The 72,089-nt window shown below is 41.8% G+C and overlaps 1 protein-coding gene across 1 annotated transcript; it reads right to left on the bottom strand.

Moving 5' to 3' along the window:
* Positions 1-18,820: 18,820 nt before the first annotated feature.
* Positions 18,821-61,632, bottom strand: pnpt1 (polyribonucleotide nucleotidyltransferase 1). The gene is made up of 28 exons (XM_033025177.1): positions 61,412-61,632; positions 57,146-57,206; positions 55,349-55,423; positions 55,140-55,245; positions 54,455-54,504; positions 51,813-51,876; positions 49,146-49,193; positions 44,964-45,077; positions 43,070-43,256; positions 41,139-41,190; positions 40,991-41,048; positions 40,095-40,191; positions 36,974-37,076; positions 35,639-35,709; positions 34,011-34,047; positions 28,531-28,597; positions 27,978-28,067; positions 26,708-26,761; positions 26,347-26,456; positions 26,173-26,244; positions 24,693-24,756; positions 24,524-24,607; positions 23,677-23,760; positions 22,510-22,616; positions 22,354-22,409; positions 21,131-21,209; positions 20,915-20,962; positions 18,821-19,271 (listed from the first exon to the last, which is right to left on the bottom strand). Exons 1-28 carry the CDS (start codon positions 61,603-61,605, stop codon positions 19,116-19,118), a joined length of 2,388 nt encoding a protein of 795 aa, XP_032881068.1. The 5' UTR covers positions 61,606-61,632; the 3' UTR covers positions 18,821-19,115.
* Positions 61,633-72,089: the final 10,457 nt, after the last annotated feature.

Raw genomic sequence — 72,089 nt, 5'->3', positions numbered from 1 at the left:
AAACTCAGCGGGTGCAGCAGCATCTATGGAGCTAAGGAGATAGGCAACGTTTCGGGCCGAAACACTGAATGATGTCAGATTAGGAAAAGGGGAGGTGCAACAAGACGTGGGTGTGCTTGTACAGTACATCAGTCACTGAGAGTAACCATGCAGGTACAGCAGGCAGTGAAGAAAGCTAATGGCATGTTTTATTTTATTTATTTATTTAACCTTTATTTAACCAGGAGAAGTCTCATTGAGATTAAAAATCTCTTTTACAAGAGAGTCCTGGCCAAGACAGGCAGCAGCACAGTTCCACAGTTACAGACAATAATTTAAAAACAACAGAGAACATATAAATAGAGTCACAGTCAGAACATCATCAAACAAAGCATGTACAGACAGAAGAGCCCGCTTCAACATCATTAAGAAGGGATTTAAATCTGTTTATAGAAACCAGCTCCTTAAGTTTCAGTTCATTCTGCAGCTGGTTCCATGCGAAGGGGGCAGCAAAACTAAATGCCCTTTTCCCCAGTTCAGTACGGACTTTAGGTACAGTTAGTAAGAACAAGTCCTCAGAGCGGAGCTGATAAGTTCCTGTGCTTTTTCGAATTACATACTTCTGCAGGTATGAAGGAAGAACACCGAGGATAGTCTTATAAATAAGGATATGCCAATGATGGAGTCTGCGGGTGGACAGGGCAAACCATCCAACTTGAGCATACAAAGAGCAGTGGTGCGTGAGGGTTTTAAAATTAGTAACAAATCTCAGTGCTCCGTGGTAGACCGTGTCCAAAGACTGTAGGCATTTTGAAGATGCATTCATATATAAAACATCACCATAGTCCAACACAGACATAAACGTTGCAGCAACAAGTCTTTTTTTGGCTTCAAAAGAAAAACAAGATTTGTTTCTAAAGTAAAAACCTAATTTTATCTTTAGTTTTTTCACAAGTTGTTGGATATGAGGTTTAAAAGAGAATCGTCAATTATAATTCCCAGATATTTATATTGAGACACAGATTCAATCACAGAGCCCTGCAAAGTGGTGATAGGAGGGAGGTCCGAGGGCTTTGATTTAGCTTTAGTGAACAGCATGAGCTTTGTCTTTTCAGCATTTAAACAAGTTTTAAATCACACAGGTTACGTTGCACAGTGTTAAAAGCAGTTTGGAGCTGACAGAGAGCCTGATTTGGGGTAGACGCAGAGCAATATATCACTGTGTCGTCAGCATAAAAGTGAAAATTTGCGTTCTGAGCTTTATGATCTAGACTATTAATATAAATAGTAAATAATAAAGGTCCTAGAACCGATCCCTGTGGCACACCCTTGGATACATTAAGAGAGCTAGAAGTAATACCTTCTGCTCGCACACACTGGGATCTGCCTGATAGATAGTTTTTAAACCAACAGACAGCTTGATCAGACAAACCGATGCTGCATAGTCTTTGTAACAATAAGGCATGATCCACAGTATCGAAAGCCTTTGATAGGTCAACGAAAAGGGCTGCACAGTGTTGCTTATTGTCTAAAAATTCAATAAAATCATTTACTACTTTTAAAGCAGCTGTTGACGTACTATATTTTTTCCTAAAACCAGATTGAAATTCAGATAAAATACTGTTTGTTGATAAAAAAGTCCTTCAGTTGTTGGTTTACAATGGATTCCAGCACCTTAATTAAAACAGACAGTTTGGAGATGGGCCTATAGTTGTTTAGCACAGTGGGGTCCCCCCCTTTTAACAGTGGGAGAACAAAGGCAGATTTCCAAATAAGGGGAATTTCGTTTGTCTCCAGGGATAGATTAAAAAGATAAGTCAGAGGCAATGCAATAAAATCAGTGGTTAACTTTAGGAAGTAAGGCTCAAGGTTGTCTGGACCTGCCGATTTTTTTTTGTCTAAACATCTCAGGGCCTTATGCACCTCTGAAAGTGTAACAGCGTCAAAAGTAAAGGCTTGTCCCTCAAAAAAACAACTACTATCAGAGCAAGCAGAGGAGCCTTGAGCTGTGTTTTGAGAGTTGAAAAGTGAACCAGAGGCAATGAAATGCTCATTAAAACAACCAAGCATGTCAGCCTTTTCATAAATTTGGGTAGAGTCTTTGACAATGCATGGAGGTAGCTCAATAACATTTTAATTTCCAGTTATTGATTTAATGGTATTCCAGAATTTCAACGGATTGTTTAGGTTATTTGAAGTTTCAGTAAGGAAATGATCAGCTTTGGCTTTTCTAATTGCAACTGTGCTTGCATTTCGCAGCTGCCTAAAGAGCAACCAGTCTGATCCAAGACCAGTACTCCTGGCTTTAGACCATGCCACATTGCGCTCATGGAGTAAAATGGATAACTCTGACGTGAACCATGCATTATCCCTGCCCCTTATTCTATACTTCCTAAAAGGAGCGTGCTTGTTAACAATTACAATAAAACCATCATAAAAGAATTTCCAGGCATTTTCAACATAAGGAATTACATTAATTTTCTCCCAGCCAAAGAGAAACAGGTCATGAAAAAATGCTTGCTCCACAAAATGTTTCATGTCCCGCTTTATGATGACACGCGGTTTGGTTTTAGGAACTTTTGTATTTCTTACTGTTGCAATGACACAGTGGTCACTGATGTCATTGGCAAAAACAGAAGCAGCAGAATATTTATGAGGAACATTAGTTAAGATAAGATCAATTAAAGAAGATTTTTCCGGACATTTCAGATTAGGTCTAGTAGGACTGTCAACAATCTGAAAGAAATTAAACGAATCACAAAATGCTTTAAAATCATCTGATGCTGGTAACAGCCAGTTTCAGTTTAGGTCACCAATAAGGACAATTTTATTAAAGTTCAACCCGGATAAAAGCTCCATTAAAGATGGTAAGGTGCAGCTGATAGCTGAAGGTGGCCTATAGCAACCGACGACAGTGATGTGGAGAGTTTTTGAGATTTCCATGTCAAGAGCCAGAAGTTCAAATTGCTTACTCACTGATGTAGAGAGACGGATCTTTACATGAAACTTAGATTTGACATAGACTGCGACCCCTCCGCCCTTCTTGGGTCGGTCAGTCCTATACACATTGTAGCCGTCAATGTTGATATCCTTGTTTAAAACTGCTTTGTTTAGCCAAGTTTCAGATATGACAATAACATCAGCATCAGTTGAATGAGCCCAGATACGAATCATATCCATTTTAGCAATCATACTGCACACATTCAAATGGATGAAACCAAGTCCAGACCTTGATTCAAATTCAGCAGGGGTGTTAAAATTAACAGCAGACTCAGCAGAGCCTGGGCCTGGGTTAGGTTGAACATTCCCTGAAATCAGCAGCAACAGAACAATTATACACCTATAATCAGACCTTATAGATTTGCTTGAATGATCTTTTTTAATCTTTAAAAATATAAAAATGTCACGAAGGCAACTTGAAGGAATAATAAAGTTGTCTTGTAAGGCCATCAAGCTGACCAGATGGGCCAAGTCCATAGATGCGGGGGGCAGAAGAGTCATGGGTGACAAACTAATGCCCAGCAGACTGCCAGAAGCGCACGTCCCCCGGCATGGTAAAACCGGTGTAGAGTTGACTGGACAGGAGTTTTCAGTCCCGTGGGGGCTTCCCCCAGTGCCGCTCCAAATTAATAGGAAAACAGCAGCCACGAGCAGCGACATTTTACGTTGAGATCCCGAAAATCGAGGAGAAAAGCAGCCAGACTATTTCGCCTCAACCAACGACGCCACACATTAGTGCAGGGAGAGTCCTATAAGAAATCCGTTCCGTGGTTTCCCGACGGAGATGACTTACAGAAAAATCACTCAGTCACTCAGTTAGAGACAGTTAGAGACAGGAGGAGACGTGTGCTGCCATCTTGGATCGATGGTTCGGGCCTTGCGTTGGGTTGACCAGCCTCGGGCCGGATTTCACGGGCTGTTACTCACGGCCTTGTGGAGCTGCAGCAAAGTCAGGGTCCCTCTCACACAGCACAGCACACACCCGACTCTCTCTCTCACATAGCGATGGCTGGGCTGGGCTGTGCTGGGCAGCACTGGCTTCGCATCTGTTTCTCACTGGGAACGGGGACCCGCCCGCAGTGTCGGGAGTTCGCACGACTCCGGGTCTCAAGGTCTCGGTGTCTCTGGTCCCGGTCTCCAACGTCTCTCTCTCCCTCGGGTCCCGACCCGATCTCCCGTTCATGTGAGGTCGGCGATGGGGACCGCTATAAACGTAAGTTACGGTGCGATATTTCCATCTCCCCACACGGCCGTGTCTCTGTCGGAGAATTTTCCGCCGATGTCTCCCTGTCTCCGTCTGCTGTTAGCCTTCTGCTGTTAGCCTTCATCGCGAGAGGATTAGAGTTTAGGAGCAAGGAGGTCCTACCGCAGTTGTACAGGGCCCTGGTGAGATCGCACCTGGAATATTGTGTGCAAATTTGGTCTAATTTGAGGAAGGACATTATTGCTATTGAGGGAGTGCAGGGTAGGTTCAGCAGGTTAATTCCCGGGATAGCGGAACTGACATATGATGAAAGAATCGGTCGACTGGGCTTGTATTCACTGGAATATAGAAGGATGAGAGGGCGTCTCAAGTTCAAGTTCAAGTTCAAGTGAGTTTATTGTCATGTGTCCCTGTATAGGACAATGAAATTCTTGCTTTGCTTAAGCACACAGAAAATAGTAGGCATTTACTACAAAACATAAATGTGTCCATATACCATGATATAAATATATACACACATGAATAAATAAACTGATAAAGTACAAATAGCAGAAAGTGGTTATTAATAATCAGAGTTTTGTCCGAGCCAGGTTTAATAGCCTGATGGCTGTGGGGAAGTAGCTATTCCTGAACCTGGTTGTTGCAGTCTTCAGGCTCCTGTACCTTCTACCTGAAGGTAGCAGGGAGATGAGTGTGTGGCCAGGATGGTGTGGGTCTTTGATGATACTGCCAGCCTTTTTGAGGCAGCGACTGCGATAAATCCCCTCGATGGAAGGAAGGTCAGAGCCGATGATGGACTGGGCAGTGTTTACTACTTTTTGTAATCTTTTCCTCTCCAAGGCGCTCAAATTGCCGAACCAAGCCACGATGCAACCGGTCAGCATGCTCTCTACTGTTCACCTGTAGAAGTTAGAGAGAGTCTTCCTTGACAAACCGACTCTCCGTAATCTTCTCAGGAAGTAGAGGCGCTGATGAGCTTTTTTGATAATTGCGTTAGTGTTCTCGGACCAGGAAAGATCTTCAGAGATGTGCACCCCCAGGAATTTGAAGTTCTTGACCCTTTCAACCATCGACCCGTTGATATAAATGGGGCTGTGGGTCCTCCTCCTACTCCTTCCAAAGTCCACAATCAGTTCCTTGGTTTTGCTGGTATTGAGGGCCAGGTTATTGCGCTGGCACCATATGAACAGTTGCTCGATCTCCCTTCTATATTCTGACTCATCCCCATCAGTGATACATCCCACAACAGTGGTGTCATCAGCGAACTTGATGATGGAGTTCGCACTGTGGTTGGCTACGCAGTCATGGGTATAGAGTGAGTACAGCAGGGGGCTGAGCACGCAGCCTTGAGGTGCTCCCGTGCTGATTGTTATCGAGGCTGACACATTTCCACCAATACGAACAGACTGGTCTGTGGATGAGGAAGTCGAGGATCCAGTTGCAGAGGGATGCGCAGAGACCCAGTTCTGCGAGTTTGGTAACCAGTTTGGAGGGGATGATTGTGTTGAATGCCGAGCTGTAATCGATGAATAACAGCCTGACATATGAGTTTTTGTTGTCTAAGTGGTCCAGTGCGGAGTGGAGGGCCAGCGAGATCGCATCCACCGTTGATCTGTTGTGGCGGTAAGCGAACTGCAGTGGGTCCAGGTTTTTGTCGAGGTAGGAGTTGATTTGCTCCATGATCAGCCTCTCAAGGCACTTCATCACCACCGGTGTTAGTGCCACTGGTCGATAGTCATTGAGGCACGTCACCTTACTCTTCTTGGGCACCGGTATAATTGATGCCCTTTTAAAGCAGGTGGGGACCTCAGAAGTGAGAGGTTGAAAATGTCCGTAAAAACTCCCGCCAGTTGGTCCGCACAGATTTTTAGAACACGACCGGGTATACCATCAGGACCAGGTGCTTTTCGGCGGTTCACCCCTCTGAAGGATTTCCTGACGTCGGCCTCTGTGACTGAGACTGAAATGCCATCACAGCGAATGGGAGATCGGGAAGGCACATCAGTATTCTCCCTGTCAAAGCGTGCGTAAAACGCATTGAGCTCGTCAGGGAGTGATGTTTCACCGACATTCGAGCTGCCTCCTGGTTTCGCCTTGTAGGAGATGATTGCATTCAGGCCCCGCCACAGCTGCCGAACATCTGTCTCATCCTCCAGTTTGGGGCAGAAGTCCCTTTTGGCCTTTTTGATGGCCTTACCAAGGTCGTATCTGGACCATGTAGGCCACTGTATCATCGGACATGAATGCCCTGTGTCTGGACTTTAGAAGAGTGCGGATCTCAAAGTTCATCCAAGGTTCTTATAGAAACATATAAAATTCTTAAAGGATTGTACAGGCTAGATGCAGGAAAAATGTTCCCAATGTTGGGGGGCTCCAGAACCAGGGGTCACAGTTTAAGAATAAGGGCCATTTAGGACTGGGATAAGGAAAAACGTTTTCACCCAGAGAGTTATGAATCTGTGGAATTCTCTGCCACAAAAGGTAATGGAGGCCAATTCACAGGATGTTTTCAAGGGAGAGTTAGATTTAGTTCTTAGGCTAAAGGAATCAAGGGATATGGGGAATGCTGAGTTATTCTAGCATTTTGTGTCTCTGTCCCTTCATATCTCTAGTCTCATAAGGTCATGTCATCAATGATAGGAGTGGAATTAGGCCATTCGGTCAATCAAGTCCACTCCGTCATTCAGTCATAGCTGATCAATCTCTCTCTCCTAACCCCATTCTCCGCCTCCTCCCCATAACCTCTGACACCTGTACTAATCAAGAATTTATCTATCTCTACCTTCAAAATATCCACTGACTTGGCCTTCACAGCCTTCCGTGGCAAAGAATTCCACAGATTCAACTAAAACATTTTCTCCTCATCTCCTTCCTGAAAGTACCTCCTTTCACTCTGAGGCTATAACCTCCAGTCCTCGACTCTCCCACTAGTGGAAACATCCTCTCCACATCCACTATCCAAGCCTTTCACTATTCTGTATGTTTCAATGAGGGTCCCCCCTCATTTTTCTAAACTCCAGCGAGTACATAGAAACATAGAAAATAGGTGCAGGAGTAGGCCATTCAGCTCTTAGATATGATCATGGCTGATCATCCAACTCAGTATCCTGTACCTGCCTCCTCTCCATACCCCCTGACCCCTTTAGCCACAAGGGCCACATCTAAATATAGCCAATGAACTGGCCTCAACTACCTTCTGTGGCAGAGAATTCCACAGATTCACCACTCTGTGTAAAAAATTATCTTCTCATCTCAGTCCTAAAAGACTTCCCCCTTATCCTTAAACTGTGACCCCTTGTTCTGGAGTACAGGGCCTGTGCCGACAAACACTCATCATAGGTTAACCTACTCATTCCTGGGATCATTCTTGTAAACCTCCTCTGGACATTTTCCAGAGCCAGCACATCCTTCCTCAGATATGGTGCCCAAAATTGCTCGCACTATTCGAAATGCGGTCTTACCAGCGCTTTATAAAGCCTCAGCATTACATCCCTATTTTTGTATACAAGCCCTCTTGAAATAAATGCTGGCATTGAGTTTGCTTTCTTTACTACCAATTCGACTTGCAAATTAACCTTTTGTGAATCCTGCATCAGCACTCCCAAGTCCCTTTGCACCTCCGATTTCTGGATTTTCTCTCCATTTAGAAAATAGTCTACGCCTTTATTTCTACTACCAAAATGCATCACTCCACACTTTGCTGCACTATATTCTATCTGCCACTTCTCTGCCCACTAGCCCAACCTGTTCATGTCCTTCTGTAGAGTCCCTGCTTTCTCTACACTATCTGCCCTTCCACATACAATATTTTTGTATCTTCCGCAAACTTTGCCACAAAGCCCTCGTCCAAATCATTAATATACAACGTGAAGAGCAGCGGCCCCAGCACTGACCCCTGCACAACTCCACTAGTCACTGGCAGCCAACCAGAAAAAGCCCCCTTTATTGCCACTCTTTGTCTTCTGCCATCCAGCCAACCTGCTATCCATGCTAGTATCTGCCCTTTGATACCGTGGGCTCTCATCTTCCTTAGCAGCCACACGTGTGGCACCTTATCAAAGGCTTTCTGAAAATCTAAGTAAACAACATCTACTGACTCTTCTTCGTCCGTCCTGCTATTTACTTCTTCAAAGAATTCCAGCAAACTGGTCAAGCAAGACCTCCCCTTCACAAAGCCATGCTGACTTCGGCCTATATTATTGTGAACAGATGAGGTTACGGAATTAGTATTCCGTAACCTCATCCTCTATAGTGGACTCTAAAATCTTACCAACCACCGAAGTCAGGCTAACCGGCCTATAGTTCCCACTATTCTGCTTTTCTCCCTTCTTGTGCAGAGGGGGGTAATATTGGCAATTTTCCAATCATCTGGGACCTCTCCTGCCTCCAGTGATTTTTGAAATATCATTGTCAATGTCTCCACAATCTCTAAAGCCACCTCTTTCAGAACACTGTGGTGCAGTCCATCCGTTCCAGGAGACTTATCCACCTTCAGCCCTTTCTGCTTCTGAAGCACCTTCTCCCTAGTAATAGCCATTCCACTAACTTCCACCCCGACTCTCTTGAATTTCAGGCACGTTGCTGGTGTCTTCCACTGTGAAGACTGTGCATAAAAGTTATTCAACTCCTCTGACATATCTTTATTCCCCATTATCACTTCTCCTGCATCATTCTCCAGCGGTCCAACTTCCACTCATGCCTCTTTCTTACTCTTTATATATCTGAAAAACTCTTGCTATCCTCTTTTATATTATTGGCTAGCTTACCGTCGTATTTCATCTTTTTTCCCCATATTGCCATTTTAGTTACCTTCTGTTGTTCCTTAAAAGCTTCCCAATCCTCTGGCTTCCCACTAATCTTTGCTGTTATACGCCTTCTCTTTTAGTTTTATACTGTCCTTGACCTCCCTTGTCAGCCATGGTCGCCTCTTTCTCCCCCTAGAATCTTCCTCTTTGGAATCTAAAGGTCCTGCATCTTCTGGATTATTTCCAGAAATTCCTGCCACTCTCACCTCTCCCATGACTCTGAAGAAGGGTCTCGACCCGAAATGTTACCCATTCCTTCTCTCCAGAGATGCCGAATGTCCCACTGAGTTATTCCAGCATTTTGTGTCTATTTCCAGTTCCCTCAAATAGCCTATGTCTGAGCTATACATATTTATGACTTTATGTAAATTCCAGAAGGCAGTCACTTGTCAAAAACTGTGTGCGTGTGTGTGTGTGTGTGTGTGTGGGGGGGTCACCTAGTGTTAAGAATGGCAGATGGTGCCTGAATCCTACAGGACAATGCCATTCACATATTCAAAGATCTTCTTTGTGTCCTAAAGTTAAGAGACCAATCAGAGTGGTGGCCTAAAAAGCTTTGTTTAAAAAAGATTCAACATAGCAAGGTAGACAAAAAATGCTGGAGAATTTTCCAGCATCTGCAGTTCCTTCTTCAACATAGCAAGTTGTGCCCACTTCTGAATACAGTGAATTAATATGCATTACTTGCCACTCTCTCAAAGGTTCTGTCAATTTCAAGGATTTATCAACATACACATGCAGGACTCCTTTCTTGCAAACTCTTCTAAATCATTTATTCTACATTGTCTCTTTTTCTTTCTGCCCATGTACAACTTCACAAACCTCTGTATTTAATTTCACCTACCACTTTTCTGCCCACTCAGTGAAACTGTCTTTAAGTCTATTATAATGAATGAGGAACATAATATTTCCAAACTTTGCATCTGCAAATTTGGGATTTTACCTTTCACACTAATATTCAAATCTTAAATTTGTATCAGACGATGCAGTGTGCCAAGCAATACCCTTGGGAAAACAGCCCTATGCAACTGCCAGCCCAAATAATGTTTTTCACCACTACTCAATTTCCAAACTGTGCTATTACAGCGGCACCTAGTGGTGGGGCTGGGAAGTCAGAACCCTCGTCATTGGTTGGCAGTCACGTGACCGCGGGGGTTCGATTGCGGGCTTTTAGTTATTGGCGCTCCTCCCTATCGACAGGAGCTGTGTCCGTTAGCTAGACTAGGTTCGCGGTTTCACGAGTTTCTGTTCATTTTTTGAATAAAAACCATTTCGCTCAACCTGCCTGGTCCCACCAGAATAGAATAGTTTCTTTATTGTCATTGTATCATGAACCATGTACAACGAAATTTAAAAATGTCAGCCAGTCAGTGCACCATTCAAACATTTCTAAAAGCTAACGATACATACAAGGTAAAATATTAAAAAAAGATAAACAACTAAAATAAATATCATGAAAATAGCACGCATAAACACCCAACCCTACATCCTTCTGTCGATTTCACAGTGTACCAGTCCCTTAGTATGTATCGCCCCTGCGTTCCTTGGCGGCTACATTTAGTGCCTTTATAGCAGTGGGGTAAATACTGTTTTTAAGTCTGTTTGTCCTTGTCCTTGTAGATCTGTACCGTCTACCTGACGGCAACAGTTCAAACAGGGAGTGTCCGGGGTGGGAAATGTCCTTTATAATACTCTGGGATTTTTTGATGCAGCGGGAACTGTGTAAGTCCTACAGTGGTGACCCCGACGATCCAAAAGATTTTCGGGTCTGAAAATGAACGCCGCTGAAAACCACAAAGCCAACCCACCCAGCTGAACACGGTTTCCCTTAAACTGCCCGTTTTCTGGGCGGTCCAGCCTCATGCGTGGTTTCAACAAATCAAGACCCAATTCCAATTCCGCCAGATCGTCGTGGATTCCACCCAGTATTTCTACGTGGTTGGCGCTTAATCAGGAAACCGCCACCCATTTGTTCCCTTACCTCCAGAATCCGCCCACCGACAACAAATAAGGGGCCTCAAGACTCTGCTGCTGCGTACTTTCGGGCTCAGCCGCCGCAATCGCGCAGCCCTGCTCCTGCATATGGAGGGCCTCGGTGACTGTAAGCCGTCAATGCCGATGAGAGAGATGCTGTCATTCATGGACGGTCACCAGCCTTGTCTCCTGTTTGAGCAGGCTTTCCTGGAGCAGATGCCCGACGACATCCGCATGCTCCTCGCCGGGTGCGACTTCACCGACCCCCTGCAACTCGCCGAATGGGTGGATGAATTGTGCAACCAAAAGCAGGATGGCGCTTCCATCAGCCTGGTGTCTGTGGCTCCGCAACGGCCTCGACGGTTGGTTCCACCATTGATCGACAGCGCCGCAACCAACCGCTGTGGATCACAATAAGCGCCAGTGGCGTTACTACCACCAACGCTGGGGTGCGGAGGCCCGCCGATGCCGCGCTCCCTGCTCGCATCCGGGAAATGCCTCGGCCGATCGCCAATAGAGACTATAAATGTTGGCCAGAAACATCGCCTCCAAGTCTGGGACCGCCATTCCGGGCTCAGATTCCTAGTGGAAACCAGGGCCGAGCTCAGCATCTTACCTCCGTCCGGGGTTGATACCCGTTCTGGTTAGCGAGGCCCCACCCTGACCACCGTCAACGGCAGCCCCATCTGCACGTATAGCACTCGCACCGCTCCCTTCGTTTTCGGCTCCTGCCATTACAAATGGCTGTTTATTATCGCGGACGTCTCCCAGCCATTGCTAGGCTGCGATTTTTTAAGGGCCTATTTCCTACTGGTTGATGTCCAGGGCCAGCGCCTCGTTCATCCCGAGTCCCTCCAGCACGCATCACCGCGGCCCGCGGTTTCCTCCGGCCCGCATCTCGGATCAGTGTCTGATGTGGACAGTGCGTATGCTCCGATTCTGGCCGAGTTCCCGGAAATCCTGACCTCTCAGTTTAAATCGGCCACTCCTAAGCACGGTGTCATCCATCACATCCTCACCGATTTAGAAGATCCGGGCTCATATAGAGCTATATCACTTTTAAATACAGACCAGAAAATCTTAGCAAAGACTTTAGCAAGAAGATTAAGCAAATATATTAGTAAATTGATAAACCCTGATCAAACGGGGGTTTATACCCAAAAGATACTCATTTAATAATTTGAGACACCTGTTTAATATAATGTACTCACATAAAGTAGAGGAAGAAGATATATCAATTATTTATTTGAACGCAGAGAAAGCATTTGATCAGGTAGAGTAGCAGTACTTATATAAGGTACTGCAAAAATTTAATATGGGAGAGAATTTTATTACATGGGTAAAATTATTGTATGATAAACCGATGGCAAGAATCTTAACTAACAACATGTTGTCTCAAAAATTTCAATTATCAAGGGGTAATAGGCAGGGATGTGCGTTATCACCCCTGCTATTTGCCCTTATGATAGAACCTCTGGCTGAAAATATAAGAATTCATCCGAATATTCAGGGCTATAATACTAGGGACTCAAAGAATAAAATTTCATTATATGCAGACGATATACTTTTATATATTACAAAGTCACAAACGAGCATACCAAATTTATTAAATTTAATCGAGGAATTCGGGTCTTTTTCTGGATATAGAATAAACTGGAATAAAAGTGAAATCATGACGCTAAAACCTCAAGAACCTACACACTTACTGAAGTTACCCTTTAAAATCGCAACAGATAAATTTAAATACTTGGGTATTCAGATTACTAGAAAATATAAAGCATTATTCAACGCTAATTTTATACCTTTATTAAATAAACTTAATACGCTGATTAAATTTTGGAAAACACTTCCTTTATCATTACAGGTGCACAACCTTTTATCCGAAAGCCTTGGGACCAGACACTTTTCGTAATTCAGAATTTGTCGGCCTTCGGAATGGAAATTTTTTAGCGTAGATTTTAATGGCTGGCTCAGTGGTAGAGTGCTCGGCTCATATCCGCAAGGTCGCGAGTTTGCGCCTTGATCCCGGCAGTTACTCGGTCGCGAGTTTGAGTCTTCAATGTCGTTTTTTCTTGCAGAATAAATGTCTGTATGAAATGCAGTGTAGGAGAGGTGTACTGACTGTGTGGGCAGAACTTTGGAAGTGATTGCCCACCAGTCTAAAAAGCCGCTGTGTCTCCCTGTCCCTGGGATAGCAGGGGGCGATCAAACAGCACAATACCCCCCTCCCCCTCCAACTCCAGAGGAATCCGCTCCCCGATGGGCCGCTACAGCGACAAGTGGCAGTTTGCCCACAGCCCGAGCTGCGCCCCCTCATCCGCCACCCCAAGAACAAGACGTACCTTGCACACCATCAGCTTCTGCCCCTACGTGTTCCTCTGGAGTTGGAGCGGGGCTGGGCTGGAGTTGCTGCTGGCTGTGGGTCTCTGTGATCTCCGTGCTTGCAGTGGGCCTGGGGGTCGGTGTCCCGTTGGTCCTGACGTCTCCGGCCACCCCCCTGGACTGGAGCTGAGACTGGGAACTGTACCGCCCTTGCCCCCTCCCTCTGCAACTGCAAACAACCCCACTCTCCTGCAAGGGCGGTACAGTTCCCGGAGGATGGCAGGTGGCCGGAGACGTCAGGACCAACAGGAACCCGCTCCCCGATGGGCCCCTACGACGCCCCGAGCTGCGCCCCGTCATCCGCAACCCAGGTTCCTCTGTAGTTGGTGCGGGGCTGGGTTGGGCTGCTGTTGGCTGTGGGTCTCTGGGATCTCCGTGCTTGCAGTGGGCCTGGGGGTCGGTGTCCCGATGACGGGGCGCAGCTAGGGGAACGGCTTCTGGTGGTCCTGACGTCTCCGGCCAGTTTGCAGTTTTCCTCTGGAGTTGGAATGGGGCTGGGCTGCTGCTGGCTGTGGGTCTCTGGGATCTCCGTGCTTGCAGTGGGCCTGGGGGTCGGTGTCCCGTTGGTCGTGACGTCTCCGGTGACTGCCACTGACCTGCTGTCATCGCCGACGTGAAGACAGTGCAAAGCCCCCGCGCCGATGCAATGAGCGGGGAGCTGGAGAGGGGAGGGAAGGGGTCACACACATGGCCGGGAAGCAGAGGGGTGTAGGTGGGGTGAAACTGAAGGGAGCGACAATCTGCTGCTGCCTGCCTGCCCGCTGAGTTAAAAAGTTCCCACGCAAGACTCACGATACACTGTGTATCGTGAGTCTACCGTGGGAACTTTTTAACTCAGCGGGCAGGCAGCAGCAGAATGTCAATTATTAACCCTCCCGCGCAATATACCCTTCTCTTTTATGAATGGGGATTTAGTTCCCCTTTCTTCGAGGACCGACCGGAGGTTCCGCTGTCACCTCTGCGGGCCGCCCTCGGTGAACGTTTTCAAGGACCTTTCTTCAAGGACCGAAAAAATGTCCGCTATTCGGAGGTTTTCGTTATTTGGATCTTCGGATAAAAGGTTGTGCACCTGTATTAGGTAGAATAAATGCAATAAAAATGATCTTCCTACCACAATTACTATACCTATTTCAGTCTATACCGGTGAATATATCAAAATACTTTAAAACAAAATTAGACTCTAATATTACTAATTTTATTTGGGACTATAGATCACATAGAATTACAAAAAAACACTTATGTAAACCAAAAGATGTCGGGGGACTCTCACTCCCGAATTTTATGTATTATTACTGGGCAGTGCATATTAAGAATATAATTTATTGGCTGGATAGTTCTACCCAACAGACAGAATGGATAAAAATGGAGAAAGAGGATTGTTTTCCTTGTAATATAGGAACAATCCTCATTATATACAATATATAAGAAGAACCCAATTATATATGGTACAATAAGAATTTGGAAACAAATAAAATTATCTTTAAAATTAAGAAATTTATCATTGTTAATGCCAATAGCGAATAACCCTTTATTTAAACCATCTCTTATTGATAAAACATATAACCAATGGGAAAGTCTCGGAATTAGAAGGATCGGGGATATGTACGAAATGGGAAACCTACTATCATTCCAACAGTTACAATTAAAATTTAAATTGAAAAACAACCAATATTTTAAATATCTTCAGATTTGCGATTTCATGAAAAAATACATACAAGGATATCAAAAAATAACTCCTGAATTATTGGAAGAAGCAATGAATATTAAAGCTCTCACAAAAATTAATTTCATATTTATATAATAGTATTCTAAATATAGACCTACCATCGACAGAGGTACTTAGAGAAGAGTGGGAACGGGAACTAATGATAAAAATTACGAAGGTTACATGGGAAAAGTACTTGATATATATTCACAAATGTTCGATTAATGTAAGACATAATTTAATTCAATTAAAAATTTTACATAAGATTATATTATTCAAAAACAAGATTGAACAAATTTTATCCAAATATATCCCCATTTGTGATAAATGTCTATCCCAAAATGCAACTATAACACACTCTTTTGTTTCCTGCATAAAACTTTATAGATTTTGGAGTGATATTTTTGAAATATTTACAAAATTATTTAAGATAAGAATGGAACCTAATACTGAAATTATTATATTTGGAGTAATGGAAGATGGGAATAAATTGAACACATCTCATCATTTATTTTTTAATTATGGTTTAATAATCGCAAAAAAATTAATACTTAAATTTTGGAAAAATACATCAATACCAACGCTTAAAATGTGGATTGCAAGCATGTTGGACACCGCACATCTTGAGGAAATGCGATTCCTCCTAATGGATAAATCAGACCAATTCATAACGAGTTGGTCTCCATTTGTCGTCTTTTTGGAATCATATGGTGCAACACAATTGTAAAAGCTAACTGTTTCAGGACTGGACGAGGGATGGTCAACATTATAAACAATGATCTCCTTACTTCTTTTCTTTATGTCTTATTCTCTTTTTCCTATTTTCTTTTCCTCAACTTTCTTCACTCATTTGTCTTTTTTCTTTTTCTTCACACACTATATATCTGACGTCTTTCTATCCTTTACTATCTAATTTCTTTTTCTTATTCTTATCTTTCTTTATTATAACAAAAATAAATAAATAAGAAGCTGTACATAAAATGTATTATGAAAATATATATTAGGCACTTTGGTGCCATATGATTGTACTTACTTCTAATAAAATAAAATATTAAAAAAAAAAAATCACATCCTCACCACCAGCCCTCCACTCCACGAACGGGTACGCAGGCTCCTGCCCGACAAGCTGCGGTTGGCTAAGGAGGAGTTCCAGCGTATGGAGGATATGGGTATTGTGCGGCGCTCATGGGCTTCCCCACTCCATATAGTTCCCAAGTCGTCCGGCGGGTGGAGACCGTGTGGGGACTGCCGCCACATTAACAACGCCACGACCGCTGATCGCTACCCAGTCCCGCACATCCAGGATTTCACTGCCCATTTAGACTGGGCTAAAATATTTTCCAAAGTTGATCTAGTGCGCAGGTACCACCAGATCCCCGTCCACCCCGATGATGTGCCTAAGACCGCCATCATTACCCTGTTCGGCCTATTTGAGTGGTTGCGGATGCCGTTCGGCCTCAAGAATGCCGCACAGGCCTTTCAGCGGCTTATGGACATGGTCGGCTGGGGGTTGGACTTCGTATTCATATACCGGGATGACATTCTGGTCGCCAGCTGCTCCCGCCAGGAGCAGTGTGCGTACCTCCGGGTGCTGTGCCAGCGCCTTAGGGTCCACGGCCTCGTCATTAACCCTGCCAAATGCCAGTTCGGTCTCAACTCCATTTCTTTCCTCGGCCACCATGTTATTCCACAAGGTGGAGGCGATTCGGCAGTTTCCCCGGCCGCACACCATTAAAGGGGTCCAGGAGTTCATCGGCATGATCACCGGCTCGGGGGCAGTAGAAACACCTTTCGTCTGTGCTGGCGCACCTCCGTGAGAAAGTGGGTGGACCTCGTGCCATGATGTTGCTCCATCCTATGTTCCGCCTGCACTCAAGGACTGCCACTTTGTTTTACTCCACAGGGACTTGCACTGGACTCTGCTGCAGCGCCCTTATGAGGGTCCTTTCCCAGTGTTGCAACCCAGCGTCGCGACATTTGTTTTGGATGTTGGGGGCCGGCAGGAGGTCGGTGGCCCGCCTCAAGCCCGCCCACCTGGATGTCGATAGCCCAACCCCGTCGTAGAGGTCGTCCGTTGGCCATCCCGCTTTTGCCGGTTGCACCTGTTGTGCTTGTTGCGCGTGCTGTGCCTGTCCCTCCTGTCTCCAAACGGTCTGGTTGCCTGATTCGGACTCCTACTCATTTTCTTTCCTCTGGCTCTGGAGGGGTCCTGCAGCGTCACCTAGTGGTGGGGCGGGGAAGTCCGAACCCTCGTAATTTGTCGGTACTGTCACGTGACCGCGGGGGTTCGTTTGCGGGCTTTTAGTTAGTTATTAGCACTCCTCTCCATCAACGGGAGCTGTGTCCGTTAGCTAGACTAGGTACGCATTTTTACGAGTTTCTGTTTGTTTTTTGAATAAAAACCATTTTGCTCAATCTGCTTGGTCTCACTACACTATCCCTATTGGTCTCAAATGCTATTAATCAGCTTTTTGGGTGCAAATTTATCAAATGTCATAGTCGGAGTATGACCTTTCGGCCAATCTCATCCTTGCCGACTGAAATGCCCCATCCAAGTTCCTCCCATTTGCCTTGGCCCAAGTTTCTCTAAACCTTTCCTAATCATGTACCGGTCCAAATGTCTTTTAAATTATGTTATTGCACCTGCCTCAACTACTTTCTCTGGCAACTCATTCTATATATCTGCCATCCAACTATGTGTTGTTATAAAAAATTAATCACCAAAGTTACAAAATTCAGACTGTATTCCTTCCATCAACTTTATCTGTCACTTCATCAAAAAATGTAATTGTGTTAGTCAAACATAATTTGCCATTAGCACATCCATGCTGGGGTTCCATTATTAATTCCAACTTCTCGAGGTGCCTTTTCATTATTTTCTCTTGTTCATTGTTTCCGAAACCTTTGCCAGAATTGAGGTCAAGTTGACAGGCTGGAAATTGCATCTAATGTCCTTACATTCTTTTTGTTAGTTTTCAGGCATTTCTCTTGTTTCCTTGGAGGATCAAAAAATATTAGCAAGCTTTTTGCACCTCTCGCACTCCTCTTCCACCCATCGCACAATAAACCCAGGCTACTTATCTGGACCGATGACTTTTAAGCATAAGCATAACTAGCCTGTCCAGTACCTCCTCCTCAATTTTTACCCCATCCTTCAGCACCTCCCCAATTGACTCCATCTAAACGTTATGCTGCCTAAGAAAAGCAACCAAGGTTATCAAAGACTACTTAAAACCCTGGGCATACTCTCATCCCACTTTGTCTATCTGGCAGAAGATATAAAAGCTTCAAAGCGCGTACCACCAGATTCAGGAACAGAGTTATCAGACTATTGAACGGACTTCTCATAAGCTCAGGATGTAGTCCGATCTCACACTTACTTCACTCCAGCCTTGCACTTTTTCTTTTTAAATCTGCACTTTCTCTGCAGGTGCAATACCATGGCACTATATCCTCCAATCATGCATCCCTGTTATGTTTTAAATGTGATAATGCTCTACATGTGAAAAATAGTTAATTTTCTACTAGTCACATGCAGACTTTTTGGATGTCCCTAAAATATTTTATCCGATTCCCAACATCTATTCTCCACCTGAAATTAAATTATACCATTCCCTACAACTTTACTTGACTTAAAGGTATTTCAGAAATTAATATTTGTATTTATATCCAGCTATCTTATTTGGATTTTAGCTGGTAGATTAAAACTGCCTGGCAAAAAAATCCAGCTAGCAGTTGAAATTAAAAAATAAATGCAAATGACAAAAAATATATTTTTGCTTCATCTTAATCTTTTTATTTCCTTGGTATTTTGGCAATGAGCATAATAAACCCGCTCAAACCTTCCCATATCAGTATTTTATTCCATAAAAACATGATACCTACAATTTCTCACGAACAAAATCATAAAAGAAATGTAAATAAATGTTGAGCTAGCAAACGTAGAAAATATACATATTTTACAAATATTTTAATCTTCATTTTAAAATAAATGCCTGTTGAGATTAAAGAATTGTTTGTTAGATGATTTAAAGTTTTACCATGAGCATAGACAATTTGCATGTGGTTACGAGGAGGCGCTGGATGATGCAGAATCCCTTGCCCCTACTACAATGCTGTTTTTGTCACTCAGGTTTTTAACCACTGTTGTAACTGGAGATTGTAAGACTTTGCGGGAGAGTCTCATTCTTCCATCTGTTGGGTCACGACCAAAATATTTCACCTGTTTTAAAAAGGAAATATTTTATTCCATTAATTGTAACCTAGATTTTATACTGTGATCAGTCAAGACTTGCACAAATAACAATTACATTTTGCACATTTAGTTGAAACTTTATGGTTCCTTTGCTCCTTATTGAAAATGTTATAATATGGGATCATTAACTCAATAATAACAATCTGCTTGTAATATGTAGACAAGGTTGTTTTCTCCCTTGAAAATAATCTTTTTTTTTGTGGGACAACAGAGGTAATAGTTTTTCTCAATTTGTTTCATTGAAAGATCATTTACTTGGACTTCATTCCACCCTGTACTCCCATTATAGAGCAACTGTAGTAGAGTGCTGTTCCAGTCATCTGGTCTCTCAGCTAAAAGGCTGTTTTGAATAAAAGGTGAAAAAGAACTTCTGATGCTCTGCCTAGAATATAATATTCAGGCCCACAGTGGAATCCGGAAGCTTCTTTGAAGTACAGTAATTTATTGTTCCACTTACCTTTTGTGCGAGACACAACACAAATACATCTATTTCTATTCCAATTCATCAGTCATTCCTGCTCTTCAATGCAAATCTTAAATTGCATTAGCGCCTCCCTTATAGCAGTGTTCCCGTCGCAGGTTTGAGGACAATAGACAGGGGGACAAGCCCAAGACCACCATCGCCACTGTGTGGTCAAGACTGGACTGCCAGGAAGAAGCCCAAGACAGCCAATGCCTCTACTGAGGCTAAATGGCTGGGGCAAGCCTGAGACGCCAGTGCCTCGTGCTGTCAATGGACAATGAAGAACTGCGTCCACACACAGAGACAAAACTCAGCCGCCTGGATAATCCAGAAACTGCCAGTGTCGCCTCGTCGAGCCCAAAGCTGAGCCACTAAGATGAACACAAAATCTTGAGTCAAAAGTGAATTGCAGGAAAAAGTCTGAGATTGGCAAGCCTCCTCCTTCCAAGACCAGGACTGAGCTGCCAGGACAATCCCGAGATCGCCATTACCACTACACATGCGCCCTGAAGGCAAGGGAGAGCGCCCCATGCAGTCTTAGACTTTCTTACCACTGTAAATAAAATGTATGCAAATTCACTCTACTGCAAGTGTCGGTGTGGTCTGTGCCGCAGCGAGTGTCATCCCTGATGCCACAACCTAAAATACTACTTACTATTTCCCATCTACTATTCTGGGTCCTGTACCAGCATTTGTGTGTCAGCTTTTAATAAAAGCTGAACCACATAAAAAGCTGTTTGGCCATTCTGGCCATACAATTTTTGATATGTCTGAAATATTTGTTTTATCCATCTGTCTGGCACCTCCTTCTCAACAATGTTGTATTACCAGCAACGTGAGAGTTTTAAAACTGCTTAATGTCCAATATCTCTCCATTTCCACTCTCTTCATCTTTCCTATCTTATTCTGTCTCCTCAGATCCATTTTGTTGCTGATTATCTCCAACCTTGCTTAACTTCAATATTACACAGGACTATGGAAAATAACTATCAACCATATAATAAAGTATTTCAATAGTTAACGTACATTATGGTACGTTTGGAATACAAAGGACTAGTAAGCAAGAACAATCTGTGACCAATTATCGATCAATTATCCCAAATTGCACAAAAAGTTCTCAATGAGAAGCTTCTACAAAACAAAATACCTGAATCTGTTGTCCAACTTCCAGACCAATTGCAGTTGGATGCTTTATCTAGAAATTGAAAAACAAAATTTTACTTTACCATTTATAGGCTGTTATAACTGATGCCTTTATAACTTCAACAAATGCATGGACTGTTACATATTTTATGAGGTCGTACACAAGTTCTACTTTACAAAATGTGATTAAATGTATTGTATTTAGATGCAACGTTCTTACCTTTCTGAGGTCAAGTTGTGAATTGTGTAATAATACTGGAGTCATATTGGAATATAGCTTTACCATAACTCCAATGTCCCTGTATGTAAAAAAAAAAACAAATGTAAACTGCTACCTCAAGAATGAAACTTGCTATTATGTACTGAGATTAAAATAATTTGAGCAGATTCAAAGTTGAATTTGGTAAGTGAAGACTTACAGGACAGATTGTTAGCAATTTGATAATGAACTGACAGTGTCATTATATCAAACAGCCACTTCAATAAAGAAAAAGCAAAATGGGCTAGCCTTCTGAGGGTGCAGATTATATTGCTCAGATGGAATCTAATTTCGGATCTGGCTTCACACCAATTAAACAATGAACCTACAGCAGGTGGTGTTGGACAGACAGATTTTTTTCTGAACTATTGAATGCTATTCCTCTTAATACCCCACCATGGTTTTAAATTGACTTTTTTACGTTACGCGCTATACCGAAATATCACCTATCAGCCAGATACTGAATAATCAAGATTTCTGAATGGTTGTAGTTTTAAAGCCCTGTCCCACGGTACGAGTTCATTCCAAGAGCTCTCTTGAGTTTAAAAAAAATCAAACTCGTGGTAAGCACGGAGAATGGACGTAGCGGGTACGTCGGAGCTCGGGGACGTCTCTTAGCGCTAACGGCAGGTACTCGGGAAGACTCGCTAATGGCAGGTAAGCATGGGAAGACTCGTGAAGATTTTCAACATGATGAAAAATGTCCACGAGAGCCCCGAGTACCGACGAGTGGCCGTTACCATAAATTCCGAGTTCGAATCAGGGCAAACTCGAGGAACTCTTGGAATGAACTCGTACCGTGGGACAGGGCTTTTAGTGTATTACATTTTACATCAATTTTGCTTATACTATACTAAGAGCAGTGGGCGAGATCCACACCCGCCTATGCAGCACCATTTCAAGACCTCAATACAATCATGCTGAGAGACAAGAAAAAAAGAACAAATCACAGATTGTGTCAGAGCATGAAAATCTTTGTGCACTAAAATTCTACACAAAATAATCATGATTCATGGTGTCGATAATCATTAATCTTAAACTTATATTATTTGGGGCTACAAACTAGATATTTTATATTTCCTGTTAACATCATTTGAAACAAAATACAAAATTACAGGTTATGTTCAACAATTAAAACCTCAGCTTATGTAGTATAAGGCTAGATTTCTCCCTTGTAGATTTACCGTATTTCAGTTATGGTGGCAGTGTAAACTGCTCCAAATTCTAGTTGCTGTTCTTGCTGTGGAATAAAGCAACAATAAAAATCACAATTTGTTTTAATACAGAATGAAGTAGGCAAACATACAGTCTAACATGTAACTTTATGTTTGTATACTTACATCATCCTTGCAGAGTTCATTAATTAATTCACTCGCTTCATGCATAGCATTTGGAGTTGGTGCAAATACTGAAAACGTTTCTTCATCAATCTGAGATACTGTAACACCTTTGGGATAAAAATAATAAAAAATTACTAAAAACATAATACCAACCAGATGGTAATCCAAAATTTGGAAATTATTATGGTTGGTTACGATGGAATTGCTGAGTAGCAAGCACAATGACACTACCAACTATGATCATTAGTCCATCTGGAGCTTTTCTTCCACAGAAGCAATTCATTTCCAGTGTCATATAACATGGTTTCAGATAGATATTCAGTCCACAGACATGCAACCAGACAACCTCTTTGATCCTTTGTTCAGCCAATTGGATGTGATGCTGGTGATTGAAGGCAATTCCTCAAAGAACAAGACTGACCCCCAGTCTGAAGAAGGGTCCCAACTTGAAACATCATCTGTTCATACCCTACTACTTGATCCGCTGAGTTATTCCAGCACTTTGTTTTTTGATGAAGATTCCAGCATCTGCAGTTTCTTGCATTTCACCAAAGAATTATCTCTAAGCTACTTTTCTATTTGCCCTTTCCCTTTGGTGTCCATTTCCTTTTGGTGAAAAGTGTGTCATTGTAAAGTCAGCTGTCATGTTAATGCTGCTAATATTCATCTCCAACTGGTTATCATCTCTTTTCACCTCTGCAATCCAATTGAATTTGTCAATTTATCCACCCGAATATAATACAATTAATACAGTAATCATGGTAGCAACCAGAAACGTGCTCCTTTCCTTGGCTAATGGCTATTATGAACAATACTTTGCAAAACCATGGTATTTGGATGAACCTGGACTTACAACTGATTTTCAGCCTACTATTCTTAAAACCTTTACTTTAAAGTATCTCCATGGACTCCCCTCTATGGCAGACTTGGCATTTTTATACAAACATGATAATTTTTCTTGCATGGTTGCTAGAGCCACCTACCATTCTGGCATTTCTCACTCCTTGTATCCCTTTTCTATCAATACCAATTCAGATGTTTTCTCAAAAGCAAAGTTCTGCCAGTATTATGCCCTCTAGGCATGGCATTCATCTACTCTTATCATGTGCACATGACTTAGGATTATTATGTCAAGAAACAAAACGATTTTTATAATACCGTGCTTACCAGTTTCAGCCCGAAGTTTTCTAAGATTGTAACCACCTGGACCAATAAATCTGGCTCTTTTTGATAATGGAACCTGCACAGTTTCTGAAAAATATATGTAAATAACAGTAAATAAACTTCCCATTTGTCAGGTTCCATTTATTGCCTGATTTGGCAGCCGAAACTAAAAAAAACAAAATAATCAGCTGAGAGGAAGTTTATGGTTCGTGTGTTGAAAATTAATCAGTACCTTAGAAGTTAGGTTAATCAGCAAAATAGCTTTGGAAAGATCAAGTGAATAATTGTCTTTGAAAGGTCCAATACTAATGTGATTGAATTCCTCCTCCCCCCCCTTTTTCTTGCATTGTTTCTTTGTTCAGTAACTTGGATGTTCAGTAACTTAGATGTGATGCAGAATGTTGTTGTGCCTATCAAAATGCAGAAATAAAGTGTTCCTTCATACATCCCAATGACGCGCGTCAGATTAGAACTACAATTTGCCAGCACTGACAAGCTTAAATGAATTTAAATCTAATTTTAGCGACATCAACAAAAAGGGAGCAATTGTTTAATTTGATGAATTAATCAAAGTTACAAGTAAACCCGTTGTTTATATAGTGCAAAATTATATAACATGGATTTGTGTGAATCAGTTGAAAATGTTACATTCATAAATGTGGCAAAATTCTTGAATTTTACATTTTTGACTGATGTCTTTGACTATGGATGGAACTGATGTAGAAACATGGGAGTACTCCTCAGAGCATCACATGTAGAGAATTATCCAGGTATTCATTTTTATTTATATTGCAGCAAAATGTCCTTTTAGGTTTAAACGCACAATCATAAAGCTCAGAATTAATCTTACCGACTACAGGCCCGTTTTCTTTCCTCTTCTCTCTGGGTTTTGCAATCACTTTATTCATTATGTTCAAGATCTCCTTCTTGGCAACTTGTTTAAAAAGAAAAGGAATGTTGACACAATGCAAAATACAATTAAATTTGGAGTTATGAGGCAAGGTGGAGATATAATTTACCCGAAGCTTGCTGGACAGCTTCCATCACAATTTTCAATGGCAATCCTGCTATTTTAATGTCTGCCTAAGGAAACAACGTAATTTTTTTCAGTTGAACATCTAATATGATATTAAATAGAATGTGTCTATGCTAACAGTAATAAAAAGGGTTTCAACACTACAGACACATTAATGGTGTTAATGGCTCTTGCCTTGAAGCCAGAACAGGGGGATAAGATGTTAAACCTAATCTACACAATCTCAGGTGAAAGTTAAAATATTTACAACACTATTTACAGTAACGGAGATCATTTTGGTAATATCCAAGGCTTATATCTCTTACAAAACCAACAACCTGTTCATTATTTCATCTTTGATTGTGTGAGCTTGCAGTGAACAAATTCGCTGCTGAGATTTTCCACATTATTAGTTACTTCACTTTAGAATATGTTGAAATTATTGCTAGAGTTCTTTCTTTATTTACTAGATGTATTTATAATATGAAAAAGCTTTGGGTTATGTGTTTTATAGGACAAATCAAATGTTGGTGGAATTGCATTGAAATAGCAATCACTGTACGACATATTAAGGAAGGAATGAGGATAAACTGAGACTGCAGGTAACATCCAAAGGAGGCAGTTGTTTTTTGGAATAATGATTGATAGTTATTAATCTGCATGATCTGCCAACACTTAGCAGATCTGTGTGTTGTTGTGTCCTATTGCTGGGAGAATTATGTTGATCTTTGCATGAGAAATAACAAAATTCCTATCAATAACGTGTAAATAACATATGCTGAAATCTTGAGCAAAGGAAAAGTGTTGAAGGAACTCAGCGGGTCAGGCAGCATCTGTGGAGGGAAGTCAGAAGGCCCTCCACAGATGCTGCCTGACTTGCTGAGTTCCTCCAACATTTTGCTTGTTCCTTATAATCCAGGACTATGAATAAAGCAGTGAAATTAATTCTTAAATAATGACACAAATATAAGTGGGTTAAAATAGCTTTTGTCATAATGTTACTTTTGCAATTATGTCATAAAATGTTATTTTTAAAAGTGCATTGATAGTGCTTAGGATCCTGATGAGCATTTATCTTCTCGAGTTCAATAAGAGGATTATTTTCTGATATCAAGATGTCACACCTGTGCTCATCTTGATTTACCTTTTTATTGCAATCAAGATGCTATTAAATTCCCATAAATAATTATTTAGAAATTCTGCATCTTTTCAATGCGAAATAACTGAGGAATGGTGATGTAGGGCAAAATTAAAACCAAAGGATATTGAAAATAGCTGGCTAAGTAGCATCTCTGGAGACATGGCAGATCAATGATCTATCCAATAAAAAATGTCCAATGACCATTAATCAAATTTAGAGAGGGAATTGTTGGATGGACACAAATGCAAAATTGCATTCTATCCACAATTAGTTGATTGGTATAGTGCTCATATGACAATGAATGGAACAAACATTACATTTACGGAACAAACATTACATTTACCTGCAAAGCTGTAATGCCTTTGCTGGTACCTGCCATCTTAAAATCCATATCTCCATTATAATCTTCAATACCCTGCAAAAGTAATGTGCTGAATTATTGTAAATGAGCGTGCATACATGTCAATATGAAGCAAATGTACACATGTAATGCTGCAATAGTTCTTTGAGGACCAACCAAAATATCAGTCAAAAGACGGTAATCCTCAATGCTGTTAGGACTCTCTGGTTTTGCCATTGTGACAAGGCCAACAGCCACACCAGCCACAGGAGCTGATATCGGAACACCTAGATGGAGAAATAAAACAGAACTTAACTAGATTGTGATGTTGTCCTCAGTGCAAAGTATCCGCAAATAGTCACTAATGTTTGATAATATCAAGCAGCATTTACTACAGATTTACAAGGCTTTTTACAAGGCAAAGAATTGTCATAAAGGAACTTCTGAAACTATAAAGGCTCCACAAAAAGTAAATTGTCCAACTCGAAATAATAAAACAAATAAATAAATAAAGATAAATAAAATATGCAAAATGTACCTGCGTCCATCAATGCCATACTTCCTCCACATACTGATGCCATTGAAGATGAACCTATAATTAAAGACAAATACAAAAACCATTCATGGGAGAAAGCATCACAAACTCATGTGATCTTAAAAAGAACATATGTAAGCATTGTCAGTTTGTCCAGACTTCTCATGAGGGTAAATTATAACATGAGAAAAAAACTATTCCGACACATCAAGACGATAATGGACAAGGATAATAGCATCCACCATTATTTACAATCATGTTAATGGTATAGCTGCATCAGGTAAAGAAAAGAAACATGTTTAAACACATGAGACAGCAGACTGCAAATGCTATGATCTGGAGAAAATAAAACAAATTGCTGGAGGGACTCGGCAGATCAGGCAGCATCTGTGTAGGAAGAGGGATGGTCGACATTCCAGGTCAAGACCCTGTGTCACGATTAAACCTAACCAAGAATTGCCAAGTTAATTATTTATTTATAGCTTTGTTAAAATGCTATCTGGGTGCGAAGCTCACCATGGACATGGATGAATGATGTAAAGTTGCTGTACTTACACAGTAGATGCAAACTCAACTCATTAATACTGAATAATGCTGCAGAGGAACTAAAGTATATCACCAACATTAGCCTGTTTTAAGCAAATGTTTGGGGCTAAAGTCCTTTGACAGCATGACCTGCCAAGATCAGAAAGATGAGAATCCTATAGAATGGTGGAACATGGTCAAGAAGCTGAAAGGCCTACTCCTGTTCCACACAGAGTTTTGACTTGTCCATAAACCTTTACAATTACATTATTTTGACATGGCAATCAAGATTTCTAGTACTGAATATTGTTTGAAAATTAGAATTTAAGTTTATTCTTACTCACATCCTTCCCTTAATCTAACTTTTTTAAATTTCCACATCTGATTTAGCATTTAATTTACAGTAACCAGTCCATTGAATCCCACGATCCTTCAATTTGATTTATTAGGGTACACAAAAATGCTGGAGAAACTCAGTGGGTGCAGCAGCATCTATGGAGCGAAGGAAATAGGCAACGTGTTAGATGTCCTATTTATTTGACCCTTTGATGCCCTGTTTGTCTCATTTTGATGTTGTCAGTTTGCACGTTCCGCAACTTGCATCCTGCATTTATGTACAGCTTTAATTACGTTTAACTCGATAATATAAATGAAAGGCTTTTGAGCATTTGTAACTTGGTCCACATTAAAGTGAAAGGCTTCAATGTGCCACTGAACAGATCAGCGGATAATCCATTTAGTCACTTACCATTGGATTCTAGGACTTCTGATGTTACCCTTATTGTAAATGGAAATTCCTTTGGAATCACAGATTTCAATGCTTTTTCAGCAAGAGCACCTAAATTGAAAATACATTTTAATAAATGTTGCAACTATATTATACAGGTAGTTCTGCAATAAAGTGCTGGTTGCGTTCTGAAGAAACCCATGTTATAGAAAGTGTTATTAAAACAATTGTGCCAATTGGTGGAAAAGGGGTTAGGAGTTAAGTCAGATTCAGACTTGCAATAACCAAGAACCACCCCCCACCCCCTCAGGATTTTCAAAATAGTCTTTTTAATAGCTACAAGTTCATTTTTATTTCTGTAGTCTAAAAATACTAAATGCTGGATGTTATATTATTTAATGAAGGATGTTTATACAAATGTCAATAGAAGTGATTGGGTGTCAGTTTCAATGACCATCCACAGTCAAGCTAGCTGTCTGTATTCTAGAGACAAGATAACTGTGGGGCGGTTACATGCACGTTTATGCAAATTAAACAGGGAATGAAAGTGAACCAAATAGTTCATCCTCCTTACCATGGCCTAGTTCTCTCCTATTTTGACCAACTAATTTTCCAGTTTCATTAGTTGCATAAGGTGGAAACTGGAAAAAAACAAATATGATGTCATTAAAATTCTGGCAAGCACGGAATAAAGATTTAAGGAATAGAAACTAATATTAGCTATAAAAGACAAGAAACCTTCATCAGTTCAGAATTCTAAACTTCTGGTCAATAATTTTAATTTTAATAAGACTGAAGAGAACTGACAATTTTATTTCTGCCTAACAAGTTACAAATCCAAAGCAAATTTTGTAATATTCACCACTTTACATGTTTATCCTTTAATATGTTAACAATTAGCAATTTTAACACAAAATACTAGTGTTCAAATAAAAATTGTTGGCACTCAGCAGGAGTAGTAATATTGTAAAAGGCAGTGATCTCTTTCCACATGTTACCTAAATGATTGAGTTATTTAATATGGGGGTTTACGAAGTACTGTGTCTACATATCTGTTCTGCTGCTGCAAGAATGAAATTCATTATTCTGTTTTTCCGACAAATGACAATAAAACACTGATTGATTTTAAACAAATCTGGAACTGCATGTTCCTGAAGGATGGTGTGAAAACATTCCAGGCTTGTTTGAAGCTGGCAGGAGGGGTTGGAGTTGTTTAACAGGCTGGAAATCTAGGTGTTTGTCAGAGATCAAGAGTCAGACAAAATCAGTGGATGCACTGGGGTGGGAGATTGCAACCTTCACGTGGTCCGCCCTGTTTCGACAAATGCAATCAACCTGGCGTGCACAATCAAATAAGGTCAAATAGAACAAGTTGTCCTACAACTTTAGGCTGTGCACGCCATACGCAAGAAGAAGAAGAAGAAGTGGATGCACTGGAACCTCACAATGTCCATAAAGCATAAACACAGATTTCCAGCAACTGATGATCCGCCCACCCCTACAATCTTGACAAAATTACAAGAGTTCTGTTGAAATTCCCTGAGCGGCCACAGATGACGTTGCAAGGGGCGAGCGCTCTTTCTGGTCGTGTCCCTCTGTCATGAAAGACTTATTTATTTACATCTAACTATTGAAATCCCTCCTTGGCCATGCCTAATTCCATCTCTGCTGGCTCAAAGTTTATGTTTTTTGTGTTTCAACTCTGCCTGGTCCCCATGCACCACCCCACAATCCCTCCTCCCACCATTCTGTTCAATTTTCCTCTTACCCTCTGACCCACCTGTCAAGCCTTCTCTAATTTACCTTTAAATGGTGGCTTCCCAAAATCTCTTTTCAACTATGCTTCCAATCTTCTCTCCTAACTGTTTCACAAAGACGGATTTCGGATATAACAGACGGACCTGCCAACCTATCCCCGGCTCGCACTGTCTCCCCGGTTGTTTAGAGCCCTGGCTTTCGACCGCAAGGTGCACCAGCGAGCCCTTCTTCCGAAAGGACACAAAATGCTGGAGTAATTCAGCGGGTCAGGATCACTGGAGAACATGGATAGGTGGCATCGGGACTCTTCCTCAAACTGATTCAGTCAGATGAGTTACTCCAGCACTTTGTGTCTTTTCATTTTAATACTAGGCGCCGATGCCGCTGGTCTGCACCAGTGATCCCTTGTTCACCATGAGTAGGAAAGAACAGCAGATGTTGGTTTAAATCGAAGGTAAACACAAAATGCTGGAGTAACTCAGCAGGACAGGCAGCATCTCCGGAGAGAAGGAATGGGTTTCGGGTCGAGACCCTTCTTCAGTCTGAACATCACCCATTCCTTCCCTCCAGATATGCTGCCTGTCCCGCTGAGTTACTCCAGCATTTTGTGTCTGCATCCTTCTTCACCAGTTCACACAGCTGTTGTTGTGACTCATGTTGTTGCCCCTGGGGACAGCATTTTCATCAGGCTGCTGCCAACGACGAAATGTGCTCGGTCACTGTGGGGCTCCCTTCCTTCTCACCTGCTGCCACAGGACGAATTGGCGGCAGTGGAGGGAGGAGAGGAAGAAAGAGGCCGATGGGAGAAACAGGAGGCGGCCGTCAAGCAGGGAGTGGCCAAAACCATCAACAGCAAGAAACCGTAGCCAGTAAGAGGGAAGAAAACACCACGGGGACCGAGCGCGTTCTGTTGCCAGCAGCCCGAAGAAAGCGCTGTCTCCAGGGGCTACAACGTGAGCCGCAACAACAGCCTTGTCACCGGACCATGTGGTGGATGAAGAAGGGCTTGCTGTTGCACCTTGCAAGGTGGGAGTGGTGTCGGAAGCTGGGGCTCTAAACGGCCAGGGAGACAGTGGAAGAGGAGATGTATCAGCAGGTCATTCCATTCAGATTGAGTTTACATTTAATACTTGTTTTATTTTAGTTTCTGGCACTCCATGGTGCTTTCGAGCCATGGATGTTATTAGCGGGCCAGGGGTGTATTGTCGTTTCATTATCATGTGTTCTCTGTGGGTCCAGAAAAACAGATAATCCAGAAAGGCTCTGGAACCAAGGGTGCCGAAAAAGCGGTGTTCAACCTGTGAAGCTCCATAATATATTCCTGCAAAGAATAGTGCAGTGAAAGCATTGTCATTCCAGAACAACATAGCCAAACATGTCTCAATCATCCATTTGAGGTGTGCAAGCACAACTTGTGATACGAATGGCCTGATAAAATTGTTGGAGTGACCTAAAAATGATTGTTATTTCCCCAGAAAAGTGATTTTTTAAATTATGTAGATCTGAAATCAAATTTTAGTGTTCAAATTTCTAGACCACGTTTTACTTCCTCCCACATAAAACATTTAAAAAATTTCTGAAATGCCCGGAGAATCAAGGATCTAATAAGAATGAGGAACAGACACCAAAAAAAACTATATTAGTATAGAAATAGTACCACACATGTTAATGGACCAATAATTTATAAATGCTGTACATTCTGTGCCATGTCCCAGAGATTTAAAGAAGTGTCTAATGAGTGAAATGGCTTTGATTTTAAATGTTAACCAAAAGTTGTAAAGTAGAAAATATAATCCTGGTTTTCAAGAAAGGGAGAGATAAAAAGAAATATTCACATAAAATATGTTAAGATAAATAAATAAAGAGAATACTGAATTCTGGTCACAGGAGCAGGAGACCTCGTTTCTGCCGAATAATTTTCTAATGGATTTAAAGGGGTGGGAGATTGCAACCTTCACGTGGTCCACCCTGTTTCGACTAATGCAATCAACCCGACATGCACAAACAAGATTAAATAGAACAAGTTGACCGACAACTTTAGGCTGTGCACGCCATACGCAAGAAAAATAATGGATTTAAAGGAAATAGAAAAACATAGAAAAATAGGTGCAGTAGGCTATTCGGCCCTTCAAGCCAGCACTTCAATATTCAATATTCCCATTCAATATGATCATGGCTGATCATCTAAACTCAGTACCCTGTTCCTGCTTTTCTCCCCATATCCCTTGATTTCTTTAGCCCTAAGAGCTAAATCTAACTCTCTTGAAAACATCCAGTGAATTGGCCTCCACTGCCTTCTGTGTTTGAGAAATCTGCTTGAGTTTGTGATGTAGCACAAGGATGTAACAAAGTGAACCACTGCATTGAATATATTTGAACATAGTAAAGATGTTCACTAACGTGATACATTGGTTTTCTTTTACATAGTGCTTTAATTGGAGTAAATATTATGGATTAGAGACTAACAAATAAAGAGTGCCGAAAAAAATATATTTTTTGTTTGAACTAATAGAATACTACAAGTCATAGCATAGGCAGCACATTAAAATCTATATCAATGTCTAAGATGAGGAAAAATAGGAGAAATATAATCAAGTTTGCATCAAAACAGAATCAGGTGAAAACCAACAAAGAGACTTCAAAGGGACGTTCGCTTGTAAAGTGAGCTGGTAAGTCAAATACAATATAGAGTGGGGTAATTAAGTTATTCAATTTGCTACGAATAATATGTGGTGGGGAACTCAAAAATATTGGAATGTTTTTGTGCATAAAATTACAAAATTAACATACAGGATAGAAAATCACATATAGACCATTATTACCAAAAATGGTAAAAGATATCCAACAGGGATTATCTTGGATCTTGGTAAAAGCCATTGATCAGGGCAAGAGCGGAACTTGCTATCAAAACATGGAGGGGACGGGGGATACAATTTTTTGGCGGCCGCGCGCGCATGCGCACACTAACACACACGCGCGAGGCTTCGGATGCTCAATCCAGCGCTAAATGCAGCTCAAATCTGCCTGTCTCACCGGGTTAACTACAGCCCTGTCTGGACTGACAAGATACCAGCGCTGTTTCTCCGCGCTGGCCATATTTCCCGCAAGTCCAGGCAGGTTCACCTGGCGGGACAGGCAGAGTTGAACTGGGTTTAGCGCTGTTTCTCTGCGCTAGCTGTGGGCCTGGGGGCACAACTCACGTCTGACTCCCGACCTCTCTGGCCACCCGTGGGGGGTGTGGGGGGGCACTTGGGACAGCGCCGGAGACCCTGCCGGGATCGATCCTGCCTGCGGATGAGGCGCAGGTCCGTGCCACGTCTCCCTCCTCCAATCACCGCGCTCTATCCTCAGTCCCATCCCCCCCACTCCTCCCTCCTCCAATCATCGCGCCCTCGATCATCAGTCCCACCCCCACTGTCTCGCGGAAAGCGGAGATTTTAAAATTGGGATCACAAAAAAGTGAGGGGGGATGTCCCCCACCCCTCAAAACGTGGGGGGGGGGGGGGGGGGGTCCCCTCTGTCCCCCCCGGGTTTTCCGCCCCCTGGATCAAGGTTTGAGTAAAAAGCTGGCAAGTCATGTTGCAGCTATATAAAACATTGCTTATGTAACACTGAAGTGTTGTATAGTTCTGGTCACCTGATTACAGGAAGGATATGAAAGGCTTTGGAGAGGGTGCAGTAGAGATTCACTAGGATGTTGCCTCGATTGAAGTGTATTAGCTATAATGTGAGGATGGACAAACTTGGATTGTATTCATTGGAATGCCAGAGGCTAAGGGGTGACCTGATAGGGGTATATAAATTTATGAGAGGCATGGATAGTCTTTATCCCAGGGTAGAAATAACGGGGCTATACAGCGCCAGCGAACTGGGTTCGATTCTGATTATGGGTGTTTACCCGGTTTCCTTCTACACTGGGTGCACGGGGATTGCTGGTCGGTTCGCATTTGGTGGGCTGAAGAGCCTGTTTCCATGCTGCATTTCTACACTAAACTAAACACTATTGTACATAGGTTTGAGGTAAGAAGGGGGAAGTTTAAAGGAGACAACAAATTACTTGACTGCAGATATAAAAATCTAATCAATCCAGACAGTAAAAGGATTTGAGAATGGTTTTGCTTTGCAAATACTTCCAATGGCACATGTGCTGTTGCACTGAAAATCTGTTACTGGGAGGAAACAATGCAAAGGTTAATAATCATGATGCATGTTACAAATACTGCACTTCATTCAATAGGAATACATTGTCATACATGTTTAATGCCGAAAATCTGAAACAGAGAAATGTTGTATTACCTCATAGTGCAGCATGAAATTTTTCTCTTTCACTCCACTGTATTAAGGTAAAAAAAAATGTTACATCAGTTTTGGAATACAAGTCAAAAAAACATTAAAGCTGCAAAATTTGAAACTCATTATCAATAGACAAGATATGGTGTGGACTGCATACATCTTGTCTCAGTGAAGAAAGTATTTAAAACATTTTTATTTTTTACTGTATCACGCAAGTATTTTGTTCTGAATCAGAGCTTTGACACAATAAACCTATAATACGGGTTCACAATAAACCTACGGCATATATAGCAAGACCCAAACTGCTGGAGAGACTGCATGCCCGGCAGTGTCTGTTGCAAATGCAAATTGATTACAGGTTCTGCCGGACCCACTAAGTTACTCCAATACTTTGATTTTGCTTGAGATTCCAGCTTCTGCAGTTCTTTGTCTCCAGTATATGTACTTAATACCGCAGTTTGTGCTTGGGATCCATGACTCAGCACTTAAACTTTCATAATATTTTTACAAACTCTTATCATGATGAGTGTCAATAAAATTTCCAAGCCTCAGCAGAGACAATAGTCAATAGGTGCAGGAGTAGGCCATTCGGCCCTTCGAGCCAGCACCGCCATTCAATGTGATCATGGATGATTATCCCCAATCAGTACCCGTTCCTGCCTTCTCCCCATATCCCCTGACTCCGCTATCTTTAAGAGCCCTATCTAGCTCTCTTGAAAGTATCCAGAGAACCGGCCTCCACCGCCCTCCGAGGCAGAGAATTCCACAGACTCACAACTCACTGTGTGAAAAAGTGTTTCCTCATCTCCGTTCTAAATAGCTTACCCCTTATTTTTAAACTGTGGCCCCTGGTTGTGGAATCCCCCAACATCGGGAACATGTTTCCTGCCTCTAGCGTGTCCAAACCCTTTAATAATCTTATATGTTTCAATAAGATCACCTCTCATCCTTCTAAACTCGAGTATACAAGCCCAGCCGCTCCATTCTCTCAGCATATGACAGTCCCGCCATCCCGGGAATTAACCTTGTAAACCTGCGCTGCACTCCCTCAATAGCAACAATGTCCTTCCTCGAATTAGGAATGATGTGTTACATGTGGAGGCTGGTGAGATGCAAGGAGGGGACCAGGAATACACTATCCTTTTTCTGTCTGGGGGCAGCGAGAGCAAGAGCAGAACACAGAGGAGACACAAGCGAGTTCAGAGTTGAATTCTCCAATTTCAAATAATACCTGCCTACCAACTCTCTCTTTCCTGTGATCCCCCTCCTCACACTCGGCCATGCATTTCTCCCACCCAACCCCCCCCCCCCCCCCTCAGACATCCTGCTTTCCCCTTCATCTCTCATTACAGTCCCTTATATCCCCCCCCTCTCTCCACTTCCTGTCCCTTGCCATTCATGTTCTTCCCTCTGGGTTTACATTTCACTCTTTATCTGACACTTTTTTATCTCCCTTTTCACCTCTAGTCTTTATCACTTACCACCCATTTGTCAATCAAATCCCCCTCACCTGTATCCATCTGTCACTTGCGAGGTTTTGTCCAATCATCACCTCTCTTTTACAGCTTTTCCCTCCTTAATTCAAATCTAATCTAAGAAAATTTGAAAACAGTGACATTTTTATAACTTACCTTATTAGAGTGGTGATATGGTCAGTTTTTACACTTGATTCAATAGAATCAAAGGTTACTGTACACAAGACCTAAAAAGAAAGGAATCCTTTGTGAAAATTATGTATGGGATAGATTGAATTAGGAACATAGATACTTTATATTGAGTTGGAATGGCTTTATATTCAAATGTCTTCACTATTTTTTTAACTTTCTGACCCGGGACAGCTTGCTGAGATACAGGTTCACGAGGTTCTGGCAGGTCTCTCATACTTCACAAAATGGAAGCTTTGGTACATCCTAGATATTCTATCAAATGAGGTGTCACGACCAAATTTAACACTTTCATTCCTCAACAGTCATACATCCAGCAGACTGATGAATGACACCACCAACACCATCCCTGGCAGACTGACCATGCCGGGAAGTCAAGACTAATTTTACCAAGTCTTCATCTCAGCAAAATGTGAAATAATGGTGGATTCAACCTTCATTTGGCCAACTTCAATAAACTTTATTGAATCCTTAATTCCTTAAGGGAGTTAAAATAAATGTTACTTTACAATATAGGGATGTCCATGCAATGAAGAAAGTAATCAATTTTCCGATTAAATTCCGATCTGCAGTTCTTTCTTAAAAATATTCCGATTAAATTATTTTTTCCGATTACACCCATGTGATTAATTTACCTAAATTATGCTAAATATTTGCGAGAATTGCAGGCGACACCTGTGGGTGCAGCAGGTGTTTGCGTTCCTAGAAAACGGCTCATATCATGGTTTTCCAATCGGTGAGATTGGGTAATCTGCAGCAAGAGTCGTAAAAAATAATCTGTGTTCATTTACTATTTTTTCACTACACAAATTGCAAGAGAACAAATTTTATTCTGCATGTCAGATTTTTGAATAGTGATTTATAAATTTTACAAGAGCAAATAGGGCAAAAGGTCATAACACAAAGTCGCCAACATTAAATAAGAATGCATTGCAAGAACAGGAGCCATTTGATTCTTTGAGTTGCTTCACCATTTATTAAGTAATGCCTGATTTTAAAGCTCAATTCCAGCTTCCATGTATTTTTGATTTGTAACGATGCAGAATAAATAGATCCAATGTGGAGATTGTGTTAACCCTATCCTGCTTTACTTAATTATCCAGTCATTACTTGTATTAAAATAGTTTCTTATTTATAAATTTAAAATAACACATGTAAAGATGCAAAGTGAATCTCAGCGCTCAAAAAATTCAAATCGTTTGAATTACTATGATTAAACAACAGGCAGTAGAATCTATCCATTATAATTAGCAAGTTTGCAAAATGTTCTTTAATATGGATACAATCTTATTTATTTCATACCTGTGTCTGTCCTCTCTGAAACAGTGCAGATCCATGAAGAGGCTTATAGAGATCAACTTCACAATTAATGTTCCGAATGGATCTCAAATCTCTGCCATCACATCTGCAAAGGGAAAGTACAAAGCATATGAGCATTTTCAAAACATTTCATTAATAAAAGCAACGTTTCAAATTTTCTAAGGGAACCAGAAAAGGGCCTTAAACTCTCAAAAATACTAGGTTTGCTATAGGCAAAAGAATACAAAGCAAAATAATTAATTTAACAAGGCTCTCAGAATTAAATCATACAAGTATGATAATTAAGTTCCCAATTTATATTTTAACTTTAATCTAGCTCCAGTCAGCTACTTTTTCCAAACTTCAATGAATCTAACCATTGAAATAAGGAGGGAAGAGTTATTTAACATCTCTGCAACATTGCATGTGGACCATGAAAAGCACAAACCTTTCCGATGCCCCAGCTAAGTGCCCAAAAGCATCCTCAGAATTAATTTGCTCCATCACCCAACCAGATAATTACCATTAGGAAAGGATGGGATGATGATTAAAGGCCGATAAATCCCCAGGGCCAGATAGGCTGCATCCCAGAGTACTTAAGGAAGTAGCTCCAGAAATAGTGGATGCATTAGTAATAATCTTTCAAAACTCTTTAGATTCTGGAGTAGTTCCTGAGGATTGGCGGGTAGCAAACGTAACCCCACTTTTTAAGAAGGGAGTGAGAGAGAAAACGGGGAATTACAGACCAGTTAGTCTAACATCGGTAGTGGGGAAACTGCTAGAGTCAGTTATTAAAGATGGGATAGCTGCACATTTAGAAAGTGGTGAAATCATTGGACAAAGTCAGCATGGATTTACAAAAGGTAAATCATGTCTGACGAATCTTATAGAATTTTTCGAGGATGTAACTAGTAGCGTGGATAGGGGAGAACCAGTGGATGTGGTGTATCTGGACTTCCAGAAGGCTTTCGACAAGGTCCCACATAAGAGATTAGTATACAAACTTAAAGCACACGGCATTGGGGGTTCAGTATTGATGTGGATAGAGAACTGGCTGGCAAACAGGAAGCAAAGAGTAGGAGTAAACGGGTCCTTTTCACAATGGCAGTGACTAGTGGGGTACCGCAAGGCTCAGTGCTGGGACCCCAGCTATTTACAATATATATTAATGATCTGGATGAGGGAATTGAAGGCAATATCTCCAAGTTAGCGGATGACACTAAGCTGGGGGGCAGTGTTAGCTGTGAGGAGGATGCTAGGAGACTGCAAGGTGACTTGGATAGGCTGGGTGAGTGGGCAAATGTTTGGCAGATGCAGTATAATGTGGATAAATGTGAGGTTATCCATTTTGGTGGCAAAAACAGGAAAGCAGACTATTATCTAAATGGTGGCCGACTAGGAAAAGGGGAGATGCAGCGAGACCTGGGTGTCATGGTACACCAGTCATTGAAAGTGGGCATGCAGGTGCAGCAGGCAGTGAAGAAAGCGAATGGTATGTTAGCTTTCATAGCAAAAGGATTTGAGTATAGGAGCAGGGAGGTTCTACTGCAGTTGTACAGGGTCTTGGTGAGACCACACCTGGAGTATTGCGTACAGTTTTGGTCTCCAAATCTGAGGAAGGACATTATTGCCATAGAGGGAGTGCAGAGAAGGTTCACCAGACTGATTCCTGGGATGTCAGGACTGTCTTATGAAGAAAGACTGGATAGACTTGGTTTATACTCTCTAGAATTTAGGAGATTGAGAGGGGATCTTATAGAAACTTACAAAATTCTTAAGGGGTTGGACAGGCTAGATGCAGGAAGATTGCTCCCGATGTTGGGGAAGTCCAGGACAAGGGGTCACAGCTTAAGGATAAGGGGGAAATCCTTTAAAACCGAGATGAGAAGAACTTTTTTCACACAGAGAGTGGTGAATCTCTGGAACTCTCTGCCACAGAGGGTAGTCGAGGCCAGTTCATTGGCTATATTTAAGAGGGAGTTAGATGTGGCCCTTGTGGCTAAGGGGATCAGAGGGTATGGAGAGAAGGCAGGTACGGGATACTGAGTTGGATGATCAGCCATGATCATATTGAATGGCGGTGCAGGCTCGAAGGGCCGAATGGCCTACTCCTGCACCTAATTTCTATGTTTCTATGATGATGATGATGATACAGTTGACTGGACACATATCACAAACAAGGTGGTTTGCTAAGATCTGCAGAATTTTATATGTAATCTCTCACAACTCCTACTTTACACTTTAGAGAAAGTAATCCTCATCTATTTCCTCATTTATGCCTCATTAAAGTAAATGAAACATTAAATATTTAAGAAGAACTTACTTAGTTCTCAATGAACACATCTAGAGTCAAAAATGCTGTAATGTTAAATTTGTTTATTTTGTTTGTTAAATTAATATGTCACCAGAATGATATAATTTCCATAACTGGTGACATGTTCAGTTTCATGTTCGTTAATGGATGTGTGTCAGCATTGTGGCCATTCCTAATTGTCCTTGAAGAGGTGATCATGGTAAATGGCTAACTGAACCTTCAGGTGAAGATATCCTACTATGCTTTCATAAAGGGAACTCCATAATGTAGATGCTAACATGATGAAGGCATGGGGCATGTATTCAACTCTGGATGGAATGTTTTTTGGATGGAGGGTTTCTGGAAGGGAACTTGCAGGTAGTTCAGTTTTCATCGCTTTGTCATATTAAGTGGCTTATTTAGATTGCGCAGAAGTGAGTAACTTGTTATGGATGGTACATTGCAGAGCATCAATGTAAGAGGTAATAATAACAATGGCATTGAGGCTGATGAATGAAGTTCCAAATTGAGTCAATAGAACTTAATGACAATATATATTCTTTAAATAAGATACTGTTCATGTCACCCCAGTTACAGAACAATTTCCAAGACATTGTAATGAAATACTATTATAAAGTGCTATACTTTAGCTTGCAAATATTCATATCTCTTTGTGAAAAGAAAATACAGAAAGGTTAGTTTCCTTGAATTGACTATTAAGGTAAAGTTCCTCTGGATAGAACAGGGCATCATAATTAAAATATTTCTAACATGACATAATGCCATAAACTAAAATAACCAATAATATACTAAATTAGAAATTGTATTTACCTTACGTATTCATTCATGATCATATTTCTGAAAATCTCTTTGGAAACCATATTAAAAGCCTCCATAATGTCAAATGAATCAACATCAGAAAACTTCTCTGTAAGAGAAATATAAACCAAATGTTTATTTAAAGAAAAAAACAGCACATTAGAGACAATTAGATGATAGAGAATGTTAATGCATAAAACTACTGAAGAACAGAAAAAGTATCAAAATGGAAAATCTGTAGTGCAATTATTTGTCTTACGGAAATACCATGAATGCCGCTTTAAAAATTCTAGAAGGATCTAATGGCGATCATAACACATTATTTCATCTGGACATCAACACATTATTTCAAAGGAAACTGGAGAAAGTATTTTGATTTGATTAATCTATGGAACAAATGGTCTAAAGAGTGATCAGATTCTAAGTGATCAGATTTATACATTCAAATGCATGCTCTCAGAAAATAAAGCTAAAGCTGTTCACCACATGTTACTACATTTTGTTAACAACGTCCAAAAAGTACTTCCTGCAACTAACATAATAGTAAACAAATCAGATGAATCGGAATCTTTTTCCCCGCCACAAATATCAATTCTCGTTTCTCGACTTTATTCTCGACTTTATTTCAGAAGAATTATTGAACAGATTTAACTTCCAGGAGGCTTGCAACATAAATATATGAACTAACCCAATGACCAAATGTTTTGATTACTGTAACAAATATTACTGTAACAAATATTAATTGACAGTTCAATGATATATAGATTAAAACCTGATCGAAGCCTTCGAATGAAACATTATACCAGTGCCTTTCCATTTGGTTAAACTTGTGCAAATGGCATGTTGATTTCCTTTAGTCATGAGTAGACAGGTAACTTACTCTATATGAAATGATCGGAGTGTCATACCTCGTAACTGTTCTTCTGTTTCAAGTCTGATTTTGTTAATAGCATCATCTCTGGATATCTGAATAACAAAAAAATAATAATTTTAATATAAAAACATAAGTAACATTACTTTAAGTTAAAAAATCATTGCATGGAAAAGGAGACTTACTTTATCATGAGTAAAATCTTTAAATACTTCACGGATCTTCTCTGAAGCAAGCCTGAGAAACAGAGGCACAATATTTTACTATTTGTTCCAAAGCTTCAAATTGGAAGATAACATATCCTCGTGAAAAATGCACATGTAAAAGACTAAACAGCAGTATGGACTTTCATAGCAAAACTGTAAGATTTCCAAGTTAATAACTCCAAAAATATGGTAACATTTAAAATCAGAGAAATATATATAAAACATTGGTGGCAATTAGGGGCTTATGGTTATGAACTTCAAAACTGTTGAGTTCAATTTTTGAATTTGTTATCAACTCGTCTGCCAAATAGATTTTCTTTGTTGTTCTTCGTGTTTATTCTCTTACTCCTTTAAATAAAATACTTTAATATTTTGGACAATGCAGCATGGAATCTGTGGTATAAAAACTAACAAATGCCCAATGTCATAAATATGAAGTATTATTCAATAGTCATTTATGTTCTCCCACTATGGAATACATTTTTGCACTTTTTAAGCCTTGTAGAAATGTGTGGAAGATTATAAATCAGCTCTCTCCTTCCCTGCTCCCTCTCTCTCTCCACCCCTCCCTCTCCCCTTGAGCCCACCCACCGTCCTGTAAAATCAAGGCCAATCCCAATGTAACAGCAATCCTACTAGGCTTATCCAGAATTCTACCACTGCCTGAAAAATAATTGATGGCTCAACTTCCACTGAGAAAGAGAATTCCAAAGACTCATTGTTATACAAGAATTTTCCTGAACAGTCTGTGACCCATAGCACTGTGGCCATAGCACTATGTTTAAAGCCCATAGCGCTCCAGATGGCAGCACTATATTTAGAACCCACAGCGCACAGCCGACAGTACTTCATTTAAATTCCCACGCGTTCAACTGGAGCAGGACAGGAAGCGACACTGGAAAGAAGGAATGGGTGACGTTTCAGGCCGAGACCCTTCTTCAGAGTTAATTGAGCTCCGAATTTAAAATCTGTATTTGACAATACAAAATTGTACATCCGTATTCTAATCACATTTCCGTACAAAATATGCAAAATCCGTACCACTTGGCAGCTCTGCAAAATCTTTTCACTGTACCTCGGTACACGTGACAATAAACTAAACAAAAAATTTACAGAGTACGATGCATGAATACAAGTGTTGAAACCGTCACCGTACGGTTATGCCCCATGATATAGAAATTGCAGCGGAATAAATCATTACTCAAAAACATTCTCATAGTATATTTCTTGCGGGGAAGCATCAGGACAGTACTCTAAACCTTTTTTGACAAACAGCATGGAGCATAATATCAAACAATAATGATGGTAGTTTGGTAATTCAAGTGTGTTTGCATAGTTAGTTTTTTAATAACTTCTCTAAACTAATTCAACAAAAAAGTTGTTGTCCACTCTTGGAACAGAAATAGTATACCCCAAAAGTAAAATTAATATTATGGAAAGATGCCAGAAATATAAATCATAAATTTCTAAAATAAAGCAAAGACTGGCACATTTGAATTTACGAGCCCATAGTGATGTGCAGATCAGAAAGAAATGCAACACATGTTCTGCTGCACAAAAATGCTGGAGAAACTCAGCGGGTGCAGCAGCATCTATGGAGCGAAGGAAATAGGCAACGTTTCGGGCCGAAACCCTTCTTCAGAATTTCCTTCGCTCCATAGATGCTGCTGCACCCGCTGAGTTTCTCCAGCATTTTTGTGTACCTTCGATTTTCCAGCATCTGCAGTTCCTTCTTAAACACATTTTCTGCTACTTTTGCTAAATATTAATTATTTCATGCCAATTCCAAAGTGATGAGCAACTCAGCAGCAATAAAAGATACGCATAAGACACAAATTGTGTTTGTAATTCTCATGCAGAGGTCCTTCGCACACAGGAAATTACAAGTAAATGAGAATCCCAAAACTTACTGTCTTGCATTTTCAACTATTTCCCTGGATGGAATGAACGACTTCTGAGGTGTTCTTTTGGAATTTCCATGCTTGCTTGCCAGTTGCTGAATGGACTGGATGATCTGTTGAGTATGTTTTACACCAATTTTGACAGCATGACAAAAATCCTGTTGTAATATGTTCTCCGCTGCTGCTTCCATCATGACTGAAAGTTTAAAAAGATCTTTTAACTTTGCATTGAGAATGTTTCTAATGGCAACTATTGCAATATTTCATAGATTATCATATTTTTTTGAGGTATCAAATTCTAAAATTTAAAGTCAGATGTCAATAGGAGTGCATGCAGTCGAAATAAAACAATGATTCATGACTTTAATATCAAAATATTTTGGTGATACCTGATATGGATGATTTGATGTTAAATGTTATGCACTAGTATGTCCCTTTTTTTCATGCCTGACCCAGAGCTATGTTAAGATGACAGATGCAATTTCTTACAATACACAATGAATAGAAACAAATTTATAATTTATTCGGCCCTTACAACATTAATTTCTTACAACAGAAAATGACAGAATCTTAGAAATTCTATTGCACTCTGGCTTTTATATGATGCACCAAAGTTTCAGTATATAAACAAATATTAAAGGATTAGGTAATCTGTGGTAAACTGTGTTCTTGTACACCATGTACACATGACCTGCTTGTACATGGGGGCTATTGGTATGCATCAGTTACATTAACTGCAAATTATTGCTGTGGCACTACTTGGGCCTCAAATGCAGGTGCTTTAAATGTAGGAGTTAAAGGACTCATGATACTTTGAAGTGTTCTGTCAGTGTAAAAATCCTCAAGGAATGATCAGGGTGCTTTTAATATCATTTGATTTTTTTTCTCTCTGGGTCGTTGCCCAACTGTGACTTCATAAAGTTCGCATATCCGCAGTCTACAATTCATGAACCATAAGACAAAATTGCTCTAAATTACAATGAAAAGGATTATCATTAAGAATTCCCACTTTGATGATTTCAGCATTTTTAAGTTTGTGCTTCATGTATGACATTAGAGATAACACCATTTCTAAACAGGATATCCATTATTCACAATACTGCAATATAAACTAATTAACTCATTTCCACATGGAACAGGCATATGCCTCCTCCTGGTGCTATTTTGAGAATTCCTAGCCTTAATTCAATCGGAAAATTGAGTTAAATGCTGGAGGTCACACCACTTGCCCAACAATTTTCTTTATCCTGTTCAATACAATAAAATGTTTCGCAATATTGATAATTGTCATTCCTTCACTGTGAGCCTATATTTTACAAATAATGCCCCATCCCTTAGCTGTCATTATTGTGGAAAGTTATTGGAGCATGGCTGTGCAGCACTTCTGTGTCTGGTTCTAATATGCAAGTGCACACATTCTGTCAATGCCACAGCCCTCCATTAATATCACTTCCAAAATGAGTTGTTTAAAATGTACTCTCACAAAGTGCAGGAGAGAAATTGAATTATCATGTAGGGAATTATGATAATAACCTTATAGGTCATTACCTTGGATTGTAAGTGGGTTATGATAATATAACAGACTGATTAATAGAAATTTAAAAACACACATTACGTTATCGTCTCGCAATTTTTCTTGCTTTCTAGCTTGCATCATTTTTCCCAACTAATTTAACAAAATAGGGACAAATTAAATTGGACATTCAAGCTAGTATTCAACACATTAATTTATTGGATCATATTCCATCTTTTAGAAAAACCTACAACATGATATTACTGCATTACAATTCCAAAAGAACAAGTTTTATTTTTTTTCTTAACTGATCTAAGAATGCAAATTCTTCATTACATAAACTATTTATGTTTGCAGACAAGATACTACCATAAATAATGAGACGCTTACCTACTTGGCTCTGAGATGCTCCAGCCAGAACCAAGTTCAATGTGCTCAATGCCATTTCTTTTCGAGTTGGGTTAATTACAACTTCTCCATCGACAAAACCAACTCTTACAGCACCTTAAAGAAGTGTGCAGAGTACAATGTTATTTTAGCAGTTGGCTTAGCACAAAGTAATTTGAATACAAATGGCAACAAATACTGACAGATTAATGAAGTTTACCCATAAATTAAATACTTGAATGTATATAGGTTAGTTTGCATTTCCTGCCAAATTAGTAGCTTAATATAGCAGTTAATAAAGTAAATAAATTAAAATATTCATAGATACTGCCTTATTAATAGTCATAGAGCATGGAAATAGGCCCTTCTGCCCAACCTGCCCATGCCGACCAACATGCCCAATCTAAATTAGTCCCACCTGTCTGTGTTTGGCTAATATCCATTTTAACCTATCCTATACATGCATTTGCCCAAATGTTTTTTTTTAAATGTTGTGATCGTGCCTGCTGCGACTGCCTCTTCCGGCAGCTCATTCCATATACATGCCACCGTTTGTGTAAAAAAGGCCCCTCCGGTTCCTGTTAAATCTTTCTCCCTCACCTTAAACCTATGTCCTCTAGTTCTAGATTCCTCTACACTGGGCAAGAGGCTGTGCATCTACCCTATCTATTCCTCTCATGATCTTAGACACCTCAATAAGATCATCCTTCAACCTCCTGCGCTCCAAGGAATAAAGTCCTAGCCTGCTCAATCTCTTCCTATAGCGCAGGCCTTCGAGTCCTGGCAGCATCCTCCTAAATCTTCTCTGCACCCTTTCCAGTTTAACACCATTTCCTATAACAAGGTGACCAAAACCAAACACAATACTCTAAATGTGGGTAGACACAAAATGCTGGAGTAACTCAGCGGGTGAGGCAGCATCTCTAGAGAGAAGGAATGGGCGACGTTTCGGGTCAAGACCCTTCTTCAGACTCTAAATGTGGCCTCACCAATGTCTTGTACATCTCTAACATGACTTCCCAAATTTTATACTCAGTACTCTTTAGACAAAGTCTAAGGTGCCGAAAGCTTTCTTGACCATCCTATCTACCTGTGACGCCACTTTCAAGGTACCTGTACTCCTAGATCTCTCTGCTCTACAACACTCCCCAGAGCCCTACCATTCACCGTGTAGGTCCTGCCCTGGTTGGAATTCCCAAAATGCAACACTTCGCACTTCTCCGTATTAAATTCTATCAACCATTCCTCAGCCCAGCTGCTCAACCGATCAAGATCCTGCTGAAATTTTTGACAACCATCTTCACTGTCTACCATACCACCCACTTTAGTGTCATCTGCAAACTTGCTAATCATGCCTTTCTCGTTCTCATCAAAATCATCGATATAGATGACAAACAGCAATGGGCCCAGCACAGAACCCCGAGGCACACCATTAGTCACAGGCCTCCAGTCTGAAAAACAACTTTCTACTACAGGTGCACAACCTTTATCCGAAATTCCAAATAACGAAAACCTCCGAATAGCGGACATTTTTTCGGTCCTTGATGAAAGGTCCTTGAAGACGTTCACCGAGGGCGGCCCGCAGAGGTGACTGCGGAACCTCCGGTCGGTCCTCGAAGAAAGGGGAACTAAATCCCCATTCATAAAAGAGAAGGTGAGGGTATATTGCGCGGGAGGGTTAATAATTGACAATCTGCTGCTGCCTGCCCGCTGAGTTAAAAAATTCCCACGGTAGACTCACGATACACAGTGTATCGTGAGTCTTGCGTGGGAACTTTTTAACTCAGCGGGCAGGCAGCAGCAGATTGTCGCTCCCTTCAGTTTCACCCCACCTACACCCCTCTGCTTCCTGGCCATGTGTGTGACCCCTTCCCTCCCCTCTCCAGCTCCCCACCCATTGCACCGGCGCGGGGGCTTTGCACTGTCTTCACGTCGGTGATGCCAGCAGGTCAGTGCCAGTCACCGGAGACGTCAGGACCAACGGGACACCGACCCCCAGGCCCACTGCAAGCACGGAGATCCCAGATCAGCAACTCCAGCCCAGCCCCGCTGCAACTCCAGAGGAACACGCAGAAGCTGATGGTGTGCAAGGTACGTCTTGTTCTTGGGGTGGCGCAGCTCGGGCTGTGGGCGAACTGCCACTTGTCGCCGTAGCGGCCCATCGGGGAGCGGGTTCCTCTGGAGTTGGAGGGGGAGGGGGGTATTGTGCTGTTTGATCGCCCCCTGCTATCCCAGGGACAGGGAGACACAGCGGCTTTTGAGAATGGTGGGCAATCACTTCCAAAGTTCTGCCCACAGTCAGTACACCTCTCCTACACTTGTCTCCTGCACTAAGATCATCTCGCAGAGAATGATCCCAGCCTAACCCTCCCTATTCTCTCCTATTCTGCAAGAAAAAACTACATTGAAGACTCAAACTCGCGATCGAGTAACTGCAGGGATCGAGGCGCAAACTCGCGACCTTGCGGATATGAGTCGAGCACTTTACCACTGAGCCAGCCGTTAAAATATACACTAAAAATCTTCCATTCCGAAAGCCGAAAAATTCCGAATTACGAAAAATGTCTGGTCCCAAGGCTTTCGGATAAAAGGTTGTGCACCTGTATTACCCTCCACTTCCTTCCAGGAAGCCAATTTTCTCACCAGTTAGCTATCTGTCCTTGGATCCCATGCCTTTAACCTTCACCAGCAGCCTACCATGTGGAACCATGTCAAATGCCTTGCTGAAATCCACAAACAAACAGCTCTGCCCTCATCATCCTTTTTGGTCACATCTTCAAAAAACTCAGATTGGTGAGAATCAATCTTCCATGTACTAAATTGCGCTGACTATCCCCAATCAGGCCTTATCCATATAAATGCCTGAATATCTTATCCCTCAGATTATTCTCGAGTAACTTTCCGACCACAGATGTTAGACTCACTGGCCTATGGTTCCCAGGCTTTTCCCCGCAGCCCTTTTTAAATAGAGGCACAACATTTGCCACACTCCAGTCTTCCAGCACCTCACCCGTATTTAATGACGACTGACAAATCTCAGCTAGTGCACCTGCAAGTTCCTCTCTAGCTTCCAAGTGTACTCGGATATATCTGATCAGGCCAGGGAGATTGGTATACATTCATACGCGTTAGGACTTACAGCACTTCCTCGACAGCGATACTGACTGCCCTCAAGACACTTTCATTGTTTGCCCTAAATTCCTTGGTCCTCATGTCTTTCTCCACAGAAAAAGAGGAGAAATACTCTTTGAGGACCTTGCCCATCTCCTGTGGCTGCACAAAGAATTGACTGCTTTGATTCCTGAGGGGCCTCATTCTCTCTCTGGTTACCCGTTTATTCTTAATGTACATAAAATCTCTTGGGGATTATCCTTAATATTATCTGCCAGAGCTACCTCCTGCCTCCCTTTTGCCCTTCGGATTTCCTCAGCTCCAACGTGCACACTTGATCCCAGCTGCCTATACCTGCTCCATGCCTCCTCCTTATTCTTGACCAGTGCCTCAATTTCTCTCATCATCCAAGCTTTATTACGCCCACCTGCCTTGCCCTTCACTCTAACAGGAATATGAAGGTCTTGGACTCTTGTGAGAACACTTTAAAAAATATTCCACTTTCCAGACGTTCCTTCAAACAACCTGCTTCACTCAATTGGAGTGAGTTCCTGTCTAATATCTTCACATTTGGCTTTGGCGCAATAAGAATTGTAATTATCGAGTCTGGCCTGTATCTGTCCATAACAATGTTAAACCAAATAGAACAGTGGCCACTGGTCTCAAAAAGCTCATCCACGACTACTTCATCCACTTCCCCATACAATTTCCTAGACCAGATCAAGCGTTACACTCTCTTGTATAGGGCCTGCTACATATTGCCTGAGAAAACATTCCTGAACACATCCTGCTCCATATTAACCATTTGAACAATGACAATACTTTCTTCAAATCACAGTGAGAAATTAGCATTATTTTCCAAGTTTTTAATCATCTTTCACTGAATAAAATCACATAAATTACTTTGTTTCATTTCTTGAGAAAATGTTTAAACAAACTGTTGCTCTGTCAAAAGTGAATTCAAAAGTCAACGTATAATTCTTCATCTGGATACCTAGCAAACCTTCTTTCGTTGGTACTTGCTAATGAGATGAGAAAGATAAGATAGGGTAACTGCAAAGAAAGATTACCCACCTATGGGACCATTCCAAGGAATGTCAGACAACGCCAAGGCTGCAGAAGCTATCAAAGATAATGGAATACATTGAGAATAGTAAATACAGTACATATTAGAACAATTACATAAATGGCATTTTTGAAATAAAGATTACGAGCCAGTCTTCATGAATATAATTTTTAATCATTTGTATTTCCAAACTTCTAGAGCCAATTTAAAGCACAACAGCAGACGCATGAAAAATTCAGATTATGTCCCTAAGAACTGTGAAAAGCAAGGTGGTTATAACCTTGCTATTATAAACATGTTTAGAGGGATTATGTTTGGCTTCCAATTAGTAAAACCTGGGGTAGGGGTAGTGCGCAAAAGTGAAAGAGGTTTATTAGTTTAGTTTAGTTTGTTGTCACATGTGCAGAGGTACAGTGAAAAGCTTTTTAATGCAAACTAGTCTGAAGAAGGGATCTGACCCAAAAAGTCACCTATCCATGTTGTCCAGAGATGTTGTGACCCATTGACTTACTCCAGCACTTTGTGTCCTTTTTTGTAAACTAGCTCTTGCTTTTCTATTCACATGCACTTACATGGGGCATTTTACCACAACTTTAAATAATATTGGATGTAATGTATTCCATCCAATATCAGTACCATCAAACTAAACTTCAGTTTGAAACTAATAAAATGCATGGATGTGTTCACTGTACTTTTTTGAAAAAAACCATGAATAAAGATTTATCTTAAAACCCTAAATAAGGGTCAATGCTTTTTTGTGTCTTGTTGGCAAGCAAACAAAAACCTTACAAAAATCATATTTAACTGTGCTTAAATTATACCTTTGCTGAGAATTTGCCATTTTCCGTCAGTGAGAATTAGAACCTCACCTATTTTACATGGAATTGTAGATCAAAAGTTTTAAGAATTCAAAATAAATAGCTAATTTAAATGCTGATACTTATTTGTAATATGAAAGTACAACGGTAAATGAGCTGCTCAATGGCAAAGATTGATAACCAGTTCATCACTACATAAACGGCAGGTGTAGCAACAACATATATTTTGTATTTCTTAAAGTATTTATTTGCTACCTTTGCTTGGGGAAAAAAAATTGATCCTTCATCTCTCAGACTTTTCCTCTTTATAAAATCTTTAATTTTAAGTTCACATTCATTTATCACAATCTCTGAGATTATCATATCTTCCCTTTAATATATTGGTATTATCTTGCAAATTCAATTTAAACTGGTTGGTGTATGTAATTAGAACATTGCTGTTTTAAACTCTGGGACTCCAGGATGAATCGCCTCCAAAAGTGCGGAGGGATTGTGGTCAATTATTTACATTTTGCAACTGATTTGTCCGATGGATTCATGCTACTTTCGATGCTCTCTGCAACCATAGCTTATTTCACTCCAAACAACATTTTACTCTTTCTTTCTCTCCTTACCTACATTAGAAAGTAGTAAATTCTAGACTACAGACTTCAGCATAAGAATCTTGGCTGATAGTCCAGTACTGAAGGAGTGATACACTGGAATTAATAATCATTCAGATCATGCTTTAAATAAAAGCCCCAACTTCTTTCCAAAATGGTCATTAAAGATCCCATGAAGCATTTCAATCTGATTTGCCAGATTTGATGCCCTGACTAATACCAATTTCTCAATCAAGATTAATTTTTAAATTAAATTTAAAAAAAAAAAAAGGAATTCAAGAATGGGAGTACATCATTTAACCCCACAAGCACTATCAGCCATGCAACGAGATTTTGACTGATCGATGAATTAATACCACATATCTTTTCCTTCAAAGCAATCCATAAATTTGGTTTTCAAAACACAATCAATATCAGATTTAATGTTATCAGGTTATCAACTGATTTGCACTGCAATCAAAAGTAATTGTAATTGAGTTTGTTGATTGTAAAAGATTCCAAAAAGTACTAAACAAACAATTTTTCTTCCGTATTGCCTTGTCTAAACAGCTGCCTTTAAGTGACTTCCAGATTTTGATCACTATATTAACCTGCACCGATTGCCATTTGTAAATTTGCAGCAAATGTTTAATATGCAATACATTTTGCAGTGTGATTTGGAGTTCAATTTACATAGAAGCTTATTCGTCAGATTTCCATTAAGGAAAAATTCAAAATTGCTCTGTAATATCAAGGTTTTGTGTAGACGGCAGTGTGTTGTTACCTGCCATTAGGTGTGCTACATTCTCTTGGAGCAGTTTTGCCACTAGTATCAATCAGTATGTACGTCCAGCAAAATAACACTGGATGGTGCGGCAGGAATCCCCACCACAGATTCACCACCATCTGACTAAATAAATTCCTCCTCATCTTCTTTCTAAAGGTACGTCCTTTTATTCTGAGGCTATGACCTTTGGTCCTAGACGCTCCCACTAGTGGAAACATCCTTTTTTACATCCACTCTATCCAGGCCTTTCATTATTCGGGCAATTTTCTATTTTATGGTGTTCAGTTCAATTCAAAGCTTCTCCAGTAATAAAATGGCTCTTTCCGTCTGCAGTTATCAACAAGTGGCACATTACAGTGATGCAATGGGACGATGTAAATTTGGAAATGTAGCCCATATGAAATACAACAGGAAAGTATGTACTCTCGGGTCAAGTGAGCAATCACTCAACTGTGATGCTCAAGGTTTCCACAAATTAACAGTTCTTACCTCCATTGATTGCAAGAATGTCAGGATCATTGATGCCATCGACTGCAAGGAGATTGCAAATAACCTTACACAAAGAAAGGAAACAAAAACTTTTAGTCCAAAAGCCCTCAGGGTCTGCGTACAATTGTGATATGATTTTCTGGTCAGGCAAAAGGAGGAATGGGCTAGCTGTAGGAAGCTAGGATCAAGTGCATCACAGGAAGAGTTTAAGGGACTGACGAGGTTTAGAAGGATATTAAGAGGGCAAAATGCCGACGAGTTAGCTCTGGCAGATAAGATTAAGGAGAATCAAAAAAGATATTTTGCAAGTACGTTAAGGGAAAGAGGGTAACTGGAGAGTTTATAGGGCCCTTTATAAAACAAAGCCGTAATCTATGTGAGGAGCTGCAGGAGATGGATAAGATGTTCAATGAGTATTTCTCTTCTGTCCTTACTGTGAAGAAAGATATGAAGACTGGGGAACTTGGAAAGGTTAGTGGAGATGTCTTGTGGACAGTCCATATTATGGATATCCCAAGACATATGAAGGTAGATAAATCCCCTGAGCCCGATCAGATATATCCAGGGACACTGTTGGAAGCTCGAGAAATTTCAGGAGCCCGACGGAGATACACAAATCATTGTTCGACATGGTTGAGATGAGGTGACTGGAGGGTGACTACAATATGCCATTATTTCTTTAAGGTTCAAGGAAAAGCCTGGGAATTATAGATCAGTGAGCCTAACATCTTTGGTAGGTAAATTGCTCGAGAGAATTCTGAGGGAAAAGATATATGTATTGGATAGATCGAGGTCGATTAAAAATAGTCAACATGGTTTTGTACATGAGAGAACGTGTCTCACAAATTTGATTGAGTATTTTTTTTGAAGATGTTAGCAAGAAAGTTGATGAAGGCAAAGTCATAGACATTATCTATGTGGACTTCAGTAAAGCATTTTATAAGGTTCCGCACTGTAGGCTGCTCTGGAAAGTTAGATCATATGGCAACCAGGGAGTGTTAGCTGCCCGGATACAAAATTGGCTCCATGGATGGAAGCAGAGGATGGTGGTGGAAGGTTGTTTTTGGACTGGAGGCCTAGGACTTGTGATGTGCCTCAGGGATTGGTGTTGGGCCCATTGCTATTTGTGGTTTATATTAATGATTTAGATGAGAATGTGCATGCCATAATTAGTTAGTTTGCAAATGACATTAAAGTAGGTGGCATTGTTGACAGTGAAGATGGTTATCATACATTAAAGCAGGATCTTGATCAGCTGGGCATGGGTTGAAGAATGGTTAATGAGGGTGTTGGGTGTATGGAATTAACTGCCACAGTTGGGGCTGGTAAAATAACAACATTTTAAAGACACTTGCACAGGTACATGGATAGGAAAGGTTTAGAGGAATATGGATAAAATGCAGGCAAACGGGACTTGCTTCGGTGCGGATCTTGGTTGGCGTGGACGAGTTGGGCCAAAGAGCCCGCTTCCATGCTGTATGACTATGTGTTCATGCAAGTTCAAATAGATTGTAAAGAATAGTTGTGCTTTCTGAAAAGTTTCATTATCAAAAAGATCTGAGCAACCATGTTTAATTGTCATTATTTAATATGAAAATAAGTGCAGATTAAGAATATTTCTTCCACTGTTCAGTAACAAGCGAAATTTAATGATGAATATGACAATATTTGATCAAAGACCGTTTATGACCATCTACATTTTTAGGGCCTATTGAGTTGAGCAGGAAAGAGGGAGCGAGACAGCCCACCTTTTTGTCAGGCATCCGGCAGGAATGGATTCTGTGTGGGCTGGAGGTATAATTTTTGTTTAGTTGTTGAACCAACATTAAATTCCTTGACAGAATGCAGACAGTTCTTCTGTTCAATGGCGCTGACAAGATTGAAAAGGGTTTTTGGAACAAATGGGGTCACATGCATCACTTTCTGAAATGAATGCTGCATGCATTACAATTGTCAGAATCTGCTGATTCTATTGGGAATATGTTTCTCATTCAGGTACAATAATGATGGCATTCAGGGTTGGGTTAATGTGGGGACTTTGTCCTAAAAAGAGAAAAAAACATTTTGTTTGCAAGTAGCTTTTCTGTCATTGTTTTATCGATTTGAATGGTTTTATGGCAGAATTTACAAACAATGTGCCGGGTTAATCATTTTTAATGATAAACTAAAAGTAAAAATCTGTTATATTATTGGGATACATAGATAGTGAACATCTTCATATTTAAAAATAAGAATGTAATGGTAATCGCCAGGTTAAAAACAAGCATGCTACAAATTCTGCAATGCACTGACAAATGTTAGCTTTGAAAAGTTGGTTGCATAACTAATACTAAAACAACAACAGTAAAGAATGTGTCAAGCTATATGAGTGGCAAATGTAATATGTTACAGTTAGTTTGCAATTAACAAATGGGCTTAATTTCATAGAAAATTTTGACCATTTTCCGATGAAGCATTTATTCCTTGGTCAAACATATCAAAACTGTTTGAATATTTCCCGCACTTTGCATTATTTCAGTTTCCAGCAGATTTTTTGGGGATTTCCAGTTTTGTTGATTTACAATTAAAATAAATATACCAATGTGTTCAATTACTTATTTAAAAAAGACACACTGAATCAGTGCATTTTATCCAGCACTTACCTGTGTATCATAAAAGTAGCCTGAAGGAAATAGTGGCCTGATTGAACGATCTGAAGAATTCAACAGAAGGTAAGTAACTGACACTTATTAAATGAAAACACCCCCTTCAAAAAAAAAAATGGTTTGTGACATTCCTTCCCTGAAGTAGACAATTATGGGAATCATTGGAATTAGGTCAAAGACTAAATGCTGTTGCAGAGGTGGTTGGTATTTGTTGACAGGAGGCACCCTTCAGCTAATTCGAACAGCAGTTGCTTTTCTTGTTTTCTGCCACTTTCTACAAGTGATGCTATCTCTCCCAATCTACCCCAGAATAAAGCAAGTTAATCAAAGGAAGGCAACTCTTAGGTGGCTAGTAATCAAATTTTGATCCTTTTCATTTCAATCACTCAATTCCATTCCTATATTATAAATTGATATGATTGCATTGATAAAGGTACCCATCCAAACCAGCATTTCAGAAATTTGTTTATGTTTAATAAATGCAATTTAGTAACATTATGTAACATTTATAAATATTTTTCTTAGAAAATTAGACATTAAAATGTAGCAGAAAATAAATTTCTAAAATATTAATCCATTCAGTCAACAATTTCAAGGAACAAAAATAGTTACATATTTATTGTAGAAACATTCTTGGAAAAATATTGCAGTATTCAACTTGCTCTGCATTACATAATCTTACCAATTACTCTGCTGGTTAAAATCTCATTATCTGTGTAGCCCAAATCTCTTCGTAAATATGTTGTAGGTATTCTTCCCGCTGCAGCAGCTTTCTGACGATAATCAACCTAATAATACAAATCTGTTATTCTACGTTATAATGTGCAATATAGACAAATTATGAATGAATTAATAAGTTTACAAGGAATTATAAAATCTTAACATACTTACCACTAATGGCATAAATTGGGATGCAGTAGGCTTTGTTTTACTGACAGCTGTAACCATCACTGATGTGTCTCCCAACTTCACAGTAAGAAAAAGAAAATCAATAAATTACATTTCACATAGCTTTGTATATTTGTGAACTTAGCACGTTAATATGAACATAGAGGTTCCTTTCGTGTTTCAGATCAACTTAATTTTCTCGTATACTTTTATTCCAATCACCTGATTTTTGACCGTAAATATCCAGAAATGCAAAAACCTGTTGTTTCTTGGTGGGAGGGCAGCCGAGTTCCATTAGATAAATAAATATAATTTCTCTCATCAATCAGCACTGCACTGTAGTGGAAGCAGTACTGATTTAAATCTTGCAGCCACAATCTTGTAGGCTCACATTGCAAAATTGCCCTCTACCATGCAATTTGAAGCATTCCTACAGTGATAGCTGGAGTAAAGATCCAATGGAAAATTTCCAAAACAACTCATTAAACCTCTAATTGTAGCCCAATGTCGCAGGCCAACCGTTATTTCTTCAGGGATTGACAATTAAACCATGTCTACCTCCCTTTCCTCAAAGCTAAGGAAAAGCAATTTGTGGTAAAGATCTGTCCTTTTCTAATCAAGTAATCCAACAACAATGTCAAAAATCTATTCGTAATGATTTTTCCTCAACTGGCGAATGGAGGAAGCTGCTAATTAAAATAAAATATAATAAATTATTGTATTGTATTCTTTGTGTTGTATTCAATTTATTGTCATTATCTCAATTAGAGACAACAAAATGAATTTTCCTTAGTCAAGTAACATAAAAATAAATAAATAATAAATAAAACATATTAAACTTTTAAAAAAAGCACAAACACAATAGTCCACGACACAACATAACACAGTGGCACCAAGTTGAGGAAGGTACCATAGTCCAGCCAGCCTCCCCTCCGATCTTCCCAGATGTTCACCCGTGGTCGGGGCCTCCCGAGCACCCGCAGTCGCCGCCATGGGCGGCCCGATGCTCAGGCTCTCACGCCAGGATGATGGAACACCGAACCGACGCCGAAACCCGACAGAGAACATCCTCAGCGGACCGGACCTTCAGATCAGCTACCTCCCACCAGAGTCCGCAGCTCCCGAGTCCACAGGCCGAGCCGGGTGGAGTCGCAGGACTCCGCGATGTTAGTCAGCGCCGCCTGCGTTGGGAGCTCCGCGAACCACAGCTCCGCGATGTCGGTGCGGCAGGCCCAGCATTCCGGAGCTCCAAACGGCGATCGTTTCCATCGCTGCGCCGCTGCTGGAGCTCTGGTCGGTCCCGGCTCGAATAATAGTCGCATCCTCTCCAGGAAGTGAGTGAAGGACGGTATCCCCCTTACCGTACCCTCTTCCCCCACATAAAGACATTAAAAAACCCCAAAAAAAACACACTTCAACATAACAAAAAAAAACAAAAAGATACCGGACTGAAGGTGGAGGCAGCTAGCACCAGTGCCACCGGAAATACAATTGTGGAACAGTGTGATGAGTCAGCAATAATTTAATAATCAACCTCATTTAAATGTGAAAAGTCGCTATAGGTGCAAAATACTTTAAAAAAGTTATATTTCCTTTCCTCATTCCACATCCATATTTTGAACTGTTCAACAGGAAAAAGTATTTTCCAAAATGCACACTAGCTTTCTGATATAAGAATGCTAAAGGTCACCATTATAACTATTAAATATTCACTTTAAACCACAAGTACTTGTATCATACTAAAATTTCAAGAGTTTCCAACTTTGTCTTAAACTACACAAACATTTTGAATGAAGTTACCTGCACCATAGCACATCCATCTGCAAACCGAGCAAGCTTCCCTGTGGAAATTTCAAGCTTCCTGCAATAATGTAAAAATTCATAAAACAGTGCATTATTTTCAGCATATTACAAATTGCTTAAGGAGGTTAAACCTATTATCGAATAAAGTTCTCACTCACAATCACTGTACAAACATGTGGAGATATTAAATTGATATTAATTAATCTAGCATGAAGTAAATTGATGTAAAAGTCCAACACAAAAGTCGATTTCTAAAATCCTAAGACTAGTTTTCTTTCGATTCCTTGACAAAAATAAAGTTTTACTCCTTGTGAAAAAGGGTGCCAGAAAACTGCTACATGAACAAAGAACTGTTTAAGCGAGTCGAAATATGATTGGCTTGCCAACTATATGCTGCCTGTCCCGTTGAGTTACTCCAGCATTTTGTGTCTATCTTGTGTCTAGATTTTACTGCTGACATGATTTGAAATGCTCTTGACCAAAGATCCTATCGCGGATAGGATTTGCAAAATGGATATCGAACTGTTAACTAGAATATATTCTTCTTGGGTTCAATGTGGCAAGATTCCAGCTGATGTCAAGCAGCAGACGGAACATCATGCCCTGGTCTCACAAATTCTCGTCCAACAGTACGAGCTGCACATAAGCTATAAGCCAGGGAGGATTCGTAATCAACAATAGTAATAGCTTTTGAACACAAAGTGTTGCAGTAACTCAGTGGGTCAGGCAGAACTTTTGGAAGATGCTTTTTAGGTGCTTTTTTGGGGTCGTGAAGCTGTTTCAGATCGATCTGAAACATTGCTTGCCCATATCTTCCATAGATGCTCCCTGACCTGCTGAGTTACTCTAGACTTTGTGTTCTATGCAAGATTCCAGCATATGCAGTTTGTTGTGTCAATAGTATTAGGCTTTGTTTGTATTGGTGTGGTTTGATTAGAGAAAAAGATATGTTGAAAACAAATTACATCCAACTGGTTTTATACTTTTTTGATGAAGTAATAGAGAAAGTGGTGAGGAAAATATGGTTATTGTGGTATACATGGCCTTCCAAATTAAGCTTGTGGGTTCCTGGACTTTATAAATAGAGGCACCTAGTACAACAGCAAGAAAGGCATGATGAGCCCTTCATAAAGCAATGGTGTGACCATAACTGAAGAAGTACGTTCAGTTTTAGACGCTACAATTGGGAAAAATGCAAACGCTTTCGAAACAATATGTAAGAGATTTGTCAAAATGATTCGACCATTCATAGTCTGTAGATTTGTAGATAAACGAGAGATGGTGGGGTTGTCCACCCTGGATCAGAGATAGCTGTAGATCTTATTACAGTAAATAAAATCACCAAGGAGAATCAAGGAACTGCAGATGCTGAAATCTTGCGTGGAACACAAAGGTCTGGAGTCACTCAACGGGTAGGTAGCATCTCTGGAAGGCATGGGTTGGCAATGTTTTGGGTCCCATCCCGAAACATCACTTATCCATGTCCTTCAGAGATACTACCTGACTCGTTAAGTTACTTGCTTCTATCTTCTCGGGTAGTATATTCCAAACTCTGGATGAAAATATTTAGTTTAGTTTATTGTCATGCTTGCCGAGGTACAGTAAAAAGCTTTGTTGCATGCTAACCAGTCAGCGGGAAGACAATACATGATTAAAATCAAGCCATCTACAGCGTACAGGTACATGATAACGTGAATAATGTTTACTGCAAGATAAAGTCCAGTAACATTTGATCAAAGACAGTCCGAGGGTCTATGATGAGGTAGACAGTAGCTCTGGACTGCTCACTAATTGTTGGTAGGATGATTCAGTTGTTCGATAACAGCTGTGAAGAAACTGCACCTGAATCTGGTGGTGAGCATTTTCATACTTCTTTACCTTTTGCCCGATGGGAGAGGGGAGAAAAGGGAGTGGCTGGTTGCGACTCGTCCATAATTACACTAGTGGCCTTGCCAAGGCAGAGTGAGGTGTAAATGGCATCAATGGAAGGGAGGTTGGTTTGTGTGATGGTCTTGGTTGCGTCCACAATTCTCTACAATTTCTTGCGGTCTTGGATGCTGTTCCCAAATCATGCTGTGATGCATCCCAATAAAATGCATTCCTCAGATCCCTTTACCGACTATGCTGACTGGTTTTAGATATCTCTTTAATGGGGAAAATGTTCTCACTATCCATTCTTTCTATGAGCTATCAGGTTCCCCCTCAGCCTCCAGCACTCCAAGGAAAACAGCCTTTCCAGTTTCTCCTCATAACTGAAACATACCATCCCATGCAACATGCTGATAAATCTTCTCTGTAAAACTTCCGGTTCAATCATATCCTTCGTACATTGTGGCAACCAAAACTGCACACAATGCATGATTTCCCAAATAAATTTGTGATTAAAGCTCTAAATTAGAGCTGCATGTTGCTATTGCCTACACTCTAGTAGTCCATATTATTCTCCACAGGTTCTGAGTTTGCGTTTCTACTTGATGCACACACAAGAACATAATAGGCGAGCTGTATTGTCCAGGATGCTTTGCAGTTTGAGCAGCATCCTCCCCTGCAAGACCACCTCCCATGAATCCAACCACCCCAAGATGGAGCCAGACGTCCTGATGAGTTTGTTAATCCTATTGGCGTCCGTGACCTTCGCCCTGCTGCCCCAGCACACGGCAGCGAAGAAGATGGCACTGGCTACCACCGATTGGTAGACCATTTGCAGCATCTTACTGCAGGCGTTGAAGGAGCGGAGCCTTCTCAAAAAGTATAGCAGGCTCTGTCCCTTCTTGCACAGGGCAGCATTCCTGGACTAGTCCAGTTTACTGTTTGGGTATTTGGGTACACTCCAAGGTATTTGTACTCCCTGATAAACTGCACATTCACACCATTGATGGAGTCAGAGGACAAGGGTGTTCCTCTCCTCCTAAAGTCCTTTAACTCCTTAGCCTTGTCGGTGTTGAGCTTCAGGTGATTCAGTCTACACGACGCAACAAAGTCGTTGACTACACCTCTGTATTCAACTTTTCTCCCTGCACTGATGCAGCCTACAATTGCAGAGTCATCTGAAAACTTATATCTTGTCCGATGTGTAGATGGTGAGCAGGAAGGGAGAGAGGACAGTCCCCTGTGGGGCCCATGTGTTGCTCACTACCATGTCCGAGACACAGTTCTGTAGCCTGACATAGTGTGGCTGTCCAGTCAGGTAGTTGTTGATCCAAGATGCCAATGAAGCATCCACCAGCATCTTCGTCAATTTGCTCCCTAGCAGTGCAGGCCGGATGGTGTTAAAAGCACTGGAGAAGTAAAAAAACATGACTCTCACAATGCTTCCCTGCTTTATCCAGGTGAGCATAGGAACGATGGAGTAGGTGCATAATGGCGACCTCAACCCCCATCTTTGTTTGCTATGCGAACTGCAGCGGGTCCAGGTAGGGTTTAACCAGTGGTCACAGGTGAGTGAGCTGCAGCCTCTCCAGGGACTTCATGATGTGTGAAGTCAGCACCATCGGTCTGTTGTCCTCTTTGGTACAGGAACCAGGCAGGATGTCTTCCACATCACAGGAACTCTCTCTCGGCTCAGGTTGAAGATATGCTGGAGTACTCCGCACAATTGGTTGGCACACACCTTGAGTACCCTCGGGCTGACATCATCGGGACCCATGACTTTGCCTGGGTGGTAACTCATCCTCCCTCACCCACACCCTCACTCACACCCACCCTTCCCCCACCATTCATTTCCTCACACACCCACCCGTCCTCCCTCACTCACACCCACTCACCTTCTCATACCCACCCACAACCTTCTGAGTTTTGTAGTCGGCAGGGCAGTATTCTGCATTGCGCTAACTTGGACAATTTAACTTTTTTTTTAAACAAGCCAATTAACCTACAGACCTGTACGTCTATGGAGTGTGGGAGGAAACCGAAGATCTCGGAGAAAACCCACGCAGATCATGGGGAGAACGGACAATCTCCATGCAGACAGCACCCGTAGTCGGGATCGAACCCGGGTCTCTGGCGCTGCATTTTGCTGTAAGGCAGCAACTCTACCGTTGCGCCACCGCGACTGAACCACCCACTCACCCCCCTCCCTCACACCCACTCACCCCCGTCCCTCACACCCACTCACCCCCCTCCCTCACTCACTTTCTCACACACCCCCACTCACTTTCTTACATCCAACCTCCCTCACTCACTCCCACCTCCCTCACTCACTCACTCCTCCCTCACTCACTCACTCCTCCCTCACTCACTCCTCCCTCACTCACATCCTCTCACCTGCTGCCCAGATCCACTGCCACTCGGCCACTCTCGGACATGCTGGCCCAAGCCTGCTGATGATTTCGCCGCGTGCCCGGGCTCGCTGGCAACTGGCGGCCGAGCGCGGGCGCTCTCCATGGCGACGAGCGCCAGATTCCACGAGCTACCAACCGCCTCACCGACCCGACACCGCCGGGACAGGGGGCCGCCATGACACCCACCTCGCCACAACGCCTCGTCCCATTGGCTGTTGCAGCCTCACCGCTGGGAGGGGAGGGTCGGTCATAGCGCACCCTACTGGCCAGCACTCCTGCTATTCAAAAACGTCTTTTAATCTTCTGATTCCCCATCTCATTTCATGCTTTAGTTTTCAGTGTTATTCTTTTCCCGCAACCAAAAATTTTCCCGAAACCAAAAAAGACGAATTCGAAGTGCTTTACAAAGTGTGACACTCAGTGACAGGCTTTAAAGCGTGGGGAATGATTGGTGCTATGTTGTGTAAGAAGAAACTGCAGGTGCTGGTGGTTTGCACTGAAGAGAGACACAAAATGCTGGAGTAACTCAGTGGGACAGGCATGGTGATGAGTATGCTGCAACCATGGCATTTAATGACAGCAACATCCACACTCTTCGTCAAGAGATTTCAACTGTCAAACATTGCTGATTTGGTTTTCTTTCCCTGAGGGCTTTGCTGACAAAGACTAATTAGTTGCCATCCACAATTTATTTATGAGCTGGGCTATTACCGGGCAGTTATTACCGAACAATTTCAGTGACTGGAGGCACATATAGGTCAGAGCAGGTAAGGATGGCAGATTTTCTAACAATTGTTGTTATCATTACTATCTAGGACAATACAGCACTGGAACATGCCCTTCAATCCACCATTTGTGCACTCACCCTGTATGCAATCTAAACTAACCCCATCAGCCCACATATTGTCCATATTCCTTTACTCCCTGCAAGTTTATGTCTGTCTAAATGCCTCGCAAATACGTACTTCTACCATTACCTCTGGCTGCAAGTTCCAGGCATGTACCACCGTTGTGTAAAAAAATGTTGCACATCTCCTTTAATTTTTTTTCTTCTCATCTTAAACCAATGTTCTGTTGAGCTTGACCTTTACACCCTGGAAAAATGACTGACTATCTATCCTATCTTTGCTTCTCATAATTCTATACACCTCCACCAGGTTGCCCCTCAGCTTTCGGCACTCAATTGAAACAATCCAAGTTTGTCCAACCTCCTCTTGTAGCTAATACACTCCAATCCAGACAACATCCTCGTAAACCTCTTCTGAATTTTCTCCAGAGCTTCCACATCTTTCCTGTAGTGTGCCAACCAGAACTGCATTCAAAACTCCAAATGTAGCCTAACCAAGGTATCTCATAACTACAACAGAACTTGCCAACTGTTTGTGAATGATCCACAACAACACACATAGTGAAAGATCAATCTATTCCATAAGCAATCAGGAACATTTAAATTGCCAGCCATTCACGTCCAGCTCAGCGTGGCTTGTGGGAGCCAGCTGACCTTGCTAGTGTAAACCTGTGTAGTATCGTAATACCATGTAAAGGGTGGCATACATATATGTGTATAAGATTATAAATGGCATGGATTAATAAGGGTTAATCTACATCCTTCCTCTTAAAGAAGCAAAGCATATATAGAGTGGTTAGTGGAGCATATTGTAAAACACCAGTATAGGGTGTGGGCATTATTATTTTACGTGTACATGCTTTTGCATATGTGAGCACATAAAACAAAACGGGTCATGCGCAGTTCAAGTATAGCCAGTGAATTTTCCAATCAGCGAGTGTGGCTTGTAGACACGACCTGCACGTGTACGGTAGTACCCCTAGTGCGCCTCATCCTTCTCTGAGGGAATGAGTCCCTTGTCGGGTGAACGCGGAGGAGAAGACAATGGAGATGGGGGCACCGGGGAAGGCAGGAATGGCACTGGCACCGGTAGAGGAATCGCTGGAGTGGCATTCGCGGAACGTGAGGGAAGACCGGCAGGCTGGTCCGGGTAAGGACGTGGAGGTGCCAGTTCATTAACCGGGCAGAGGTGTTGGCGGGTTCGTCGATAGATGTCGTTGTCAATACTGACCAGCTACGAGCGTGGCTCTGCAGTTGACCCCTCGGAGTGACCGTAAGCGGACAACCTGTCCCTTGTTGAGCAGTTGAAGCGGAGAATTGGTTTTATCACAGTATTTTTTTTGTATGTCACGGCGGCGTTGGAGCTGGGATTGGATCACCGACGGTGCACGAACTTGTAGTTCTAGTAGTTGCTTGGCCATAGGCAGGGTGGAGCGGGTTCAGGCTATTGCAAATCAGGCAGGCAGCAACTTTCTCGCGAATGTAGTGAGCCATTGTCAGGCCAGAAAAGCAAACCTTATCGAGTGTAAGCTCCTCATCCCGGAGTAATTCATTTCTCACCTTGTCATTCAGGATGCCATATACGAGACTGCCGTGGATGAGTACGTCGCTGTCTAGTAAGTGGCATCTTGCAGCAATGTTCTTCAGGGCGCCAATGTAGAATTTGACCATCTCGCCCCCTTGTTGGTGTCCTTTGGAGGCGTGGGTTCGAATCCCACTTCTGACATCATGTTTGTGACTGATACACAACAACACACATAGTGAAAGATCAATCTTTATTCCATAAGCAATCAGGAACATTTAAACTGCCAGCCATTCACATCCAGCTCGGCGTGGTTTGTGACAGCCTGCTTGCGTTGCTAGTGTAAAGCTGTGTAGTACCGTAATACCATGTAAAGGGTGGCATGCATATATATGTAGTGGAGATTTTAAATGGCATGGATTAATAAGGGTTAATCTACACCAACCTTTACACTCAATGCCCTGATTGATGAAGGCAAGTATGATGTACACCTTTATTGCCACCCTGTCCACGTCTGACCATTTTTCTGGGAGTATCCCGTTCCCTCTGTAAATCAATGCTCCTGAAGGCCCTGCCATTTAGTGCCTATTTTACTTTTGCATTTGACCTCCCAAAATACTACACCGATCGTGGCAGGATGCAAAAGCAACAGGATTATCATAATGGTGTGGCGTCAGCCTAAACACGGGCCACTCATGCTCGAACCCTCGTCAGGAGATACGAGGGCGGGCACGTGACGTCATGGGCTAGTGGGAGTGTCCTGGTACTTATGGTCTCTCACCGCGAGACCTTGGGTAGTCGACAGGTAGCTGAGCCTGAGATAACAACCTCGCTCAGCTACAGCAACATTGTATTATAGTTAGCGCACCAACCTAACGTGTCACCATTAAATAAACGACTCTTTGAACTGGCCTGACGTCTCACCTTTATTCACCATGTATGGTGCCGCTACAATGGGTAAATTTAACTTTCCCAATATTGATTGGGATTTAGTGCAAAAGGCTTAGACAGGGCAGAATTTGTTAGATATATCCAAGAGGGTTTCCTGAAACAATGTGTCGATAGTCCAACTCAAGGAGAGACCATACGGAACCATTTATGGGGAAACAAACCTGGCCAGGTGAAAGAGCATTTTGGGAACAGTGATCACAACTCCATAAGTTTTAAGATAGTTATGGATAAGGATAAGTCTGGACCTTGTGGGAAGTAACTAAACTGGGATTAGGTAGATTACAGTATTATCAGGCAGAAACTAGAGTGAGTAAATTGGGAGCAGTCGGGTAAATCCACGTATGCCATCTGGGAGTCTTTTAAAGGACACCTGGTCAGAGTTCAAGACCAGCATCTCCTGGTAAGGAGAAAGAATCATGACGGCAAGGTAAAGGAACTTCGAATAATGAAAGAGGTTGTAAATTTGGTTGAAAAAGAAATGGAAGTGCATGTAAGGTTTAGAAAGATTACATTTTTTGAGGAATATAAACAAACAGGTGAGCACATACGCAGGTAATTAGGAGGGCAAAATTGGCCATGAAATATAATTGACAGTCGGATTAAAGAAAATTCCAAGGATTTTTATAAAAACATTAAAAATGAGAGGGCAAATAGGGAGAATTTAGAACTGTTCAAGCATTAAGGAGGGAATTTCACCTGTCATTGGGAAAAAGGAGTCTGAAAACTGTAATGTCTAAGTTCAGGAGTAGTTTCTATCCAGCAACCATCAGGCTATTCAACACTACGAACTCCAGCTAAACTCAGAACCACCAATGGCCTTGATTGCACTAGGGAATTGGGGGCATTTTCTTTGGTCTTCGCACAGGAAGACGTGGAGAGAAATTATGTAGCATGACATAAGAGAGCTCGGAAGACGGCTGAAAAGCAGGACCTCCAGGGTGGTTATCTCCAATTTGCTTCCAGTTCCTCATGCTGGTGAGGGCAGGAACAGAGAGAGCTGTTCTGAATGTGTGACTGAGGAGCTGATGCAGGGGGCAGGGATTTAGTTTCTTAGACCACTGGGATCTGTTTTGGGGTAAGGGTGAATTGTACAAAAGGGACGGGTTGCACCTTAACAGGCGGGGGACCAGCATTCTGGCAGGCAGGTTTGCCACTGTTCCACGGGTGGGTCTAAACTAAATAGTGGGGGGAGAGGAGTCAAAGTGGAACTACAAGGATGGAGTTAAAGGGAAAGAGTATAGGAACAGTTAAGAAAGACACCAGAATTAACGGGGCAGAAAGCTCACGAAGGGATAGGAGAGAATGGACAAGTGAAATAGGAATCGATGTGAAAGGTGAGGTGAGTAATGGATTAAATGTATTATATCTGAATGCACGGTATTAGAAATAAAGTGGATGAGCTTGAGGCTCAGTTAGAAATTGGCAAGTATGATGTTGTATGAATTACAAAGACATGGCTGCAAGAAGACCAGGGCTGGGAACTAAATATTCAGGGATATATGTCCTATCGAAAAGACAGAGAGGTGGACAGAGTGGGTGGGGTAGCTCTATTGGTAAAGAATGAAATTCAGTCTATTGCGAGGGGTGACATAGAATCAGGAGATGTAGAGTCAGTATGGATAGAACTGAGGAACTGTAAGGGTAAAAAGACCCTAATGGGAGTTATCTTCAGGCCCCCAAACAGTTGCCAGGATATAGGGTGCAAGTTGAATCAAGAGTTAAAATTGGCATGTCGCAAAGGTAATGCTACAGTGGTTATGGGAGATTTCAACATGCAGGTAGACTGGGAAAATCAGGTTGGTACTGGACCCCAAGAAAGGGAGTTTGTGGAGTGCCTCTGAGATGGATTCTTAGAGCAGCTTGTACTGGAGCCAGGGAGAAGGCAATTCTGGATTTAGTGTTGTGTAATGAACTGGATTTGATAAGGGAACTTGAGGTAAAGAAGCCATTCGGAGGTAGTGACCATAATATGATAAGTTTTAATCTACAATTTGAGAGGGAGAAGGGAAAATCGGAAGTGTCAGTATTACAGTTGAGCAAAGGGGACTATTGAGCCATGAGGGAGGAGCTGGCCAAAGTTGACTGGAAAGAGACCCTAGCAGGGATAACAATGGCAGGTATTTCTGGAAATAATACAGAAGGTGCAGGATCAGTTCATTCCAAAGAGGAAGAAAGATTCTTAGGGGAGTAAGAGGCGACCGTGGCTGACAAGGGAAGTCAGGATATTTACAATATATATTAAGTCCTTGTTCATCAGTCAATGAAAGTAAGCATGCAGGTACAGCAGGCAGTGAAGAAAGCGAATGGCATGTTGGCCTTCATAACAAGAGGAGTTGAGTATAGGAGCAAAGAGGTCCTTCTGCAGTTGTACAGGGCCCTAGTGAGACCACACCTGGAGTATTGTGTGCAGTTTTGGGCTCCAAATTCAAGGAAGGACATTCTTGCTATTTAGGGAATGCAGCGTAGGTTCACAAGGTTAATTACCGGGATGGCGGGACTGTCATATGCTGAGAGAATGGGCTTGTATACTCTGGAATTTAGAAGGATGAGAGGATATCTTATTGAAACATATAAGATTATTAAGGGTTTGGACACGCTCAAGGCAGGGAACATGTTCCTGATGTTGGGGAGTCCAGAACCAGGGCCACAGTTTAAGAATAAGGGGTAAGCAATTTAGAACAGAGATGAGGAAACACTTTTTCACACAGAGAGTTGTGAGTCTGTGGAATTCTCTGCCTCAGAGGGCGGTGGAGGCAGTTTATCTGGATACTTTCAAGAGAGAGCTAGATAGGGCTCTTAAAGATAGCGGAGTCAGGGGATATGGGGAGAAGGCAGGAACGGGGTACTATTGTGGATGATCAGCCATGAGCACATTGAGTGGCGGTGCTGGCTTGAAGGGCCGAATGGCACCTATTGTCCATTGTTTATTGTCTATTGTCAAGGACAGTATAAAAATAAAATAGAAGAAATATAACATAACAAAGATGAGCGGGAAGCCAGAGGATTGGGAAACTTTCAAAGAGCAACAGAAGATAACTAAAAAGGCAATACGGGGAGAAAAGATGAGGTATGAAGGCAAGCTAGCCAAGAATATAAAGGAGGATAGTAAAAGCTTCTTTAGGTATGTGAAGAGGAAACAATTAGTTAAGACAAATGTTGGTCCCTTGAAGACAGAAACAGGTGAATTTATTATGGGGAACAAGGAAATGGCAGAAGAGTTGAACAGGTACTTTGGATCTGTCTTCACTGAGGAAGACACAAACAATCTCCCAGATGTACCAGTGGCCAGAGGACCTAGGGTGACGGAGGAACTGATGGAAATTCACACTAGGCAGGGAATGGTGTTATGTAGACTGATGGGACTGGAGGCTGATAAATTCCCGGGGCCTGATGGTCTGCATCCCATGGTACTTAAGGAAGTGGCTCCAGAAATCGTGGATGCATTGATGATCAGGATCAGTCCAAGTCAGCATGGTTTTACGAAGGGGAAATCATGCTTGACTAATCTTCTGGAATTTTTTGAGTATGTTAAAAGGTTTTAATAAATTGTGTGTATTTATGTATAATTTGTTTTATGTTTATCTGAATGCTTGTGATGCTGTTGCAAACAAGAATTTAATTTTACTTGTACCTCACCCTATTTGTGCACACAATAATAAACTCGACTTGACTTGACATTGAATGCTGTCATCTTTTCCCAGCTTTTGCCCCTCTCCTGCAGCAGCTAAATGTCTTAAATCACCACAAGATGGCAATGCAATAACATTTTTACTTGCTCAGAATTTGAAGCACTTCAGGGAACGGGGATTCCCCTCTGCCACCATAGATGAAGCTCACACCAGGGTCTCATCCATACCCCGTAACACTGCTCTCTCTCCCCATCCCCGCACTCGCAACAAGGGCAGAGTCCCTCTGGTCCTCACCTTTCACCCCACCAGCCGGCAAATACAACACATAATCCTCCGCCATTTCCGCCACCTCCAACGTGACCCCACCACTCGCCACATCTTCCCATCTCCCCCTATGTCTGCCTTCCGCAAAGACCGCTCCCTCCGCAACTCCCTCGTCAATTCTTCCCTTCCCTCCCGCACCACCCCCTCCCCGGGCACTTTCCGTTGCAACCGCAAGAAATGCAACACCTGTCCCTTCACCTCCCCCCTCGACTCCATTCAAGGACCCAAGCAGTCGTTCCAGGTGCGACAAAGGTTCACCTGTATCTCCTCCAACCTCATCTACTGCATCCGCTGCTCTAGGTGTCAGCTGATTTACATCAGGGAGACTAAGCGGAGGTTGGGCGATCGTTTCGCCGAACACCTCCGCTCAGTCCGCAATAACCTACCTGAACTCCCGGTGGCTCAGCACTTCAACTCCCCCTCCCATTCCCAATCCGACCTCTCTGTCCTGGGTCTCCTCCATTGCCAGAGTGAGCAACAGCGGAAATTGTAGGAACAGCACCTCATATTCCGTCTGGGGACCTTGCGTCCGGATGGTATGAACATTGAATTCTCCCAATTTTGCTAGCCCTTGCTGTCTCCTCCCCTTCCTTAACCCTCTAGCTGTCTCCTCCCACCCTCCCATCCGCCCGCCCTCGGGCTCCTCCTCCTCCTCCCCTTTTCCTTCCTTCTCCCCCCCACCCCCCATCAGTCTGAAGAAGGGTTTCGGCCCGAAACGTCGCCTATTTCCTTCGCTCCATAGACGATGCTGCACCCGCTGAGTTTCTCCAGCAATTTTGTGTACCTTCGATCTTCCAGCATCTGCAGTTCCTTCTTGAACAGGATAACATTCTTGACTGAATGTTATTTGTAAATGACATGAAATGGATTATATGTGTATAACTGGATCTTATAAAGTTGCAATATATAGAAATTTGAAAATGTTGGAAATCTGGAATATAAAGACAAAATGTAAGAAATATACATCTATTCAAACAGGATCTGTAAAATGGTAAGACACCATCATATATGCATCTTTCATCATCCAATAAAATATTGGATTTTGGGAAAAGGTATCAAATTGGGGTAAGGCAGATTACAGTTCTATTAGGCAGGAGCTGGAGATATTAAATTGGGAACAGTTATTATTGGGTACTAGACCAATTGCAGACCAGTTGGGTCTGTTCCCCCAAGCGGTTGTGGGGGGGGGGGGGGAGGCGGCATGCAGCGTCACACACACACTAACTATCCCCCCCCCCCGCACACTCACGCTAATTACCCCCCTTGATATTATATTAATATTATTAATTTGCTCCTTTTACCCCATAACCACCCTATCTACTGACGCATAGCCCCCAACTTGCAGTCACATCTAGAGAAGGGGGGAGGGGGGGGGGGGTAGAGAGTGAGGACAGAGAGAGAAGGGGCAGAGACAGAGAGAGACACAGAGAGAGGGGCAAGAGGGATAGGGGGGTGGAGAGGAGGAGAAGAGGGAGGGTGGGTGAGGGGGGAAAGGTGGGGGAGGAGAGAGAGAGGGTGAGAGTGAGGGGGAGAGAGAGGGGGTGCTGAGAGGGGGGTGAGGGGGAGAGGTGGGGAGCAGGGAGGGGGAGAGAGGGTGGAGGGAAGAGGGTAGGGGGTGTGGAGGGGAGGGGGTTTAGGGGAGGGTGGGGGAGGGGATGGAGGGGAGGAGGGGAGAGAGAGAGAGGGGAGGAGAGGAGAGGGGGAGGAGAGGGGGAAGAGGAGAGGGGGGGAAGAGGAGAGGGGGGGAAGAGGAGAGGGGGGGAGAGGAGAGGGGGGTGGGAGAGGAGGGGAGAGAGGAGAGGGGGGGGAGAGGAGGGGGGGGGGGGAGAGGAGGGGGGGGGAGGAAGAGAGAGGAGAGAGAGGAGGGGAGAGTGAGAGAGAAAGGGAGAGAGACGGGGGAGAGAGAGAGAAAGAGAGAGGGATAGGGAGAGAGAGAGGTGGGGAGAGAGATGTGGGGAGAGAGAGGGGGGGGGGGGGGAGAGAGAGAGAGAGAGTGCCTTTTTACTTCAACCCAAACCCAAACAACCATTTGCAGGCAGTGCTTTTTTACTTCAAACTAACCATATATTCATTTTCAAACCACATTAACGGTACTCACAGTGATGTAGACATTTGTTCAGTGTCATTCAGAGCTCAGAGTGACAGAGACTAATTGACAGAGCTCCATCTCGCAGAGACTAATTGAGGCACACCACTTCCTGGTTTTATAGTCCCTCCCCCTCCCTCCAGCAGGGGCAGCAGAGAGAATGGTGAATTTTGTAAAAACATTAATATCTGTCATTTTTCATCTACGGGAAAAATCCTCGGCACACATGCGGCGGAGGGGGGCTCTGAGCGAGGTGGCCAAAAATGACGGTCGTAGGTGGCGACGTTCTCTCGGAAATCGCAGCACAGACGGCCAAAAGCGGTCAAGAACAGAGATTTAGTAATATAGATTAGTACTTGGGGTGGCACAATGACACATTGACAGCACCAGAGACAGTTTGATTCTGACAACTGGTGCTGTCTATATGGAGTTCGCATGTTCTTCCTGTGACCACACAGGTTTTCTCTGGGGTTTCCGCCCCCCCCCCCCCCCCCCACCACCACATTCCAAAGACGTGCAGGTTTGTAGGATAATTGGTTTTTGTAAATTGACCCCAATGTGTGGGAGAGAACGTGTAACCATTGGTCGGCATGGTCTCCAAAGGGCCCGTTTCCATGCTGTATCTGTAAACTAAACCAAACGAAAAAATGATTGGCATATCTGACATGTGGGATTTAAAGCCAAGTGATCAAAGTTCAGGACCGAGATGTTCCATTAAGAAGGAAGGATAAGGATGGTAAGGCAAGTAAACTGTAGATAACCAAAGAGGTTATAAATGTGGTCAAAAAGTTAAAAAAAAAGTGAAATCAGATAAGACCTTTGATGATATAAAGGATGCAGGATAGAAGCCAAGCTGGCAATTAGAAAGGATGAAAGGGGCCATGAAATATCATGGGTGAGTTGGATTAAAGAAAATCCCAAAGTTTTTGTATACCTGCATTAAAAAGAATCCGGGAAAAGGTAGGACTGTTCAAGGATAAAGGAGGACATTTATCTCTGAGTCAGAGGATGCAGGTGAGGCAATAACCTGCCTGAATGATTACCGCCCCGTAGCACTCACACCAATAATAATGAAGTGCTTTGAGAGGCTTATTAAGCAGCACATGGTCTCTAAACTCCCCTCCAGTTTTGACCCATTCCAGTTTGCTTATCGCCCGAACCGCTCCACAGAGGATGCTATCTCCTCTGCAGTCCACCTGAGCCTACAACACCTGGAGGAGAAGAACACCCACGTGCGGATGCTGTTTGTTGACTTCAGCTCAGCATTCAATACGATAATCCCCCAGCATCTGGTGAGCAAAC

The sequence above is a fragment of the Amblyraja radiata genome, chromosome 8, assembly GCF_010909765.2.
Source record: "Amblyraja radiata isolate CabotCenter1 chromosome 8, sAmbRad1.1.pri, whole genome shotgun sequence".
Lineage (NCBI taxonomy): Eukaryota > Metazoa > Chordata > Chondrichthyes > Rajiformes > Rajidae > Amblyraja > Amblyraja radiata.
This window is presented reverse-complemented; position numbering and strand designations above follow the sequence as displayed.

Coding starts and splice junctions, on each gene's coding strand:
- pnpt1 (XM_033025177.1), bottom strand. CDS start 61,605: ATGGCGGCCCCCTGTCCCGGCGGTGTCGGGTCGGTGAGGCGGTTGGTA. Junction 34,048..35,638: donor CATATCACCACTCTAATAAG/GTAAGTTATAAA, acceptor ACCTTAATACAG/TGGAGTGAAAGAGAAAAATT. Junction 26,762..27,977: donor AGAAGTCCTAGAATCCAATG/GTAAGTGACTAA, acceptor CTTTAATTATAG/GTTCATCTTCAATGGCATCA.